At 47.6% G+C, this 70708-nt stretch overlaps 3 protein-coding genes across 3 annotated transcripts; 2 read left to right on the plus strand and 1 right to left on the minus strand.

The window, feature by feature from the left end:
- Nucleotides 1–14806: 14806 nt before the first annotated feature.
- On the minus strand, nt 14807–19254 carry LOC130493451 (gastrula zinc finger protein XlCGF57.1-like). The gene is made up of 6 exons (XM_056867204.1): nt 19251–19254; nt 18962–19032; nt 18639–18761; nt 17502–17506; nt 16539–16607; nt 14807–16370 (listed from the first exon to the last, which is right to left on the minus strand). The coding sequence occupies exons 1-6, from the start codon at nt 19252–19254 to the stop codon at nt 14807–14809; spliced, it is 1836 nt and encodes a 611-aa protein (XP_056723182.1).
- Nucleotides 19255–28469: 9215 nt separating this feature from the next.
- On the plus strand, nt 28470–29535 carry LOC130493452 (zinc finger protein 232-like). The gene is made up of 3 exons (XM_056867205.1): nt 28470–28892; nt 29174–29288; nt 29504–29535. The coding sequence occupies exons 1-3, from the start codon at nt 28470–28472 to the stop codon at nt 29533–29535; spliced, it is 570 nt and encodes a 189-aa protein (XP_056723183.1).
- A 12390-nt stretch (nt 29536–41925) lies between these two features.
- LOC130493453 (zinc finger protein 135-like) lies at nt 41926–46999 on the plus strand. Its single transcript, XM_056867206.1, has 4 exons — nt 41926–41949; nt 43806–44514; nt 44665–44943; nt 46992–46999. The coding sequence occupies exons 1-4, from the start codon at nt 41926–41928 to the stop codon at nt 46997–46999; spliced, it is 1020 nt and encodes a 339-aa protein (XP_056723184.1).
- The last annotated feature ends 23709 nt before the right edge of the window (nt 47000–70708 follow it).

Consider the following 70708-nt stretch of genomic DNA (forward strand, 5'->3'; position numbering starts at 1 on the left):
GAGGCCTCTTTCTCCCAGATGGGCCAGTTTAATTGAGCGTGCGCAAATTTTTTTGAAAAGTAAGCGCAAGGGTGAAGAAGACCATCCGGTCCTTGCTGGAGGAGAGCCCCTCCCATGGCTACATCAGAAGCATCGACTTGCACAATGAACATTTGATTCGGGTCTGGGTGCCGTAGCACCGGCTCCGAAGTGAAGAGGCGTTTGAGGGCCAGAAAAGCGGCTTGGCATTGCTCAGTCCATAGGATTTTTGCGGAGGGCAAGGCAGCTGAGCTTACTTTTCCCTTAGTTTTCAGTAGGTCCGTAATGGGTAGAGCCACCTGGGCGAAGTTAGGGATGAATCCCCGATAGAAGTTTGCAAATCCCAGAAATTGTTGTACTTGCTTACGGTTGGTGGGGGGAGTCCAATCGAGGACGGCGTGGACTTTGGCGGGGTCCATGCGAAGACCTTGGTGGGAGATGATGTATCCCAAAAACGTGAGTTTGCTTTGATGAAATTCGCACTTAGCTAGTTTTGCGAAAAGTTGATGGTCACGCAGGCGTTGCAGAACTTCCCGGACCAGAGCCACATGCTCGTTCATAGTTTTCGAATAAATGAGAATGTCATCTAAATAGACCACCACCCCACGATATAGAAGGTCATGTAGGATTTCATTGATGAGTTGCATGAAGACCCCCGGGGCCCCTTTTAATCCGAACGGCATCACTAGGAATTCATACATTCCGAAACAGCTAGAGAAGGCAGTGAGGTGCTCATCCCCTTCGCGGATACGGACTCGGTAGTAAGCTTCCACCAAGTCTAATTTAGAGAACACACGGCCTTCCTGTAATTGTCCCAAAATATCCGATATTAATGGGATAGGATAGGCGTTGGTCTGGGTAACCGCATTGAGCTTTCTGAAGTCAATGCACAGGCGAAGGTCGCCCTCTTTTTTCCGGACGAAAAACGCGGGGGCCGAGTTTGGGGCATTCGAAGGGCGAATGAACCCTCTGGCGAGGTTTTTGTCCAAAAAGTCCCGGAGGACAGTGCGCTCGGAAGCGCTCATAGGGTAAATTTTACTCTTGGTTAATGTGCAGTCCTTTACCACTTCAATCGCACAGTCTGAGGCCCGGTGGGGGGGTAAGGCATCACATTCCCTAAGGTCGAAGACATCTTCAAAGTCCCGGTATACAGCAGGTAGAACCGGTGGTGCTGGGGCAGTAGAGGTTAATGCTGGAACGGGCGGATATAGCAGAGCAAAGTTCTGCCGATGCTGGTCGCAGGTGGGACTAGCGAAGGAGATAGTGTTTGTTTCCCAATCAATACTGGGACTATGTCCTTTAATCCAGTTAATTCCCAAGACCACTTCAAATCGGATAGGGGCTATAGTGAAGTCTATTTGTTCCCAGTGGGAACCAATTCCCATTGCCACCCCTATGGTGCGGTGATCAACTGGACCCCCCTGGAAATGGCTTCCGTCCATTTGGGCAAATTGGACGGGGGCGGGTAAAGCCTCAGAGTCGGCTCTGAGTGCAGCAAAAGTGGCTTCGCTTATGAGAGTGCGACAGCAACCGGAGTCAATTAGTGCTTTGATGGGGAGTTGTGGACCACCGTTAAGGTATTGTAAAACTGCATCCACGTAGACGGTGGAGTCCACTTCTTTGATTTTGGTAGGAGCATTCGGTTTGATAGGAAGATCCTGAGAGGTCTGTGGAGACGCTCCATTCACCACAGACCGGAGCCGTTTTTTGACAAGTCGAGGGGAGATTCCAGGTTTAAGGCTGGAGAAATCCAAGGATTTTCCTCATCCGAAGAGGGAAAGCTGTCCCCCAATGGGGCACTTGTAATCCGAGACCCGGCGGGGTCGTTGGTAATAGGCAGGGAGGCTGGGTCCCCGGCATGGAGTGCAGAGGGTGTGGGTCTTCCCGGAGCTGCGCTGCGGGTGGCCGCGGTGCCTCTGCGTGGTGGACGACCTCGGGCGCGGGTTGTCGTGCTGGGACGAAATAATTCCTGGCGGCGCGGGCAAACGGCTGCAAAGTGGCCCATTTCTCCGCAAGTAAGACAGGCACCCCTCTGAAATCGGGCTTCACGTTCCTGGGGGGGACGTGGGGGATTTCGTGGGACGAGCAGTGGTGCCTTGGGTTGAGGCTTTTGGGTGCCTTTTTCCTTGTGCTTTTGACGAACGAGAGAAATAAAGCGACGGCGGCTTTCCACTTCCTCGGCTAATAGGATCCAGTCTTCGAGGGTATCGGGATCGCCCCGCATGTAAGACCAGTTCAGAATGTCAGGATGCAAGGCTTCCCTGAAATGATGGATCAGGGTGGTTTCGGGCCAACCTACAATTTTACTTGCCAGTCGTTGAAATTCATCGGCAAATTCTCGAACTGTAGCAGAGCCTTGTTTTAATTGTAAGAGTTCCGTTTTGGCTCTTTCCCCCAGGAAGGGGTCCTCAAACCTCCTTCTCAGGGCAGTCATGAAGTTGTTGAGGGAACGAATAGCACGAGAGCGGGTGTCAAACTGGAGGACCATCCAGTCAGCCGCTTTACCTGTCAGAAGGGAAGCTACGTAACGCACCCGGCTATCTTCCGTGGGGAAAAGTTGTCCTTGTTCTCGCATATAACTGTCCACTTGATGCAAGAAACAAGGCAAAGTCTCGAGAGATCCGTCATACGTAGTCCTCAATTTGAGTTGCTTCCAAGGGCCGGGCGCAGGTTGGCCCGGTTGCACGGGTGGTCCGGGCGGAGGAATAACAGGAGCTCCAGGAGGCAAGGGTGGAGCAGGCACATTAGCGGGTGGCTGTACGGGTACCCCCTGACCCGGTATCGGAACGGGCTGTCTCTGAGCTATCAGGGTTTGTTGTAATTGCCTGTTCTCCTGAAGCATACGTTCCATTAGTTCCTGGAGTTGATCAACACGGTCGGAGAGCTCCCGATTCTGGGCTCGTAAGAGATGAACCTCCTCACTTGGGCCACCAGTAAGATGAGGTTTACTGGTCCGGAAGCTTGTGGCCCATTGAGAGCTATCCCCATATAGATCCTCGTCTTCAGACTCTCCTGAGTCTCGACGTCGGTCAGCCAAACGGCGTGCGCGTTGGGTCGCGCGCGACGGGACAAACGCCGGGGAAAAAGACAGACCTGATAGCCCTTGTACATTGTCCTTGGGGCGCGTGTCCACGTTCGCTCGATCCCTAATCCTTGCTGCAGCCGCCCTGGCTGCTTCCGCAGCTTCTCTCTCTCTTGCGACCTTAGCCACTTCGGCGGCTTGCTGATCCGCAAGAACTTTGGCGTTCTCAAGTCTTAGGGCAGTCTCTGCCGTAATGCGCGGCAAAAGTTCTGTCTCCAGGAGTGAGAGTATGGGGTCGGGTTCCCCGCCCAGCAGAGGTTGTACTCGAACCGCCAGTGCGGGTGCCTCGGCTCCAAAAGTCGAGGTCAAAACTTGAGCCAAGGTGGCTACCGGGGTGTCCTTTGTACATTCCACAAGGAGAAGAGCGGTGCTAATAGCGACTCGCTTGGCCTCAGCCTGACAGCTGGCTGCATCCGGGATCAGGGAAAAACCCTCCGGCGGGGCTCCCGCCATGGTAGAAAGAGTTTCTCGAGAAATAAGATTATCCAAAAGTCCAGTTAATATTTGTAAATCCTCAGTTGCCAACCGGGCATCGTCCAGTAATTGATCCAAGTCTTGAAGATCTAAGCGAGTATCAGTATCCTCCGACGTTAACATCCAGAGAGTTCCTGTAAGAGATTGCCACTGTTCCTGTACCAGTCCCCTCAAGCGGCAAACCTCTCGGGTCGTCCGGAAAAGTTCAGCGATTAAGTCTTGTAACAGAGTAGGATCCTCAGAGAAGGGCTCCAGGGTAGTAGATCACCTGGAGAGCTGCACAGCTCCCATCCAAGTGGCAGGCGAACCCCCCTGGGTTCCAGCCTGGCTAGTAGAATGGTGAAGAGATAGCTGTCATAATGTCAGCCCTTGGCCCACAGAACCAGAAATCACCACAAAGTCATATAGAGTCCAAACAGATGGCTTTTACTGGTCAAATAGGCATACAGTGCAAACGAATAAAATGACAGCTATGAGAGACTCACTAGCTGGGAGATAATATAAGGCAGAAAAGGCGGGAGATTACAAGCATATTACAAGCATAGGCTGAATACAGTTTCCCAGGAGCTGAGTTCCCAGGCCTAGGTATGCGACCTTGGGGGCCAGACAATACAGCGCAGAGACAGAGGCAATAACGAAACCGAGATAGCAGCCTGACACAAGAACCAATATTTACTGTTAGTTTGACTACTGAAAGCGCTTTTGTTACTGAGCGGGTGCCAATCTCCCGGACTGGTTATGGCAACCCCAAACAGCATATGTGTGCTCCCTGTTCCAGCCGGGCGTGTGCCTCAAACGCTACGGGGAAGGCTCTCGCACGCACCAGCGAAACTGACACGACCGCTCCTGTTTCCTGAACCACCGGCAGCTGAGCAACCGAGGCCAGGTCAACCTCTCCAGTGAACCTGAGAGACTCCATTTTTCTGCACCTCCGTTCCAGAAGAAGCCATGTCAGAGAACACGCACAAGCACGTAGACTGCATCTGCATACCCCCTTTGCATCATCGGCAGCAGTTAATCAGCCATTGACAGATCTTAAGGTAACGATGACTCGTCCTTCCAGCTATGCGAAACAACGCTCTCCGGACTTAAGCAAGATCGCGCCAATTGTTCCCGATCGTTAAGCAAATCAGCGAGATCCTCCCAGTTACTCCCGGGTTGCACAAGCTACTGGAATTAGAATAGATTTCCAAATTCCAATCTCCCCACCCAGGCAGCTTAACATTAAATCTTTTGTCACCTTTTGTCACACGGGAATCTCGGAGGGGTAATCCAATTACCCTGCCCCCAGCAGAACAGTATAACTGGGGTCGCCCACACCCATAATGTTACAGGGCTGTGGCTTCCTTTATTGAGTCAATCCATCTCTTGTTGGGTCTTCCTCTTTTCCTGCTGCCTTCAGCTTTTCCTAGCATGATTGTCTTTTCCAGTGACTCTTGTCTTCTCATAATGTGTCCAAAGCACGACAGCCTCCATGTAGTCATTTGAGCTTCTAGGGTCAGTTCAGGCTGGATTTGATCTAAACCCCACTGATTTGTTTTTTTGTTTTTTTGGCAGTCCAGGGTACAATCTCCCTCCAACACCCATTTTAAGGGAATCTACTTTCTTCCAATCAGCTTTCTTCAATGTCCAGCCTTCACACCCATGCATAAGTAACACAGGGGTCCTCCCACTTCCCCTAATCTCTCCGGTCTCCTTCAGCAATTCCTTCTCTCGCCCTCCCCAAGCAAGTACAAAGCCCCCCTCCTGCAGAGAAAAGCAGGCGGGCGTCAGGCTGCACGGAGGGGCGGCGCTTGGGCAGAGGGTTCCCTCTGCTGGCTGTCTCTTCCCCATTACTAGCCTAATGTTAGGATCAGGCGTCTGTCCCTAGCATCCCAAAAGCAAACTCATCCAGGCCTGAGGCTCAGAAGGGGGAGGGGGGAAGGCAGCTAGGAAGGAGCCACTGGATGCAGAGAAATCCCAACTGCACGTGGGTCTGGAAAATTCCCTCTTCTGTTCCCTGAGAATCGTGTGGAGGGTGCGTAGCAGCTTCTGGCCGGGCTCACTGGATTGAGCTGCGCAGCGCATTTCCCAGGCATCGGCCTGATGTGAGAGCTGCCCCCACCCCCACTGACCTCAGGGCTCGACTAGATGACCTCCGAGGATCCTCCCAACTCACTCTTTCCAACCTTGTCCTTGACTGAAGAATCCCCTGCTTTGGAGCTTGGTCAGTGATACGTGAAGGGGGATCTCAGATTCAGGTCTGCTGCAAAGTGAGCCACGCCGTTGCTGTGTTGAGTGAGAGGGGGGGAATGTTTGTAAGGGGACATCCTGCACAGCTAAGTCAGACCACAGTCCGATGGCTGCAATACCTGCTTCTTCGGCCTCTCCCTAAATGTCAGCCTTTAGCACTGGATTTTGGGCTTATTTTGTAAAGGGCAGACTAATATGGCCTTCCCTTTGCAGTCACCACCCGTCTGCCTGCTACAAAGAGGAAGCCGATTGTCCATCCGTCATTTCACCGTCTGGGGACAGAGCCTGTTTGCCAGTTTCCTTTTCAAGTAGGGGACACAGCAAATGGCACCAGCTTCACATGTCCACATTCTCAGGGAGCCGGATGGCAGCCCCACATTCCCCACCCCCTTCTACAGAGAGGGTTGCTAACCTCCAGGTAATTAAGCAATCCAAATAAACACCTCTGTACCTATACCCAAAGTTAGAAAGTACAGAAAATAGCTGAAAAATGCTACTGATAGCATATTATAACAAACCTTGTTATTGTATTCACAATAAAGAGTTGCTCTCAGCCAATTGAAATGCCAGATAGTGGCAATATACAAGTACAGTTACAATTCACTCCGAGGTTGAAGTCTTCAATGAGCAGAAAAGTAAACTGGGATACAATCGTTTCAATTCTTTGAATTCTTCCTCAATCCCGTTTCTGTACAATATGTGAAAAGTGATACATCATAACATCAATAATCTACAATTCTTATCAATGTTAAAAAAGAAATAAAATAGTTTCTTACTTACAATCATCTATGTTAGTTATTTTTCAATATAAGCTGGTATAGCTTCAATCTTTCTTCATACAATTCTTAATCCTTTTGCAGGATACAAATAGCAACCACACGTGTCTTTTCACATTAATGAAAATAATAGGATATCCAATTCATATAGTTGCTCAGACAAGTTTACAATATGACGTTCCCTCACAGGATACAAGCTGTAATGAATAAACTCCACAGCAAGGCAGCTTAAGTCTCAGCCAGTATGACACAAAAGCAAGTTCTTAAAAGGACATAGTTCTTATATGAAGCATGACAAATCATTTTCTAGATTTAAGCCATTAGGCTCCAGGGAATTAAATAAATGAATAAAATATGCTTCTTTCTGTCGAAGCAGTCTGTGTGTGTCCCTTCTATCAAAATGCTTACCCCGAAGCCTCCACACCACAAAAAACCACAGGTCATTCTCATTATGGCTAAGTCTAGTGAAATGCTCCACAACTGGTGCCGAATAATTTTTATTACGTGATAATAATTAGTTATTATTATCTAAATAAATATTATTATCTAAAAGCTATAGTATTAGGGTCTGTAGTCTGTACTACTGTGTATAGGTTGCTGGAAGGTGGATCTGGCTATGTAGTTTTGCTTCATTTAATGTGTCATGCTAAAAATTCACTTTGCTTCAGTTCTGCTTTTATATTTCTGGTGGGTTCTATAACCCAAATGCTAGTTCATTGTTTATTGAATGTCCCATGCTGTTGATTTTATTTTTTATTTTTTGAAAAATTTTATTGGATTTTTGGGTTACACAATAAAACGGGGGAAAGAAGGGGGAGGGAAAGTAAAATAAACATAAGTTTCTGTGACAAGCCACATTTGGTACTCAACACATTACTTAACACACTGCGTTTTCAATCAGTAGTCAATATTCATAACCACCTCAACAATTTCTGTTATTCTCTATAAGTAATCTCTGTGTTCTTCATTGTCCCAATAAAGTTTTATAATATAATCTATAGTCAAACTACATTAGAACCTGATTTTCTTGATTTTCTTGACTCACTCTGTGATATGCCTTGAGTCCCAGTGAGAAAGGGGGACTATCAATAATGTAATAATGTAAATAAATGAATAAATTTAGAGAATTTAGACACTGCTTCTTTATTCCCGGTAAAAATGGGATAGTGTCTGTAAAATATGGTGTCATGGATAAGGCCAGGAATATTTATGTATTTATTGGATTTGTATCCCACCCTCTTTCCTGACTGAAGCCGGGCTCAGGCCGGCTGTGTGTGTGTTTAAGTGCTGTCAAGTCGCTTCCGACTCATGGCGACCCTATGAACCAAAGTCCTCCAAAATGTCCTACCTTTGACAGCCTTGCTCAGATCTTGCAAACTGAGGGCTGTGTTGAGGATTACCTCTTGCCAGCAGTAAAATAAATATCTGGACTGAGGATTTCCGCTTGTCTTCGTTTTTCAGGCTTCAGTGGAAACTGGGCCCACAGGAAGTTGGGTAGGGGTTAGGGACTCCTTCAACTTCCCATAATACTAGAACACGGGGTCATCTGCTAAAGCTGGAGGACGAGAGATTCAAAACAGATAAAAGGAAATATTTTTTCACACAACGCATAGTTAAATTGTGGAACTCCCTGCCCCAGGATGTGTTGATGGCTGCCAGCTTGGAGGGCTTTAAGAGGGGAGTAGACACATTCATGGAGAAGAGGGTATTCATGGCTATTAGTTAGAATGGATACTAGTCATGCTGCATACCTGTTCTCTACAGGATCAGAGGAGCATGCCTATTATTTTGGGTGCGGTGGAACACAGGCAGGATGGTGCTGCTGCAGTCGTCTTGTTTGTGGCTTCCTGGAGGCACCTGGTTGGCCACTGTGTGAGCAGACTGCTGGACTTGATGGGCCTTGGTCTGATCCAGCAGGGCCTTTATGTTCTTATGTTAACTTCTTGTTCCCGGACCCAGAAGGAACTCTGCACATGCTCTGAGGATCACGCTATACTACATGAAACATGCTTGGCTTAAGGGCAAGAGTCCAGTAGCACCTTAAAGACTAACAAAAATATTTTCTGGTAGGGTATGAGCTTTCGTGAGCCACAGCTCACTTCTTCAGATATCTTCAGAAGTGAGCCACAGCTCACTTCTTCAGGTATCTGAAGAAGTGAGCTGTGGCTCACGAAAGCTCATACCCTACCAGAAAATATTTTTGTTAGTCTTTAAGGTGCTACTGGACTCTTGCCCTTTTCTACTACTGCAGACAAACACAGCTACCCACTGTGAATTATGCTTGGCTTAGTTATTTCAAATGTCTTGCTTTTCCCCTTGAATATCTTTGTGTTGTTGTGGCTGTGTGCTTTCCCCTGCATTTTGTTTTGCCTTTTCCCCCATCTCTTTTTGAATCCAACCACCTTTTCCATCTTGTTCACAATAAACCTTTTTAAAAGGCTTTTTTTGGCTTTGCTTAGCAGAATTGATTTATCTGGGATATTTCTCTTCCTCTCTTCCCCACGTGCTAGACTGCACGGGTGCTACCAGGTTGGTGATAAGTTGTGTTGTTATGGCTGTGGTACTGCGTTGGAAGACTGCCCTTCTCACCAGGTCAGTCTAGATGCTCTCAGGAGGTCCTGAGCAGTGGTGGCTGGTTACCAGGGCACTTTCCAGGGAATCCTTGGTGTAAGGGAGTCTCCCTGCAAAGAGAGTCACCATTCCCCCCTTCCTACCATAACCGATATAACCAAACCATTTTTTAAAGTCCACTTGAAAATGGGAAAAAACTTTAAACGGGGGGTATGTTCCCAATCGCAAAATCACGGGAACCTCTCAAGGGGCCAGCTCCTTCACTGCACTGGTGATCCCCCAGTCTCGTCCTCCTCCGAGGAGAAGGTTTCAGCGTCGGGGGGGGGGGTCAGAGGTATTTGTAATCCAAAACCCCAATGGGTCATTATTTGTAATCCGCAGCCCCGGAGGGGGTATGCAAAGGTGGATTTGTAATCCGTGACCCGGAGGGGCCAAACAACTAGACAGTGGGACCCTTGGAATCACGAGTGAGAGTAGTAGGGGCCTCGCACCTGGCGACGGTGGTGCATCTGGTAGCCTCATTCCTCCAACGGCTGCCTCCACCCGCCCGGGTTGCACTCCCAGGGCGGGGACTAGGCACTGGTCATCCCGGTTGTGCTGGGCACTCTACAGCGAAGTGGCCATGATCTTCGAAAATGAGGCAGGTTCTACTGAGGGACCCTGCGGCTCGATCGGTTTCAGGAGCCGGTCTCCATGGCGATTGAGTGGGCACTCTCATTGCAGTACGGCCTTGTCTTTGCCCCCTTCTCTCGCTCTGAGTCTCACCAGGGAAAGAGATTGTCAGCGGATTTCCACCTCTTCCGCAAGCAAAATCCACTCTTTGCGAATCGGGGGGTCCCGCTGCATGTACGCCTAATACAAAATTTTGGGGTGCAGCCCCCAAAAGTATTGAAGTCGGGTGGCTTCACTCCAGTCCACAATTTTGCTTGCGAGTCGTTGAAACTCACTAGCATACTCTCGGACTGAAGAAGTTCCCTGGCGTAGTTGCATCAGGGCAGTCTTAGCTTCCCCCCCGAACAGGTCATCAAAGCCTCTTCGTAGCACTCGCATAAAGTCATTCAAACTCCACACAGATCGGCCCGGAGATCAAACTGCTGGATCATCCATTCTGCCGCTGTGCCTTCCAAGAGGGACGAAACAAACCTAACCCGGCTGTCTTCCGTGGGGAAGGTATGTCCTTTTTCTCTCATAAAGCCATCCACTTGATGCAAAAAACAGGGAAGTGTCTCCGCAGACCCATTAAGTCATTGGCACATCCCCATATGTGATAAACTGCTGAGGCAGGGGTTGTGGCCACGGCTGCATGGGTATTCCCGATGCTGCTGGCTGCGGTCCCACACCTCCGGGCGGCGGTACCGCTGGTTGACCCGGTACTCTGGGCGGTGGAAAGGCTGGCGGAGCCTGACTGTCCCAAACCCCCAGGCGGCAGCCCCCCTGGGGTGTTCTAGGTAGTCCCGGCGTCGTTTGGACGGGTACTAGAATGGGTTGAGTGGGCACAGGAGTGGGGAGATGTCAAGTCCGTTGCCACTGTCCCAACTCCCAACACCTGACATCCATTTGCTCTTGTATTTGGGCCATTCGTTCATTGAGGTCCCAATTCTGCCACTGCAGACGTTGCATATCGTCCCCAGCTCCTTCATCCCGCCAACCTCGGGAAACACCAAAAGTTGTATTCCTATCCCCGCAGTCCCCCTCTGTGGGATCCTGCGTCCCTGCGCTGTGGCAGTTGGCTCTAGCCAGCCGTGGCTGGCGAGCCGTGAGACTGCTCGGGAGTTCATAAAACGGGGGTTCAGGGGACACTGAGAATAAGGACCAGGCCTCTTCTCCCTCGTCCGGGACCTCGGCTCGCGTTTCCAATGCGGTCTCCACTGTTAATGCTTCCGCCATCTCGGCGGCCCATGCATCGGCCGCTAGTGCTGCTCGAAGTTGCTCAGCCTCTTGGTGCAACCGGGGTCGAACTGGGCTCACCGTCTCCGACCGCTCCGTCGGGAGGGAGAAGGGCGTGGGACCAGGCCCCTCCAGGAATATCTTGTTTCCAGGGCCCGCTGCCACATACTCTCCTGCATGGCGGTATCAACCCAACAGTCTGTCCCTGCTCCTCCTCGCTCTCTTCAGGCTGCGCTGCCGGCAGGTCTCCTTCCACTGCGGGGACTCCCTATCGAGGCAGCAGCGCTGCCGTAGAGCCGACACCATGTCCACTGCCCTGGTACTAGTTGGGTCAGTGGAGCAGCGTCCTGCTGGGGAACCTCTCGGATGGCAAGCCAACGGGTTCCCTCCTTTGCTTGAAACACATCCTAGTCCTTGCCAAAACGCAGACACTCACATTGGGAAAACAAGAAACTAAAATAGAAAAAGTTGGATTAGAGTCCTAATGTAAGGCTGAGTTCACCGGGGAATCCCAATCACCAAACGTCCAGACAGAGTAGTCTAAGAAGCTGGTTTTTCCAGGAAGCAAAGGTGAAAAGCAGCAACTTACAGGGAAGGTACGAGGACTCTAATGGCAGGGGAAAGGGCAAGCTGGAACATATACAGAAAACCAAAGGCACACTTGGATACCAGGCCAGGCCTGGTTCTCATGGTAGATTACAGTTATCACGGAAATGAAGAGCAAGTAGACGTAACAATCCTCCGAGCTACACAACCTTGGAGGCCAGCAGCATTGTCAGGCTCGGAGCTCACATATAGTTATTGTAATTACAAAGTATCTCAAACCAAAGTACTCGTTTCATTATTACAACCAGGGCATATTATGACCATTATAGATTTTGTTATTTAACATTGAATGTAATAGAGTTATTTTCAGAAATAAACTTAGAAAAAGGATTAGATCAGTAAGTAACCTTTAAAATTCCCTAGTTGAAGTTTAGTTTCACAGTAAACCCTCCATGCTTCCCATTCACCCATAAAGTGTGCATTGTCTTTTTGATTTATCATTGCCATGAGTTTTGCCTTTTCCGCCATTTCTAACATTTTTTTTAATCTAGTCTTTGTCTGGATTTCAGAGACTGGTCTTCTTTTTCCTCTTCTTGTTCCTGCTGCTGTTCTAAAGTGAGGGCAACTAGGTCTTTTTTATATCTTCCCAAAAACTTCCCAATATCTTCCAGTGAAATGACAGTGAATCTGACCTCTTCATAGGTAAAGGTAAGTCCCTGTGGGAATATCCAACGGTATCTTATTCCATTCTTCCTCAGCGTCATAATCAACTCTTTGTACATGTTTCTTTTCAACATCAAATGTCGCGGGATATCTTTGAGTATTATTAGTGGATTTCCTTTTACAGACAATGGATTGTCATAGTGGGCTTGCATGATAGTATCCTTCATCCTAATGTTATAAAAGGAGATCATAATATCTCTAGCCTTCAATTTTTGGAAAAATCAAAGGCTAGAGATAAAAAATTGGAAAAATCAAAGGCTTGAACTCCCTTCTCCTTAAGTATTCCTGACCATGGGATTCTACCTAGCATAAGTTTAAGTTGTTAAAATTTGCTCTTTTAAAGTCCAACCTATATGTCTGACTACGTACAGGTTTTCCTTTCCCCAAGATGGTAAATTACAAGAGTATGTGGTCACTACTACCCAGGGTGCCTACTACTTTAACCTCATCGACCAGTTCTTCCCTGTTGGTGAGAATCAAGTCTAAGATAGCAGTTCCCCTTGTTTCCCTGTCCACTTTCTGGAATAGGAAGCTGTCAGCCAGACAAGTCAGGAATTAATTGGATCTTGCATTTTTAGCTGTGTTGGACCTCCAACAGATAAGACTATTTAAACAGGCTCTGCTTGCCAGAGGCGGATCTGAGCAGCTGGGAGAGAGACAGAGGAGGAACTTAGAGAAAGGTCAGTGAAAGTTTTACTGTAAAGTTTGTATTTATGTTTTCCTCAGTGGCTGGGGAGCAGTAGTTGAGGTTGCTGTGTGTGTGTGAGTGCCTGTAGCCTGCTGGAGGGGGGTTTCTGGCTGGTTCTCTTTGTTGTTTTATCTAGCTGTAGCTGGCTGAAGGTAATTGCTGTGCTGTTGATTGCTGAGGGTGGGGCTGACACTATTTAAACAGGGCACTTGCCCTGGGGCTCTTAGCCTGGGGGTCTGGCCTATATGTGCTGAGTGTTTTACTTCCTCAAGGAGGGAGCCTTGAAAGGTTTACCAGGGGAACTATCAGAGTAGCCTAGGAAAGAAACTTCAGAAATGGATCACAGCATTGTGGCTAGTGAGGGAGCCGAGACAGTAACATGCAAGGTCTGTGGCATGTTTGTCTTTTTACCTGAGGGTAACATTAATTACACTTGCAGCAAGTGTAAGTTGGTAGCCCTGCTGGAGGAGAAGATACAGGGTCTTGAGGCACGCTTGTCCACACTTCATTTTTTAAAGCAAGGTGAAGAGTTCATGGACAGAACTCATGAAGCTCTTTTTAGCGAGCAACAGGAGCAGGAGAGTAAGGAATCTGAACAAATGGAGGTACAAACAACACAAGAGGAGGATGCATGGAAGAATGTGGCCCACAGGAGTAGGAAAGTCAGGACACATCCTGATCCTCTCTTGCTCAGCAATCGGTTCCAGAATCTCCCAACAGATACTGATTCTGGACCACTGGAACAAGGGCTATCCCCCCTAAAGTGTGAAAGAAATTCCTCAGGAGTCCTGCGCATGAGAGGACTCGATTTTCTGCCCCACAATTTAGGAAGAGGTGTGTTCTCGTAATTGGGGATACCCTCCTGAGAAGGGTAGAGTCTAAAGTATGCCGACCTGACTTGTTGTCCCAACTTGTTTACCGGGTGCATGCATCGAGGATGTGACGGAAAGGGTAGGAAGACTCATCATGCCCACAGATTATTACCCTTTCTTACTGGTTCATGTGGGAACAAATGATATTGCCCGGCACAGCCCAGAACGTATTAAAAGAGACTACATGGCTCTGGGTGAGAAGGTGAAGAACTTGGGGGCGCAGGTTGTGTTTTCGTCAATTCTGCCTGTTGAAGGTTGTGGCTTAGGAAGGGAAAGACAAATACTCCAAATTAATGACTGGCTGCGTGGGTGGTGTCGTCAAGAAAGGTTTGGATTTCTGGACCATGGCTTACGCTTTCAAGAAGAAGCTCTTCTGTCGGGGGATGGTTTACACCTTACGAGGGTAGGAAAAAATGTGTTTCGTGAGAGCCTTGCAAACCTGATCAGGAGGGCTTCAAAATAAATCCTATGGGGGAGCGAGACAACTTAAAGCCTTGTATGTTGATAATACCTGGAGACAAGAACAATAAAGATTTGCAGGGAGTGGCATGTATGCAAGGACCCCTGACATTTCAAAGCACCGGGCATGTCAGAGTTGATGGAGTTAAAGCTGCTTTTCATGGCTCAGAGGTGACTGCCCATTAACTGGAAATGGTCTCTCATTGTTTTGATGAAATTCTCTTGAAGTAGAGATATGGTTGCTCACAGGTGATAGAGCTGGGGGGGGGTTATATAAGAGCCCTACTGACATCCTGGCTCTGTGATGGAAATGTGCTCTGCACATGGCAGGCAGATGCGCTCTCTCAAACCTATTCCAAAGATCTGCTTTTGTACCCCAGGTGATCAAGGGGGCGCCTTTCAAGAAAACTGACAGAAGATGGCAGCTCATATTGGGATGTCTCAGGTGAGGAGGAAACAGGGGACTTACACTGAGGATTCAAAAACGATTTTCCTCTGTGTGTGTTCTTTGATGCTGTTGAAGACTGCCTCTCTGACTGAATCTCTTTCCACACTCTGAGCATTTAAAAGGTTTCTCCCCTGTGTGGGTTCTTAGATGCATATGAAGATGGCTATTGCCACGGAATTTCTTTCCACACTCTGAGCATTCAAAAGGTTTCTCTCCTGTGTGGGTTTTTTGATGCTGTTGAAGAGTGCCATTCTGACTGAATCTCTTTCCACACTCTGAGCATTCAAAAGGTTTCTCCCCTGTGTGGGTTCTTTGATGCTGTTGAAGAGTGCTACTGTGACTGAATCTCTTTCCACAATCTGAGCATTCAAAAGGTTTCTCCCTTGTGTGGGTTCTTTGATGCTGTTGAAGAGTGCTACTGTGACTGAATCTCTTTCCACACTCTGAGCATTCACAAGGTTTCTCCTCTGTGTGGGTTCTTTGATGCCTTTGAAGATGGCCACTGCGACTGAATCTCTTTCCACACTCTGAGCATTCAAAAGGTTTCTCCCCCGTGTGGGTTCTTAAATGCGTATGAAGATGGCCACTGTGTCTGAATCTCTTTCCACACTCTGAGCATTCAAAAGGTTTCTCCCCTGTGTGGGTTCTTTGATGCAGTTGAAGATCACCACTGCTACTGAATCTCTTTCCACACTCTGAGCATTCAAAAGGTTTCTCCCCTGTGTGGGTTCTCTGATGCAGTTGAAGATGGCCACTGTGACTGAATCTCTTTCCACACTCTGAGCATTCAAAAGGTTTCTCCCCTGTGTGGGTTCTTTGATGCTGTTGAAGACTGCCACTCTGACTGAATCTCTTTCCACACTCTGAGCATTCAAAAGGTTTCTCCCCTGTGTGGGTTCTTTGATGCAGTTGAAAAGTGCCACTGTGTCTGAATTTCTTTCCACACTCTGAGCATTCAAAAGGTTTCTCCCCTGTGTGGGTTCTTTGATGCAGTTGAAGATCGCCATTGCGACTGAATCTCTTTCCACACTCTGAGCATTCAAAAGGTTTCTCCCCTGTGTGGGTTCTTTGATGCTCTTGAAGACCGCCACTGCGACTGAATCTCTTTCCACACTCTGAGCATTCAAAAGGTTTCTCCCCTGTGTGGGTTCTTTGATGCTGTTGAAGACTGCCACTCTGACTGAATCTCTTTCCACACTCTGAGCATTCAAAAGGTTTCTCCCCTGTGTGGGTTCTTTGATGCTGTTGAAGACTGCCACTGTGTCTGAATCTCTTTCCACACTCTGAGCATTCAAAAGGTTTCTCCCCTGTGTGGGTTCTTAGATGTGTATGAAGATGGCCACTGTGACTGAATCTCTTTCCACACTCTGAGCATTCAAAAGGTTTCTCCCCTGTGTGGGTTCTTAGATGTGTATGAAGATGGCCACTGCGACTGAATCTCTTTCCACACACTGAGCATTCAAAAGGTTTCTCCCCCGTGTGGGTTCTTTGATGCCTTTGAAGATTGCCACTGCGACTGAATCTCTTTCCACACACTGAGCATTCAAAAGTTTTCTCTCCTGTGTGTACTCTTTGGTGCACAAGAAGGTGTGATCTGTATTTGAAGTACTTTCCACACTGAAAGCATTTGTGCGTCCTCATTACAGTACCCTTTGGGAAATGTGCACTACACTTTCTTCCACAAGAGTATATCCTTCCACTCTCCATGCAGATAATATGCTTCTCTCCTGAATGAATCCTTCGGTGTTGACAGAGGTCTGATTTCTGTGAGAAGATCTTGCCACAATCTGAGCAGCTATGCAGTTTCTCTCCTTTATGTGTTCTTTGATGTCTAAGTAGCTCTGCTCTGCAAAGGAAGCTCCACACACACTTCAAACATTGATGGGTCTTCTTTCCATTGTGCATTTGCAAATGGAGATCATATTGGGCTTGATCTGAGAAATTCATGCCACACTCCAAGCACTTATATGCTTCCTCCACCATGTGGATTAGTTCATGGAAATCCCGTCCTTGGCCAGGAATGGGTTTGTCCCTCTTCTTGGCTGTGTGACTTCCTTTCCGCCTCTTAGGTCTGCCTTGATTCCTGAAGTTTCCTTTCAAATCTTTATTCTTCACTTTATCTGGCAATAGCTGATGCGCTTCCCCTGCTGGAATGAAGAGAGATCCTGTTAGCACCCCCACAATAAGGTCTGATCATCCACACACAAAACATTTCAGTGGCTCTTCCCTGCTCTACATTAACAGGTACAATAATATGCACTTTAAAGGGACATGAAAGTCTTGGTTTGCAGTCTAATGATTTAGTCAGCTCCTCACCTGAGTTAATTCTTTGATGTGAAGAAAGGGCTGATTTCCAACGGAAGGTCTCTCCACATTCCTCACAATCGTATGGTTTCTCTCCTGAGGGAATTTTCCTCTTGGAAATAACACTCATGTTCTTACTGAAGGTCTTTCCACCGGCCAAACTTTCATTTTCATTTTCCCTGGAGCGGATTCTCTGATTAGCACGGAAACCTTTGTTCTTTCTTGTTTTGGTTGACCTTCCTTTTTGGATTGGGATTTCATGGAAGTTCCCTTTTTGGGATGGAATGGGCCTATCCCTCCTCTTTGCGTGGCTTCCCTCCTGCCTCTGTGGTCCGTGTCCATCCTCGAAGTTTCCTTTGGCACCTTGATTCTTGTTTTTTTCCAAAGAGAACCCCTGGTATCCCTCAGGCAGCTCATCTACATTTGCTGTTGGAATAAAGAGAGGTCAAGCCAGTACCTACACAAGAAGGCAAGCCACCCATCAGGCACTGCTCACTAATGGGTGTGCATTTCCTTTATCAGACCTTCATTTCCCCCCACCCCCGTGCCAATGATCACCTTCTTTCTACCCCACCAGAACTGTTGGTCACACCTTATCTCCAGCCAGACCTCCCAGGTCAGCAGTTTTTATATTCTGCCTCCCCTCCCCTCTCCCGACTCCTCATATGTCCTTTTTCCCCTTAAAGTGGCCAAGAATTCTTCCCCCACTGTTCACATTTGACTTGTCATGCAGCTGTTTTGAATCTCTGCTATTTATGATTAAATAGAAGACAAGGAGAAAAGAAGGTTTTCATATCCTGATTTTCTCTACCTAACGCGTCTGAAAGTGGATTACAATAACTTTCCCTATCCCCCCCACAACAGACACCTTGCGGGGGAGGTGGGGCTTAGAGAGTCCTGAGGGAATAGTGACTGTCCCAAAGTCACCCACCTGGCTTCATATGGAACAGTGGGAAATCAAACCTCTCTCCATACTAGAGTCCGCCACCCTTAACCACTACAGCCCGCTGGCTCTCCACAAGAAGTTAGAGAGAGAGACAGAGAGGGAGAGAAAGTGATCGCTCTTATATGGGGAAGGAAAACAAATCCAAGGAAGACAAAACTTTTTTTCTGAAAGAATGGAAACCTGGTAAAGGTTAGAGTCCACAATCCCAACCAGTGTAAGGGGGACGAATCAATTCTAGATCAGAGTCAGAGGGGATGACGGTAATCCCATCTGGGGGACAAGTGTGTTGTAATGCTTGGCAACTGAAAAATTAGGATGGAGCTTCATGAGGGCCTCTCAGTCCTGCATTGACCTCAGGCCAGGACACCCTCACTGGCTTGAGCAATGGCCACAACACTGGCCTCTGTTGCCCCTGTTGCTACTCAGGTCACGCTACCCGGTCATGATGAATATCGCTTTTGCTGCCACCCCACCACCTCAAGGCTCCCAAATGGAATCAAGTAACAGGGCAGGTCTCAAAACAGTGCACTGCTGTTCAAGATGTTGATTCACATATCGGGCCAATGGTAAAATCCTAATGGCAGCAATTTGCACCTTTGGCACCTTACCCAGAGAGGCCACGCTCCCATAGTTCTCCAGCATGACCTCCTTGTAGAGATCTCTTTGGTCTGGATCCAGCAGGGCCCACTCTGCCACAGTGAAATGCACGGACACCTCCTCAAAGGAAACTGGAGACTGAAAGGAAAAGGAGATTCCTTATCACAGAGATCATTCCAGGCAGAGGTGAAACTCTGGAAGGGGGCATTCTGGGAAGGCGTGTGTAAAAGGAGTGGCATTCAGAGCCTCTTGCCTGGGCCCCTTAACCAGAACTGCAGGAGGAAAGCCCCCCGAGAACGGATTTGAGACCAAGGCTGCCCCCCGCTCATCTCTTCTACCTGGACTGGAGGTACAGCAGCAGTTTCCACACCTCTGCAAAGAGAATGGATGAACACTGTCTCTTCGCTACCTGCGAGGGAGAGAAAAGCGGAAGAAAGGGTATTAGCCTTGACATCTTGTTTGGTTTTCTTCTGTGAAGCGTGCTTTATGCCTCCCCGTTCCCAGGGTGTGAAACCTTGCCATATGTACACTAAAAAAAATGGTTACACTTTGTAGTAAGTTGTGGGAGAGGCGGAAGAGAAGAACAAGGTACCCATGAGCCTCAGGGGGGCTTTAAATGCTGCTGACCCATGTCAGACTTCTGTCATACTTGAAACTTGTCCCATGAACTTTGGAGCTCAGAAACGTGGCAGCATCTCTGCTGGATCAGACCAGAGGCCCAGGCAGGCTATTCTCCCACCGGCTGGGCCCTCGCACATGCCCTTGAGTCCAGGCTGGTGGGAGAAAAAAAGGGAGGTGAAAAAGAGGGAGATGGGAGAAAAAGAGAGAGGCACCTTGCCAGCACGTCTGGCCAAAAAACCCAGATGTGAATTGAGCACCTCTGGAAACCCAGGGTAATATCAGTGAGGGTCTGGAGAGTCTACGGATCCATTAATGTCGCATCCGGGTTTTCAGCCAGAGCTATACTGCCCAGAACGTGCAGGCTCCTTTTATTCGCAAGATTGAAGAGCTCGGCCAAGATTCATATGGCTTTTCTTCTGAGCCATGTTGTGTCCCTCTAATGGGAAAAAGGTGGGATATGAATATTGTAATCAATATGAGGAATTGCCCCCTGAATTAGTCTAATCCCCTTTTAGAGACGTGACAATTAGTGAACGCTGAGGGCCACAAGTTGGGTGAAGAAGCATTTGGTTTTTTCCCCTGACTAGAACTCGCTACCCATCAAATTAACTGGGTGCCCCAATCCTATCCAGGCACAATGAGTCCTTACCGCAGGAGAGGGCACCTTGGGCGCGCTCTTGGACTCGGGCCTGCTGCCCTTCCTCCGAAGGAGCTCTTTCCATCTCACAGAACTTCGCTTCCATCTTCACAGATGGACCCCAACTCTGAAACAGCAGCGAGGGAGACAGGTAAGAGATGGCATGGAAGACACCAAGGAACCCACTCCCTTACTCTGCACCTAGGGTTTTCTTCCGACCCTGGGGTATTATCTGGAGGGACAAGAAATTCCCCAGAAGAAGTGGCCTGCTGAAGTAGGTTGTTCAACCTCCCATTTGGATGATTAACCCTTGGGCAAACATCAGACATGGATAATGCCATATATAGTTGCTTGAATTGGAATACCTTGAAAGAAAAGCCCTCACCTGTTCTGCCTGCCTCTTCTCCTCTGCCTGACTAAGGAGGAAGCCTTCAGCCAGGGCCACCGCCTGGGAACTGGTTTCTGGCCCACATCCTCTGACCCAGCGCTGCATTTCATGGGGCAGTATGGTAAGGAACTGCTCCAGGATCACCAGGTCCAGGATCTGCTTCTTGGTGTGTCTCTCTGGCTTCAGCCATTCTTTGCAAAGTCCATGGAGATGGCTGCAAACCTCCCGGGGCCCATCGGCCTCACAGAAGCGGAACTGCCAGAAGGGTTGGCAATGTACTTCTGAGTTCAGGGGCTCCTGATCCCAAATCTCTGGCACAGCTCTTTCCCAGGAATCAATGCCAGTCACAGCTTGTTCAGGATGGGGGCCTTTCCTTGCTCTCTTGCCAGGTCCAGGTCCTTCTGGGTCCTGCTCCTCCATCTCTTTCCCCTTCTATTGGGTCGCCTCCGACTGTGAACAGATCCCTTTAGTCACTTGGCTGTGAAGAGAGGATTCTCCCTGCTGGGCGGGAGGGGCGGAGGGAAAGGGGGACAGATAGCAACTGTGCCAGAAGGAAAACAAAAGGGAATGGAGATACACTGGGTCACCCCAAACTTGCTATCAAATCAAATATTAAGTCCATACCCCCAGAGTAAAAAACAACAACCATGGATCCGCTGCTTTGTGGCGCAGCCACCATGCAAAAACACAGAGTTCCAAAGGACGGATCCTCATGGGCACTCATTATTGAATCACTACAGATTTACAATCAAATTACGTATCACGTCCATAACCACCAGTTAGGAGCTAAAACTAAACTGTCTGGCTCAAGGGGTCAGGTGGGAGACTCCAACCCTGCACACAGAAAGCTAGAACGGCAAGGAGAAAGTTTGTGCCCAAGGCCTCTGCCTGTGCGAATCAGGTCAAGAGAGTGATTGGGGGGGCGTGTCTTATCTTCTTCCCTCCGGCACTGCTGACCCTGAAGAGAGCCTGCAAATCTGGTTCATAATCTCAGGGAGCCTTCTGTAGGGAGGGAGCAGGAAACAGGACCCCCTCTCCCTGCTCATGTGCCAGGGAGGGTGTGGGTCAACTGGGGGTGGGAGGGAGCTCTTTTCCCAATTCATTACTCCCCCATCCTTTCTCTACACTTTGGATCTTGCATAGCAGACCCTGGCCCTACATTTCTCCCCCCTCCCAAGAGCCCTTTCAGCTCACCAGACACCACCCAGCCGTTCCTGCAGCAGCCTGGAAACCCCAAACCTTCCTTCTGTAGGGTGGGAGGAGGAAACGCTCAACCCCCCCCACCCGTTGTGCCTCTCTTTCTCTTAAAGTATTCCAGGGTATTCTGCCCTCCCCATCAGAGCTGGAAAATAAACTGGTTTTAATTCTAATGCGGTCCGAGATTGAAACATTCTGATGTCTCCCGTGTAGGGAGGAATGTGAGGTGTCCCCCACACACACACACACCCTTGGGCATCACTTTCCCCCCCTCCGGAGAGCCTTATCTGGCCCCCTCCGACCTTTTTGCTCTCTGCTGGGGGTGGGTCATGGAGACTGTTTTACTAATTTGAACGCACCTCATTTCCAAACACATCAGATGCCAGGAGTCATTTAGAGGATGGTGCCGAGTAGTTTTCTCTTGCCCTAGAAGGTCAGACCAGAGTTTCCGTCTAGACATTAGGAAGAATTGTCTAACAGTTAGAGCAGTTCCACAGTGGAACAGGCTTCCTCGGGAGGTGGTAAGCGCCCCTTCCCTAAAGATTTTTAACCTGAGGCTAGATGGCCATCTGTCAGCAATGCTGATTCTATGACCTTAGGTAGATCGTGAGAGGGAGGGCATCTTGGCCATCTTCTGGGCATGGAGTTGGGGGTTCACTGGGGGTGTGGAGGAGAGATACTTGTGAATTTCCTGCATTGTGCAGGGGGCAGGACTAGATGACCCTGATGGTCCCTTCCAGCTTTATGATTCTGTGACCCTGATAGTCCCTTCCAACCCCCTGACTCTATGATTGCACTGCAAAAATCAGGTACCCACCCCTTAGTGGCACTGCCATGGTACAAAAACATGGTTCCAAAGTACGGCTCCCCATGGATCCTCAGGAATTTTGCACTGGGTCACCCCAAACCTGCTATCAAATCAAATATTAAGTCCATACCCCTAGAGTAAAAGAAAATCATGGATCCACTGCTTTGTGGCGCCGCCACCATGCAAAAACAGAGGTCTAAATCACGGATCCTCATGGGCACTCACTATTTTTTCATTGAACCCCTCCAGGTTTACAATCAAATTACGTATCACGTCCATAACCACCAGTTAGGAGCTAAAACTAAACTGTCTGGCTCAAGGGGTCAGGTGGGAGACTCCAACCCTGCACACAGAAAGCTAGAACGGCAAGGAGAAAGTTTGTGCCCATGGCCTCTGCCTGTGTGAATCAGGTCAAGAGAGTGATGGGGGCCGTGTCTTATCTTCTTCCCTCCGGCACTGCTGACCCTGAAGAGAGCCTGCAAATCTGGTTCATAATCTCAGGGAGCCTTCTGTAGGGAGGGAGCAGGAAACATGCCCTCCCCCGCTCATGAGAGGGAGGGCATCTTGGCCATCTTCTGGCCAAGGAGATGGGGGTCACTGGGGGTGTGGAGGGGAGGGACTTGTGAATTTCCTGCATTGTGCATGGGGTAGGACTAGATGACCCTTGTGGTCGCTTCCAGTTCTATGATTGTGTGACCCTGGTAGTCCCTTGACTACCCCGACTCTATGATTGCACTGCTGACCCTGAAGAGAGCCTGCAAATCCGGTTCATAATCTCAGGGAGCCTTCTGTAGGGAGGGAGCAGGAAACATACCCCCCCACGCTTATGTGCCAGGGAGTGGGTGGGTGAACTGGGGGTGGGAGGGGAGCTCTTTTTCCAATTCATTTCTCCCTCATCCTTTCTCTACACCTTGGGTCTTGTATAGCAGACCCTGGCCCTACATTTCTCCCCCCTCCCAAGAGCCCCTTTCAGCTCACCAGACACCGCCCAACCGTTCCTGCAGCAGCCTGGAAACCCCAAACCTTCCTTCTGTAGGATGGGAGGGGGAAACGCACAACCCCCCACCCCCAGTTGTGCCCCCCTCCCTCTCTTAAAAGCATTCCAGGGTATTCTGCCCTCCCCATCAGAGCCGGAAAATAAACTGGTTTTAATTCTAATGCAGTCCGAGATTGAAACATTCTGACGTCTCCCGTGTAGGGAGGAATGTGGGGTCCCCCCTCCCCCACACCCTCCCTCGGGCATTGCTTCCCCCCCCCCCCAGGAGAGCCTCGTCTGGTTCCCTCCGACCTCTTTGCTCTCTGCTCATGGGGGATTTTGAAGTGTAAGGATGTGTCACTGGCCACCAAGACTAGATTAATTCATGCCATCGTATTCCCCATTACTATGCAACACGCTGCAGGCCAGGAGTCACTTATTCCTCCCCCCACCCCCCAGATTCCTTCGCCTTGGAGAGAACCTGCCCGGGGGGGGGGTCTGACTCCAAACACTCCCCTCTCCCCCAATCCAGCCCCCTCCTCACCCTGCTTTTCCTTGACTCACCCCCCCCCACGGACTCACAACCCGCCCCACCACTACCCAGAGGACCCCCACCCCCACCCCGCAGGCTCTCCGCTCCTTCCCCCCCCCTGGAAACCTGATCACTCCCAAAGGCTTCCGCAATGCAGGGGAGGGGGCTGCATCTCCCTCCCCCCCCCACCTTAAGCAGAGAGAGGGGAGGAGCGCCAGGCCGAGCAGGCTTCCCCCCCCCCCGGGCTTTTCGGTGTGTGTGGATGGGGGGGTCTTCCTCCCTCTCCCGGATCGCGGCCCGCCTGCCTCTGACCCCGCTTTCCCCCCCCACACTTCCCCCCGACCCCCCCTTCACTCACCCAGGCAGGAGGAGCCGCCGCAGCCGCTTTCCCACGCGAGGGGGTGGGGTGGGGTGGTCAGAACACCAAAGGCCGCCTTTCCGGGGAAGACCGGAAGTGGCCCCTCTAGGGGGTCAGCCTCGCTGGCCTTCCTTTCCTCCACCCAAGCGCCGCCCCTCTGTGTGTCGGGGGTGCAAAGCACAGCCCCCCCTGTGCAAAACGAGCTTTGCATTCGCTGGGGGAGGGAGGGGGAGCAGCTGGAGGAGACCAGGGGCATTTGGGGGAGGGGCGATTCAACCCCCCCTCGCACCCCCCGCCCTTGCATTACCTGGGGCAAGAGGAGACGCTGCCCCCCCTTCTCCCTCTCTCGTTCCCCCCCCCAAGCAGGATGCGGCCCACCTGTGTCCCGCCCCCCCCCCCGGCACAGCCTCACCGGGCACGGATCCGGAGGGGGAGGTTGGGGGTGGGCTAGCCTCGGAGGCCCCTTTCTGCTTGGGGGACTTTACCTGCACCTGGGAAAGGGAGAGCCCCCTCCCCCCCATCCCACCTTAGACCCAAGCAAGAGAGGGTCTGGGGTGGAGGCGGGGGTGGAAATAAGAGCCTAGACACTACTGGGGAGTTCAAGGACGCCTCTGGTCCGTTTAGGGGATCATTTGAATCCAGCTCCCACTGGATCTTGGGGTCCCCGAAGCCCCCCCCCCCGGGTCCCTGTGCATCCTGGTGCCGGAACCTCTAACACAGGGAAGCTTTTCAGTCTTTTCTGCCATCCCCGGATTTTGTCTAAAGAAGCGTCCTCTTAATTCCCTGTGGGAAACTTCCATTTCCAAACAAGTGGGGGCCTGATTTGCATGGGGACCACAGGAGACAAGGAGGCTGAAGCCTCCCACCACACTGCTTTCCCTGATCCAGTATGGATCCGTGGAAGCCAGCGTGGTGTAATGGTTAAGAGGGTTGGACCAGTATGCAAAGGCCCCGGGTTCAAATCCCCACTCAGGCCATGGAACGCTCGCTGGGTGACCTTGGGCCAGTCACACTCTCAGCCTAACCGACCTCGCAGGGTTGTGGTGAGGATAAACATGGAGATGCGAATGATGTCAGCTGCTTTGGATCCCCACTGGGGAGAAAGGCAAGGTGTTGATACGGCAAACGGGGGTTCGTGGGGGGAGAGAGAGACCTGCAGATCGTTATTCAAGAAAACAGTTTATTCTGGCAGCTGCGACCCAGAGCACTCTACCGAGTAAAAATCTCTGAGCCCCGATCATACTGAGGAAGGGATATTTATCCAAATTCAAGATATGACAACCCATCAACATTCAGGGTGGGCTGATAACACTCCAGACATCGAGGCGGCAGTGGAGTAATAGTTTCACCCAGTTCTTGTTATGGTTTACTGTAACCCTCCATGACTCTTACCCCAGTTACTAGCTCACAGACACACAGGGAGATTCTGCCCAGCAACAAGCTATTCCTTGGTTGCCCTAATACATTTTACAGAAAGGAAAAGAGATTATTACAAATTGCTGAATCAGTGGATCTTCCATAGTCAGGGGAAGTCTACCTGCTGTCACAGTGTCAATGAATTAAGTAAAGAGATCTTGGAAATGGCCCCAAGTGACTTTTTGGGGACTCCTGACTGGGCCGATACACGCCTTCTGGAAATCAAGCTCCAAGCACACGGCTCCCAGAACAAATCCATCACAGGGCCCGGGACAGACCTGGAAACGAGGCATCGTGCAATGAGGGCCTTGCATGGTTCCTTGCACCAGGATGGAGAGGGATCCAGGGGACGGGGGGGGGGGCCCTTCGTGGATCTGATCCCTAAACAGACCACGAGCCCTTGAGCTTTTAGTGTCTCAGTCCTATTTCTGCCAGCCTCTGCAGCAGACCGTCTGTGACTGGAGGGGGGGGGGGCTTCCCATTTCTAGGAGAAAATAAAGTGCCGAAGCAGAAAGGGGCCTCCGATGCCAGCCCCCACCCCCACCCCCCCTCCTTTGGGGCTCCAAGAAGCCCAGTGAACCTGTGCCAGGGAACGGGGGGGGGCTGGATCCTGCTTGGGGAGGGGGGAACAGAGAAGGGGCAACACATAATCCAGGGGGGGTGGGGGGGGGGCTTCCCCAACGGCCTCGAGTCTTTCCCAGCAGCCCCTTCTCTGCCTCCCCACTCCCAAAGACGACGCGAAGCCCCTTTGGCGGAGGGAGGGAGGAAGGAAGGGAGGAGGGGGCGTGTCCGTGATTTGCATCCCCGGGCGGAGGGTCGCCTCTATTGGCTGTCTCCGCCCCATCGGAACGAAGGCCAGCGAGTCTGAAATCCCAGAGAGGCCGCTTCCTGTCTGACCCGGAGTCCGCCCGTGGGAACGCGCCTTTGTTGCTCTGGTGCCTGGAAAAGCGGCAGCAGCAGCAGCTTCTTCTTCTTCCCCGTGAGTAAAAAGGGATCCTGGGGCTGGGTCGGGGGGGCTCGAGGCGGGGAAATGTGGGGCCAGCGGAAGCGAAAGGCAAGGGAGGCGGCCCAGGGGGAGAGGGAGAGCGAGCGAGCGACCCCCCCCCCACCGAAAGGCCTTATGCACAGAAGACGACCCCCCAAAAAACAGGGGGCGTTTGATAGACGGGGAAATACGGTATCTCAGGTAACAGGAAAGAAAGACCAAACGGTCCAAAGACCAATAAAAGTTTGCAGATGACCCAAACTGGAAAAATCACATTTCAAAAGCGATGAATTTCTCCTGATCTGGACTTCCTGGGAATAGTCCACAAAATCTAGCCCACAAAAATCTATTACTTATATCCTCCTATCTTGGACACTGAAATGTAACGTGGGATAGATCCTCAATCGACTTCTTATCACAGGAGAAGACTCTCTTTCCCTGTATGGGAGCCCACGAAGATGGCCTTCCAAGGCTGCGAGAGAGGTCTCCCAATCAGCTCCACAGATTTTAGGATCTGATCCTAAAGAGACTGATTCTTATCCCCCACACACACTCATAAAGGATGCTTCGTAGCAAAGGGGGGCAGTGACCCTTATTGTCCGTGTTGTAGCCCTGTGTCCTCTGGGGGAGGAGGGGTATGAGAATTTCTTATACTGATTACTGGAAGGGGAATTGTGTTAATGTTATTAATAGCCTATTAGTCTGCATTGTGATGGCGGTTGTGAATGTTTGCAATGGATGTTCTCTGAATCTTCCCAGAGCGATTGTAGGGCCTGAAGCTGCCGGTTGCCCTTGCTCAGAAGGACTCCGACTTTTTTTTATAAAGCTATGCATTAGCGTTCAAGGGCTGCAAGAAGCTCCTGAAAAGAAAGACAGACGACACACCAAGTGTTATTTTCTAAAAATTTTAGTGTCACATTGTGGGACCATATTGTCAAAGACGTGAACTCCCTCAGTTCTTTCATTGGAAAAAAAAATCACTGATCTCTCTCCTGGAATTAAATAGAAGTTGCATTTGGCTAGGAGGGACCTTAGAGTTGGGGCTTGGACATGGTGGGACACAATTCCTCACTCTCCCCAGAAAAGCCCTCTTCCTCCTCCCCTCGCGTGGGGGTTTCCATCTTCTGATCTTCAGGTATGCTCTATATAAAAGGTGCCCTTTCTTAGACCCCCCAACCTGAAAACAGTAATTTTTATACCCTCAAATGCCTCTGTGAGCAGAGAGGGCGGCCAAACCTAGATTCTGACGCTGCCACTCTAGGGGGAAGAGTGACACCCAGAATCGGGCCTGGAGTTCTCCTGGGATTACAGCAACTGATTTCCAGACCTCAGAGCTCCGTTCCCCTGGAGAAATGGCAGCTTTGGAGGTGGGACGGTCTTGCTGGCACGATGCTTAGCAAAACATGGAAGATGTTACAGGAACACAGATCTTCAGTGCAGTCCTAAAACCACTTTCCTGGAAGTAAGCCCGATTGAATAGGAGGATTATGGGTAGACCTGCTTGGGATTGCTTCAGGTGAGCTTGCTTTATATTGCCTCAGCTTTCTCCTCCTCCTCCCCACTCCATTCCTGGAGGTGGCATGGGATACCCCGGGACATGCAACCCTGTGGAGAATTACTCCATGGCAGCCCCGATGAGCTCTGTAGCTTTGGCTAACACACCTAGTAGCCATCCAAAGTAATCAGACACAAGTTTAGCATCTTTAAAGAGACAGAGACAGTCATATAACAAAATGATACTACAAACCACAATGGCACTTTGGTTCTGACCCATTGTGTGTCTCCATTCTTTTGGTTCCCTTCTGGCACGGTGTTATCTGTCTCACTCCCCTCTTTCCTCCCCCGCAGGGAGAAGCCTCTCTTTGTAGCCAAGCAAATAAAAGGAGCTTGTCACAGTCAGAGGCATCCTAATCGAAGGGGGAAAAAAGATGGAGGAGCAGGACCCAGAAGGAAATGGACCTGCCAAGGGAGCAAGGAAAGGCCCCCATCCTGTCCAAACTGGGAGTGGTGTGGAATCCTGGGAGAGAGCTGTTCCAGAGATCTGGAATCAGGAGCCCCTGAACTCAGACGTACATTGCCAACGCTTCTGGCAGTTCCGCTACTGTGAGGCCGATGGGCCCCGAGAAGTTTGCAGCCAGCTCCATGGACTTTGCAATCACTGGCTGAAGCCAGAGAGACATACCAAGAAGCAGATCCTGGACCTGGTGATCCTGGAGCAGTTCCTGACCATCCTGCCCCAGGAAATGCAGAGCTGGATCAGAGGATGCGGACCAGAGACCAGTTCCCAAGCAGTGGCCCTGGCCGAAGGTTTCCTCCTAAGTCAGGCAGAGGAGAAGAGGCAGGCAGAACAGGTGAGGGCTTTTCTTTCCAGGTATTCCAAATCAAGCAACGATATCTGACCTTACCCTAAAGCTTCCTTGCTCGATATTTGCCCAAGTGTTAATCATCGAAATGGGAGATTTAACAACATGCTTCAGCAGTCACTTCTTTTAGGGAATTTCTTATCCTTCCAAGTAATTCCACAAGGTAAGAGGAAAACCCTACCAAGAAGCAAAGTCTGGGAGTGGGGCAGGATCCATTCCTTGGTGTCTTCCATTCCATCTCTTACCCGTCTCCCTCGGTGCTGTTTCAGAGGTGGGATCCATCCCTGAAGATGGAAGCTGAGTTCTCTGAAACAGAAAGAGCTCCCTTGGAGGAAGGGCAGTGGGCCCGAGCCCAGGAGTGTGCCCAAGATGCCCTCTCACGCGGTAAGGACTCACTGTGCCTGGATGGGATTGGGGCATCCGGTGAATTTGATGGGTAGACAGTTCTAGTCAGGGTGAAAAAGAGAAACAGTCCTCCACCCACCTTTTGACACTCAACGTTCACTAATTGTGATACCCATTAAAGGGGATTCTACAAAATCATGGAGGCATTTCCTCATATTGATTACAAGATTCACATTCCCCCTTTTTTCCATTAGAGAGACTGAAGGTGGCCCAGAAGAAAAGGTAGACCAATCTCAACCGAGCTCTTAATTCTCGCAAATAAACAAAGCCTGTACATTGTGGGTAGAATAGCTCCTAATACCAATTGGTAGGAGCTGGGGATAGCGGGAGAATGTGTTTTGTGCTCATGCTTAGCAGGGCATCTTACGGGCCGCTACAGGAAATAGGATGCCAGGCAGGGGTCTGGCATGTCCAGCACCTTTGGGGAGGGGCTTGTGGAGGATGTGATGCCACGTTGATGTTACCTCTGGCTGAAAACCCAGATGTGACATTACTGGATCAGTAGACGATCCGGACACCCACTGATATTACCCTGAGTTTCCAGGTCTGCTCAATTCATGTGTGGTTTTTTAGCCAGATTGTGACAGCAAGGTGCCATGTGATGTTATTTTCGCCTCCCTCTTTTCCTTCCACCAACCTGGACTCAAGGGCTTGTGCGAGCGCCCAGCTGGTGGGAGAACAGCCTGCCTGGGCATTTGGTCTGATCCAGAAGAAACGCTGCCACCATTGAGTTCCACCATTCCCAGGACAGGTTGCAAGTATTTCAGAAGTCTGAAACGTGTCAGCAGAATTGAGTCCCTCCCACCCCCAGGTTCATCCGTCCCTTGTGCTTCTCTTCTGCCTCTCCCACAACTTAAAAGAAAGTTAAGTAGGAAGTCGAGGCTAATACCCTTTCTTCCACTTTTCTCTCCCTCGCAGGCAGTGAAGAGACACTGTTGATCCGTTCTTTTTGCGGAGGTGTGGAAAGAGCTGCTGCACCTCCAGTCCAGGTAGGGGAGATGAGAAGAGGGCAGCCTGGGTCCCCCCTCCTTTTTCTGGGGGGCTTTTCTCCTGCAGTTGTTGTTAAGGTGTCCAGGCAAGAGGCTCTGAACGCCACTCCTTTTATCCATGGCGATCTGGGACCTTCCCAGAATGCGCCCCCCTTCCAGAAATTCGCATCTGCCTTGCTTTATCTCTGACAAAGGAATCTGCTTTTGCTTTCAGTCTCCAGTTTCCTTTGAGGAGGTCGCTGTGCATTTCACTGAGGCGGAGTGGGCCCTGCTGGATCCGAACCAAAGAGCTCTCTACAAGGAAGTCATGCTGGAGAACTATGGGAGCGTGGCCTCTCTGGGTAAGGTAGCAGAGGTGCAAATTGCTGCCGTTAGGATTGTGCCATTGGGCTGATTCAAAGTCTTAAACAGCAATATGTTGTTTTAAGGCCTGCTCTGTTACTTGTTGCCTTCTGGGAGCCTCAAAGTGGTGGGGTGGCAGCAAAAGCAATATTCAGCGTGGCCGGGTAGAGTGACCCGAGTGTCCTGGCTGGCCCAGGGGCAACAGAGGCCAGTGTTGTGGCCATTGCATAAGCCAGAGAGGGTGTCCTTGCCTGAGGCCAATGCAGGACTGAGACGCCCTCAGGAAGTTTCTGGAAGGGGCCCCCATCCTAATTCCTCAGTGGCCAACCATTATGACACACTTGTCCCCCAGATGGGATTACCGTCATCCCCTCTGACTCTGCTCTGGAATGCAGCCGTCCCCCTTACACTGGTTGGGATTGTGGGCTTTAATCCTGACCAGGTTTCCCTTCTTCCAGAACAAAGTTTCCTCTTCCTTGGATTTCTTTTCCTTCCTCATATAAGAACCATCACTTTCTCACGGTGTAGTTGCTAAAAGTGGCAGACTCTATTCTGGAGAAAGGGGGTTGATTCCCCCACTCCTCCTCCACATGAAGCCAGCTGGGTGACTGGGAGGAAACCATGTAGAAAAAGTCATTTTGTGAGGAGATGCTCAGCAATGCCTACTGACTTGACTTTGGCTGGCTACCCAGTACTTCAAAGGTAATTAGCAGCAGCCTGAAAAGCCAAGGAAACAGTATTGAGGGGGGAGGGGGAATCCAATAAGAAAGAGTTGGTTTTTATATGCTGACTTTCTCTACCTTTTAAGGAGAATCAAACTGGCTTACAATCTCCTTCCCCTGCCCACAACAGACACCTTGTGCGGTAGGTGAGGCTGAGAGAGTTCAGAGAGAACCGTGACTAGCCCAAGGTTACCCAGAAGGCTTCATGTGGAGGAGGGGGGAAACAAACCTGGTTTACCAGATTAGAGTCTGCCGCTCTTAACCACTACACAACACTGGCTCTCCAAGTAAAATGGGAGAATGCCAGGCCAGCCAGCAAATATTTTTACTTTATACTTGCACATCTTCAAATTCCAATCCCCTCCCCCCCCTCCATCCCCCCCTCCCCCAAAGCCTTTATGCAAAGACAGCTTCCCTCGTGTTTTTAGGAAGCCCACAAACAAAATGATAGCAGCAGCATTATCCTTTCTGCGTTCCACAGCACCTGATATAATAGGCATGCTCCTCCTTTTTCCACTCGTGACCGCTTTTCACCGGAGAAATTTTACGGGACCCCGCCAGGTATATAGGTATATAAAATTGGTATACAAATCAAACATTTACTGATAATCATGAAGAAATTTATTTTAAAACAATTCTTTAGTGTACATATAATTTTACCATTTATTAAAGGATTTTAAGGATGGATTTTTTCCTTACCAAGACTGCACCTGAAAAGTGATGATACTGCAGGAAAAAAGTTACAACCTGTCCTTTGTAGTGCTTAGTGACCGAGGGTGTATGTGTGCGGGGCTGTTTAATATTCACGATCAGTAATTGCCATCTTTTGCATTTCTGGCTGCGTGGCTGCTTCTAGTGTTAGCGCTTCAGCTGGCTCAGGGGTGTCAAACTCAATTGTTATGAGGACCGGCTGTGACATAAATGTCACCTGGTTGGGCCAGGCCATGTCTCGCCAGCTCAGATTGCTGCCTCCGCTGGTTTGCCGGCTGGATAAGAGTTCTCAAGGGGCCTTATCTGGCCCTCAGGCCTTATATTTTACACCCCTGCTACAGAATGCCTTTCCTGGTCACATATCTAAGGAAATTTGTAATTCAACGGGTAAGAATTACAGCAATTTGCAATTTTAAAAAATCAGCCCCAAAACCAAGATCAAATATTAGCAAACAAGTATTTGCAGGCAACAGTAGTTATACCTATAGAACACACCCTACTAATTCAATAAATGGATTATCCGAAGGCTACTCCAAAACCAAAATCCTTTACACAAATCTACATCCGGGGGGGGGGGGGCATAGCTTTCCTAACCTCCTCTAGCAAAGCATCTCAAAAGGGAGGAAACCATGTAGAAAAAGTCATTTTGTGAGGAGATGCTCAGCAGTGCCTACTGACTTGACTTTGGCTGGCTACCCAGTACTTCAAAGGTAATTAGCAGCAGCCTGAAAAGCCAAGGAAACAGTATTGAGGGGGGAGGGGGAATCCAATAAGGAAGAGTTGGTTTTTATATGCTGACTTTCTCTACCTTTTAAGGAGAATCAAACTGGCTTACAATCTCCTTCCCCTGCCCACAACAGACACCTTGTGCGGTAGGTTAGGCTGAGAGAGTTCAGAGAGAACCGTGACTAGCCCAAGGTTACCCAGAAGGCTTCATGTGGAGGAGGGGGGAAACAAACCTAATTTACCAGATTAGAGTCTGCCACTCTTAACCACTACACCACACTGGCTTTCCAAGTAAAATGGGAGAATGCCAGGCCAGCCAGCAAATATTTTTACTTTATACTTGCACATCTTCAAATTCCAATCCCCTCCCCCCCTCCATCCCCCCTCCATCCCCCCTCCATCCCCCCCTCCATCCCCCCCCCTCCATCCCCCCCTCCCCTCCATCCCCCCCTCCCCTCCATCCCCCCCTCCCCTCCATCCCCCCCTCCCCAAAGCCTTTATGCAAAGACAGCTTCCCTCATTTTGAGACCAAAACCTTTGGCGGCTCCACAATTCTGTTACCAATAAACCCCTGATTTTCTAACCTGTGAGAGGCAGGCCAGCAGAATGGTTTCCTTCGTACCTGTTCCTCAGCATTACCAAAACGATGTCCGCATAGGAGGGTGGAGCACAGAAGAGAGGCCCGGATTGACAAGCAATTCTTGACAACAGGTTTCTTGGAGCAGGTTCACACTCCAGCTTGTTATTAAACCAAAAAATATTTGCTGTGCCCAAAACTGGACCAGGGTGTGTTGCTGGGGGCGCATGAGGCCTGGACGACCTCGCTGCACCCAGGACTCGATGGGGGTGGGATGCTGGGGACACCCAAAGCCCAGGCAACTTTGGCGTGCCCAGAAAAGAATGGGGGTGGGTTGCTTGGGCGTGCGAAGGCTGGATGGCCTTGCCGCGGCCAGGACTTGACAGGAGTGGGGTGCTGGGGGCGCCCAAAGCCTGACGCGGAAGCCAAGCGGATTAGCAGTCTTGTCCAGGATACCCATCAGAAAGTCCACGGCCACATAGAAAAGTGTAGTTTATTTGTACAGTGCAGAAATATATACAGATACTCCTTTCACACTCTCCGCTCATAACATCCCGCATAGAACTGCGGTCTCACTTCATTATATACACCTGGTGATTGCAGCCACCAATCACAGTAGATATCCAATTACCTGGCATTTCTACTGCATTGCATCAGCCACCTGGCTATAGCTGGATCAGGCCAGCTTTGTCTAGCTCCCCAGGTACTTTCCAGGCTGATTACATCATCCTTAGATCTCACTGATCTATCCTGCCCTGTCAAACGAATCTGACAGACTTGTAATCTTGACACTCCTTCTCAAGGATTTCTGATTAGTTTGATTAGTTTCATGAATCTATTGCAATCCACAATTTTTGTAAATAGATCTGCCACATTACCAGCACTGGCACACTTTACAATACATACCAAGCCTTTGTTCACAGATTCAATTACATTGACATATCTGATTCTTATATGCTTACTTCTGCCTTTAAAGTTTTGCTCAGTCGCAAGTTGTAGCGCTGATTGACTGTCAGTATACACCTTTACTGGTAATTGTACAGACACATTGAGTTCCTTCATGAGATAGACAAACCATTCCACCTGGTTTATACATTCACTCACAGCACTATATTCTGCTTCACATGAACTCATGGCTACAAATGACTGTTTTACAGATTTCCAATGTATGGGTGCTTTACCAAAATACAACACATACCTGGTCGTTGATTTTGCGTTCCCCTGATCTGACCATGATGCATCTGCATACGCAGTCAGTTCCCCATTACATGCATTCAAGCATAACTGTTTGTTCACAGATCCCTTCAGGTATCTGAGTACACGCTTAGCTGCTTTCCAGTCACTCTGCTTTGGTGACATATTTTTCTTGCTCAGGCAATGTACCGCCTGATATATGTCTGGGCGAGTCCAACAAGCAAGATATAACAAACTTCCTATCAGGGACTGATACAGAGATTTGTCACACTCTTCTTGTTCCTGAGACTCTTCACATACATAACCTGTGACCATTGGGGTTTCAGCTGCATTAGCATCAAGCATGCTAAACCTTTCCAGCAACTGTTTTAAAGCCATAAAAACTGTTTTAAAACCATCAAAACCATATCTTTGTGGGGGTACTCCTTTATTACTTCTGTCTGACCGTCTGACTACCGTGCCACTAGACTCCCCTCCTTCTGGAGTCTCAACCTTTACTGTTTCCCTGCTTGCAACAACTTCAGGAAAAACACTTTCATCTGCCTCTGGCTGTCCATTAGCCGGCAATAAAACTTCTTCAGAAACCTTCTCAGTACCATGTAAGCGTGGCCAATTAAAAGATTCTCCGAAGTTCGCAGATTTGCTAAAAGACACCTGGTTCTGATCATTAGCAAAGCGATAAGATTTTGCTGCATTCTGATATCCCAGAAAAATCAGCGGTTTGGATTTCTTGCCACCTGCTCTGCGGTTCTTTAAAGGTATATCCACCCAAGCCTTTGTACCAAACACTCTTAAATGCTTTAAAGAGGGATTTCTTTTGTACAATGCCTTGTAGGGAATATTGTTAATGCTGGAGGTCCAAAGTCTATTAATCAAATAACAAGCCACCTTGATGCCTTCCCCCCAGAACCTGGGTTTTAGATTAGCATCCTCTATCAAAGCTTGCAACATTGACTTTAGATAACCAATCCTCCTCTCAGTCACACCGTTCTCCTGAGGAACACAGGGATTAGCCAATCTGTGCTCAATTCCCTTGCTTTCTAACCACTGGGTAAATGCACTAGAGACAAATTCACCGCCTCTGTCAGATTGTATACTGGATACCTTGAGGTCTAACTACCTTTCCACCCTTTTAATCCAATACTTGATGGTTTGACATGCCTCACTTTTCTGCTTCAGCAGATACACCCAGCCATAACGAGTAAAATCATCCACAATGCATAAAGCGTACCGGTTCTTAGACACACTCTCAGGAAATGGACCACAGAGATCTAAATGAGCAATTTGTAGAGGTCTGGTTGCCACCCTTTGGCTTACCTTAGCCACTGGACTACGTCTGCTTTTAACAGATTTGCAGACAGTGCAATCTAGGAAAGAATTACACCCATTCAACTTAATGTCATCCTTCCCTAACACACTCAGGGTTTTCTTTAGAATGGAAAAGGAGGCGTGGCCAAAACGCCTATGTAGAAGGTGTATGCACTCATTATGTGGATTTTTATTCACAGACTCCACTACCATAGAAGTTTCTCCTGTCCTTCTATGCACCACATAGACATCCTTTTGCAAGTGCCCTTCTAACATTACAACCTCCCCCTGGCTTATCTGGCAGGTGTTTCCTTCAGACTGCACCTTAAAACCAGTCTTAGCCAGCACAGAAACACTTAGCAAACTATGCTGTAACTCAGGCACACAAAGTACATTTTGAAACTTATGCTTTAACTCTGGGAAAAACACCTCCCCTTCAGAGTGTACCTTTAAGTGTCTCCCATCTGCTAGACTTGCATAAGACTTAGCAGACTGCTTTTGGTTAACCAACATGGAAGCTTTGTTAACAAAACATGTACTTGCCCCACTGTCCAAGAGCCAAATGTCCTCTCTGTCTCCAGCCTCTGCCAGCACAACAGCAGTGTAAGTTCCATTCACTGACTGTCTCTTTGGTTGCTTATTCCTGGCCAACTGGGGACAATGTCTTTTCAAATGTTGTGAGGACCCACAGAGAAAACACTTTCTGACAAACCACGCATTCCTCATCTTGCTTGTAGTTCCTACTCTGCCTTCCATCGCCTCCCCTCTGCTGCTGCCAGTGGCTCTGCGCTGAGTAGACCTCTTGCCCGTCTCGGGGTTGTCTAAACAGCTCGTCTGCAGTCCTCGGCGTAGACTATCCAGTCTCTCTGCCTGGGATGAAAAACGCACTGGGGGGCTGAGGTCTCGGCAGATGGGCGATTCGTTGATTTAACCTCGGGGGTGTATCTCAGCTGGGCTGCTGTCTTCTGCTTACGTCCTTCCTCCCGTCGTTCCTCTTCTTCCAGAATTCGTCCAGTCAGGTATTCATAGGTTAATTGCCCTGCTGCCAGGCTCTCCAGCGAGGTTACTAAAACATCAAAGCTCGCATCCAGAGAACTCAAAAGCAAATACACCCGGTCCTCCGCAGATATAACTTTTCCCCTCAACTCCAGCTGTCTATAAACAACTCTGCTAAGGTCTTCAAGTGGGCTGCGGCCGGCGTGTGCAGTGATTTATGGCATCTATAAAGCCGCCTCATTAGTGCTAGCAGCGTGCCAGCTGAGTCCCGGAGATACACTGCTCGCAGACTATCCCATGCCAACTTTGCATGCTCTTTGCCCACAACAAAAATAAGCTGGTCATCTCCCACCGTCAAGGTGATATTGGCAAGGGCTTTTATGTCCTTTGCAATCTCGGCTGCTGTAGTAGGGAGTCTTTCCACAGCATCCCATAAATCTTCCCTTTTCAGATACTGCTCCAACCTCACAGACCAAACGTAATTCTCTGAGGTGAGTTTATCCACTGGGATACAAGATTGTTGTGCCATTACTTACACAGCCGTCACTTCTCTAGTAGCTTCTGAAAATCCTGGACTCTGCGTATCTACCACCACACATAAACCTGTGCAGTGTAGCAGAAAACACTCCTGTAACGTAGAGGAGCTGGGCCCATAACCCTGACGCGGAAGCCAAGCGGATTAGCAGTCTTGTCCAGGATACCCATCAGAAAGTCCACGGCCACATAGAAAAGTGTAGTTTATTTGTACAGTGCAGAAATATATACAGATACTCCTTTCACACTCTCCGCTCATAACAACCCGCATAGAACTGCGGTCTCACTTCATTATATACACCTGGTGATTGCAGCCACCAATCACAGTAGATATCCAATTATCCTGGCATTGCTACTGCATTGCATCAGCCACCTGGCTCTAACTGGATCAGGCCAGCTTTCTCTAGCTCCCCAGGTACTTTCCAGGCTGATTACATCATCCTTAGATCTCACTGATCTATCCTGCCCTGTCAAACGAATCTGACAGACTTGTAATCTTGACAAAGCCCAGGTGGCCTTGCCACGCTCAGAAAAGGACGGAGGTCAGTTGCTGGGATGCGCGAAGCCAAGATGGCCTCACCGCGCCCAGGACTCGATGGGGGTGGGGTGCTGGGGAGCGCAAAGCCAGGGCTGCCTTGCTTCACCCAGAAGTCAATGGGGGTGGGATGCTGTCCTCAGAAAGGGAGGGGGGTGGGGCCTGGCTGATTCACTCCGTAGGCCATTTTGACACTGCTGGTCTAGGGAGAGCTTGGGGGGGGGGCTCAGCGGAGAGGGTGGCGACTTTTCCCGACCCCAAGATTCAATTCCACGTCCCCATTTGGGGTCGGGACCCATACTTTTAAGAAGCTCTGATATAGAGGGGGGTGCCGAGTTGTTTTCTGTTGTCCCAGAAGGTCAGACCAGAACCAATGGATTGAAATTCAATCAAAAGAATTTCCATCTAGACCACTGGTTCCCAACCAGGGGTCCGCGAGAACTAAATTAAGGTCCGCGAAACAAAGTTATAAACCCATAATAAATTAATATTTTCAATTAAAAGTTCTCTATTATAAAAATATATATTCAGATATTATTCTAAGTTTAATGTTTAACTAACAGTTATGATTAAAGTTTATTTTCAAATTCTCTGAATTTTTATTTTGAACCTTGGGGTCCCTGCACCGAACAAAAAAGTCCTAGTGGTCCCTCGTCAAAAAAAGGTTGGGAACCACTGATCTAGACATTAGGAAGAAATTTCTAACAGTTAGAGCAGTTCCACAGTGGAACAGGCTTAAGAACATAAGAAAGGCCCTGCTGGATCACACCAAGGCCCATCAAATTCAGCAGTCTGTTCACACAGTGACCAACCAGGTGCCTCTAGGAAGCCACAAACAAGACGACTGCAGCAGCACCATCCTGCCTGTGTTCCACCGCACCCAATATAATAGGCATGCTCCTCTGATACTAGAGAGAATAGGTATGCAGCATGACTAGTATCCATTCTAACTAATAGCCATGAATACCCCTCTCCATGAATATGTCCACTCCCCTCTTAAAGCCTTCCAAGTTGACAGCCATCACCACATTTTGGGGCAGGGAGTTCCGCAATTTAACTATGCGTTGTGTGAAAAAATACTTCCTTTTATCTGTTTTGAATCTCTCGCCCTCCAGCTTTAGCACATGACCCCGTGTTCTAGTATTATGGGAGAGGGAGAAAAACGTCTCTCTGTCCACTCTCTCCAAACCATGCATAATTTTATAGACCTATATCTCCACTTAGCTGCCTTCTTTCCAAGCTAAACAGCCCTAAATGTCTTAACCGCTCCCCATAGGACAGTTGCTCTAGTCCCCTAATCATTTTGGTTGCTCTTTTCTGCATCTTCTCAAGCTCCGTAATATCCTTTTTTAGGTGTGGTGGCCAGAACTGTACACAGTATTCCAAGTGTGGTCTCACCATAGATTTGTACAAGGGCAGTATGATATCAGCAGTTTTAGTCTCTGTTCCTCGTCTAATTAAGGCCAGCATAGAATTTGCCTTTTTTACAGCAGCTGCACACTGGGCTGACATCTTCATTGAGCTATCCACTACCACCCCAAGATCCCTTTCTTGGTCTGTCGCTGCCAGCACAGATCCCATCAGTGTATATGTGAAGTTGGGATTTTTTGCCCCAATATGCATCACTTTACACTTGCTCATATTGAATCTTATTTGCCATTTTAATGCCCATTCTTCCAGTATGCAGAGATCCTTCTGGAGCTCTTCACAGTCCGGTTTTGTTTTAACCACGCTAAATAATTTGGTGTCATCTGCAAATTTGGCTACTTCACTGTTTAACCCCAACTCTAGGTCATTGATGAACAGGTTGAAAAGCACTGGTCCCAACACAGATCCCTGAGGCAGCCCACTGCTCACATCCCGCCATTGGGAGAACTGACCATTGATTCCTACTCTCTGCTTCCTATTTTTCAGCCAGCTCTCAATCCATAAGAGGACTTGTCCTCTTATCCCATGACTATGAAGTTTGCTTAGCAGTCTTTGGTGGGGGACTTTGTCAAAAGCCTTTTGGAAATCCAAATACACAATATCCACAGGCTCATTCCTGTCCACATGCTTATTGACGCTTTCAAAAAAACTCTAATAGGTTAGTGAGACAGGACCTACCTTTACAGAAGCCATGTTTGGTTTTGCCCAGCAGACCTTGCCCTTTTATATGCTTGACAATTCTATCTTTAATAATGCTTTCCATTAATTTACCCGAACAGATGTTAAGCTAACTGGCCTGTAATTTCCTGGGTCCCTCTTGGAACCTTTTTTATAAATGGGTGTGACATTGGCCATTCTCCAGTCCTCTGGTACACAGGCTGATCGAAGGGACATATTGTCAGGCCTTCTCTGGTTCAGGTTTTTGCTCTTGACATGACGAGGCCAGACTTGGTTTCGTGTCAAACGACCTTGATTCTCATGCCTGTAAATAATGTGTACAGTTTCATCCGTCCTGTTTTCTGCAGCTGTGCAGATATTTGGTCTATGCTTCCTGGGAACCCCTTATCTCGGGTTTACCTCACTTTGTTTTACTTTCCCTGGCTGAAGTGTTTTTAAGCATGTACTGTCCTCTGTATTGTTATTAACAGCCTTCTTCTGTTTGTAGATAGTCAGTTCTTTAATTTACCTTTTTGCTCCTAATAAAGTATTACTGCTTCATGACTACCTGCCTGGATGAGTTTGTTTATGGGATGCTAGGGGTAAACGCCTGATCCTGACACATATTACGTATCTTTGTTAGAAGTTCAGCAATTTCCCATTGAAGAACTCTAGGATGAATACTGTCTGGTCCCTGTGACTTGTTAGTTTGCAGTTTGTCTAGATGTTCTAGGACTTCCTGCCTTGTTACCACAATTTGCCTCTGTTCCTCATTCTCCCATCTCCAAAATCTCTCTTCAGGAGAAGGAATCTGCCCTGTATCTTCAACAGTGAAGACAGATGAGAAGAAATCATTTCGTTTTTCAGCAATCGCTTTATCCTCCCTTAGAGTTCCTTTACTCCCATTGTCATCCAATGGTCCAACTGCTTAACTAGCTTTGTTCCTACTCCTAATATACTTAAAGAATTTCTTATTGTTTGTTTTGATGTGTTCAGCAATATGCCCCTCAAAATCTTTTTTCCCATCTCTAATTATCTGCTTGCATTTCCTTTGTGCAAGTTTGTGTTTGCTTCTGTTCGTCTCATTTGGGCAAACCTTCCAGTCTCTGAAGGAAGACTTTTTTATCTAATGGCTTCTAATGGCTTTTTTTCTTAATGGCTAACCTTACCCGTTAGCCATGGTGGTGACCTCTTGGTCACCTTATTACTACCTTTCCTGACCTGGGGTATACAAGCTAGCTGAGCATCTAGTAATGTTGACTTCAGTAACACTCCAAGCCTTTTCCAGAGATTTAACCCTCCTAACTTGATCTTTCAAATTCCTCTTTACAAGTTTTATTATTTTACAGGTTCCCTCTTTTAAAGTCAAAGGTAATTGTGTAAGATTTCCCAGTCATTTTCCCACTTGCATATAAATTAAATTTGATGCCATTGTGATCACTATTGCCAACTGGCTCAACTACATCCACATCCCGCACTAACAGCCCATTCCTGAAAAATGGGCTGAAGCTCCATAGGAGGCAGCGTCACCTCGCTGCCAGCGCAAGTACGCGTAATCGCATGATTAAACCTACTTACCCTGGCGGTGAGGCCAGTCCCGCTGGCAGGCGAGCGCCGCAGGACCGCGCCTCGCCCCTCCGTTTTTGCAGTCTCTCAGTTGTACCGGCAACAGCATGGAGAGGCCACGCCGGCGCAGGGGGGCGTTCAGGGCCGGGCCGGGGGAGGAGCTGCCAGCTAGGTGGCTTCCTATCCCCTTTCGGCCACTTGTTCGGCTGCCGGAACAGCGGTGCGGGCCCCATTGAAAACAAAAAAACTGCCAAGGCTTTTTTTATTTCCCCAGCCTGTGTGAATTAGCTTAGGAAGAGGCGCCACTGCGCCTCTTCCCCGCCAACTCCGCATGCCGCATTCTCAGGAATGGGCTGTAAGTCACTGGCAGCACCACAGAGTATTAAATCCAGGATCGCCTCCCCCTCTGGTTGGGTCTATGACCAACTGTTCAAAGGCACAGTCATTTAGGATGTCTAAAAATTTTGTCTTTTTGGCTTGACTGGAGCATACATTTATCCAATCAATATGAGGGAAGTTAAAGTCTTCCGTTATTACTACTTCATTACCTTTACATGCTTCCCTAATTTCATTCTCCATCTCAAGATCACCCGGAGCCATTTGGTCAGGGGGCCGATAGATCATCCCCAGTACTAAATCACTGTTGGGGCCTGGAATCATCACCTATAAGGATTCTGTGGACGAATCTGCCCTTTTTATGGTCTCTAGCTTATTAGACACTATGCCTTCCTTGATGTACGTAGCAACACCCCCTCCAATACACTCTTCTCTGTCATTTCTATACAGTTTGTAACCCGGGATGACTGTATCCCACTGGTTCTCTCCCGTCCACCAGGTTTCTGTAATGCTCACTATATCTATGCTTTCTCTTAAAACCATGCACTCTAACTCCCCCATTTTTGCTTAGAAGCTTCTAGCATTAGCATAGAAACACCTCCACACTGTTTCTCTCTTTCAACTTGCCTTGCATTCTGTGACCTTGAGGGTTGCAAGGGATATTCATAGGACGAATTACCCCTGTAGCAGCCCATGAACAACTCACATGGTAATTGGAGTATTCTCCATTTCTTTTAAGAAAGAACCCCTCAGACTGACTCAAAGACTCCAGCTAGTACAGAATTCCGCGGCGAGACTTCTTACTGGTACCTTGCCGTGGACACATATTACACCAGTGTCAACTGCACTGGTTCCAGCTGAAATATCAGGTCAGCTTCAAGGTGCTGATTATGACCTTTAAAGCCTTACATGGTCTGGGACTGTCATATCTGGGACTGTCCTATCTACAGGACTGCCTCTCCTGGTATGTTCCCTGGAGAAATTTATGTTCACGTAATACCAACTTTACTTGTGATCTCCAGCCCAAGCAGTATCTGGCTGGCCTCGATCAAGGCCAGGGCTTTTTTTGGGTTAAAATGCAATAAATAATAATAATAATTAACAAAAATGTTTCGCATGTGGATCATCAGGACTTGTGTGGGTGCTAAAGGGATCTCTCTTTCCATTCCAGCAGGGAATGATCAGTGGAATGAGGGAGATCGGGAAGTGCATCAGCTATTGCCAGATAAAGTGAAGAATGAATATTGGAAAGGAAACTTTGGGAGTCAAGGCAGACTAAACAGGCAGAAAGAAAGTCATATGGTCAAGAAGAGGGATAGACCCATTCCTGGCCAAGAGCAGGATGTCCGTGAACTAGTCCACATGGTGGAGGAGGCATACAAGTGCTTTGTGTGTGGAATGAACTTCTCAGATCAAGCCCAATATGATATCCATTTGCAAATGCACACTGGAAAGAAGGCCCATCAATGCTTAGAGTGTTGCAAGAGCTTCCTTCGCAGATCAGAGCTCCTTAGACATCAAAGAATACACAAATGGAAGAAACTTTATAGCTGCTCCGACTGCGGCATGAGCTTCACACAGAAATCAGACCTTTTTCAACACCAAAGGATTCATTCAGGAGAAAAGCCATTTATCTGCATGAAGAGTGGAAGGATGTACCCTTGTGGAAGAAAGGGTAATGCAGTTTTTCGAAAGTCTACTGTAATGGGGGCACATAAATGCTTTTGTTGTGACAAGTACTTCAGATACAGATCACAGCTCCTTGTGCACCAAAGAATACACACAGGAGAGAAACCTTTTGAATGCTTAGAGTGTGGAAAGAGATTCAGTCACAGTCGCTCTCTTCAAACACATTTAAGAACCCACACTGGGGAGAAACCTTTTGAATGCTCAGAGTGTGGAAAGAGATTCAGAGACAGTAGCGCTCTTCAAAACCATAGAAGAATCCACACTGGGGAGAAACCTTTTGAATGCTCCGAGTGTGGAAAGAGATTCAGACAGAGTAGCCAACTTCAACTGCATCAGAGAACTCACACAAAGGAGAAACCTTTTGAATGCTCAGAGTGTGGAAAGAGATTCAGTCGGAGTAGCTCCCTTCAAACGCATTTAAGAACCCACACTGGGGAGAAACCTTTTGAATGCTCAGAGTGTGAGAAGAGATTCAGTCACAGTACCTCTCTTCAAACGCATTTAAGAACCCACACTGGGGAGAAACCTTTTGAATGCTCAGAGTGTGGAAAGAGATTCAGTCACAGTAGCCATCTTCAAACGCATTTAAGAACCCACACTGGGGAGAAACCTTTTGAATGCTTAGAATGTGGAAAGAGATTCAGTGACAGTAGCCCTCTTCAAATGCATTTCAGAACCCACACTGGGGAGAAACCTTTTGAATGCTCGGAGTGTGGAAAGAGATTCAGTCAGAGTAGCCATCTTCAACTGCATCAAAGAACCCACACAAAGGAGAGACCTTTTGAATGTTCAGAGTGTGGAAAGAGATTCAGTCACAGTCGCTCTCTTCAAACTCATTTAAGAACCCACACTGGGGAGAAACCTTTTGTATGCTCAGAGTGTGGAAAGAGATTCAGTGACAGAAGCGCTCTTCAACAGCATCGAAGAACCCACACTGGGGAGAAACCTTTTGAATGCTCCGAGTGTGGAAAGAGATTCAGTCAGAGTAGCCAACTTCAACTGCATCAGAGAACTCACACAAAGGAGAAACCTTTTGAATGCTCAGAGTGTGGAAAGAGATTCAGTCGGAGTAGCTATCTTCAAACGCATTTAAGAACCCACACTGGGGAGAAACCTTTTGAATGCTCAGAGTGCGGGAAGAGATTCAGTCAGAGTAGCTATCTTCAAACGCATTTAAGAACCCACACTGGGGAGAAACCTTTTGAATGCTCAGAGTGTGGAAAGAGATTCAGTCAGGGTAGCCATCTTCAACTGCATCACAGAACTCACACAAAGGAGAGACCTTTTGCATGCTCTGAGTGTGGAAAGAGATTTAGTTGCAGTGGCAATTTTCAAAAGCATCTAAGAACCCACGCAGTGGAGAAACCTTTTGAATGCTCAGTGTGTGGAAAGAGATTCAGTCACAATAGCTCTCTTCAAAGGCATGTAAGAACCCACACAGGGGAAAAGCCTTTTGAATGCTCAGAGTGTAGAAAGAAATTCAGTCAGAGTGGCAATTTTCAACAGCATCTAAGAACCCACGCAGTGGAGAAACCTTTTAAATGCTCAGTGTGTGGAAAGATATTCAGTCATACTAGCAATCTCGCACAGCATTTAAAAACCCATAGAAAGGAAAACCCTTTTTGAATGCTCAGTATAAGGCCCTTGTCCCCTCCTCTGTTGAGGCAACCCAATTTATCTCCAATCTTTTCTTAGTTTTTTGAAGGGCACCCCATTGAAAGTGTAATGTGCAATGGGTGGATCTTTGGGATAAGTTTGAGAGTGCGCCTCTCCCTGTCATGTCCAGAGCACATTTCCTTGACAGAGGCAGGATATCACTCGGACTTGTATATAATCCCCCCAGCTCCATGTCCTGTGAACACCCATATCTCTACTTCAAGAGAATTTCATCAAAGCAATGCGAGACAATTTCTAATTAATTGGCCATCATCTCTGAGCCATTAAAGCAGCTTTAACACGGTCAATTTAGGCAAGCCTGGAGCGTTGAAAACTTCCCCACCTTGGAATGTGAAACGATGGGATTTTTCCACATGAAAGGGGGGAGCCCAGATTCATGAAAAGGATGGCCTAGTGTTATGGGCTCAGGCCAGACACTGGGGAATCCTGGGACACCCCCACATGCTTTACAGGACTACAGCTGGTGCACATAGGATGGCAAAGTGCCATGTAGCCAGAGACAACTCTGTCTCCTAGCATCCATCTTGGTTGTGCAAGTCTGAAGCAAACTGTCAGGGTCTGGAGATCTGCCACCCACTCCATGGAAGGAACATTGTAGCTTTTCCATGAAGACCAAGGAAGACCAAATAAGCTGTTATTTCTGTGCAGTGAACATAAGAACATAAGAAAGGCCCTGCTGGATCAGACCAAGGCCCATCAAGCCAGCAGTCTGTTCACACAGTGGCCAACCAGGTGCCTCTAGGAAGCCACAAACAAGACGCCTGCAGCAGCACCATCCTGCCTGTGTTCCATTGTACCCAATATAATAGGCATGCTTCTCTGATACTAGAGAGAATAGGTATGCAGCATGACTAGTATCCATTCTAACTACTAGCCATGAATACCCTTTCCTCCATGAATATGTCCAGTAGACTGCTCAAGTCCTGCCATATCCTGTCAATCCATTCACATGTACCCTTCAGGATACATCCTGTCTCCGGTCATGCCTTCCGGACCCCTACCTTAATCTCCAGGTCTATCACACCCAGCCATCATTATTATGATGTTCTTATTCTCTGCTCCCGATTAATCCTGTTGTGTGCAATCAAGCCTTTTGTCACTAGCAATATGTATTGACATTGCAAGCATTTCCTCCAGCTACCTTTTAGGGTATAACTAGCCCCATGGCCCACAATTATTTGCTAACATTTCCTGGATCCAAAGTGTGAGCCACGATACCATATGGGTGTATTGTTTTCCTAGCTAGTAGTGCTGGTCATTTCTAAGCTGTCTCTCTGCTGCTGCCATTCTGGACCTTGTTTCTTTGGAAGGTTACTATAGCCCACTTGGGGCTCTCAAACCTTTAGTTTCTTAGCTCTATGTATGTTGTGAATTGTGTGTGTGTATTTTTTACCCTATTTGATTATCCTTTAATAAAATCCTTAACATTAATAAAAGCCTCCTCGTTATTGGGTTTCTTTCCATTTAGTTTGTTTACCTGGAATGGAACTGGTTAAAAGATCCCCATGCCAGCCTCTTGCATCACTCTATCTAGTCTCCAGCTAATTTTCCTCAATAAACGGAGATCCCTATGCTTAAAGATCATTAGGGAAAAAATCTTGCTAGACAGACTTTCAGCAGTTCTCCTCTCTCACCATGGATAAAGTAATGTTGATCTCTTTTCTCTTTGTGCTTGCCTCTTCCCCCCATTCTTAGTTTTGTAGGTGATTGTGTGTGTGCTATGACTTAAGGAATCAGTTCTCAGGTGCTTACTGCAGATACTTTAGAATTTTACTCTTCGGCCAGGCTCTGAGCCCTCCAGTGAGGAGGGGGAGGCAGAGCCTGCGCCCGGGTCTCATGCTCATGGCCCCTGGCCTGACAACCCATCCCCAACCTTCTCTTTCATGTGGGCTGCTATTGAGAGGTAGCACCTGGAGGCCAGGCGCGAGTGGCGGGAGATGACTGACCAGGCAGATTGGTGGATGGAGACACTGGCCGCAGAGGTCACCACCTCCAGTGGCCATCTGTCAACGATGCTCAAGCTGACCCGCATCATTGCAGAGCATCAGGCAGGAATACTGGGGGCATTGGAAGACCTGCCCTGTGCCATGGCTGTACCCCCCTGCTGCCTCAACCCCCTATGCCTCACAGAACCCCCCTACCCATGGCTGCGCCTGGGGGCAGCCCCCAAGCCATCACCCGAGACCATAGCGTCTCCCCTTCACAAGCCCCCAGGGTTTGGGACGCTGGCCCCAGAGGCAACATGGTAGTCCATGAAACATATATCATTTATTTCCAATGAAATGGAGTTCAAACAAACACACACTGCAAAATCATGTAACCAATTCACACTACCTAAGAAAATAACAGGGAGGAGGGATTAGGAACAAGGATATGAGGGTTGAGGGTGATATTTACCAGTCCAGAAGAGCAGCATCCGAGTAAAAGCTGTGTTGTAGAGAGTGGAAAGAGAAGGAGGCCCACAAGCTAGTGGGGGTGCATGCGGGGGGTCCAGGATACACACAGTACAAGTGTGCCAATATTTATAGTAAAAATGAGCCCTGAGGCTGCTAGAAGTAACTGGCAAAACAATGGACTCGCCAGAGACAAAAGGTTTTAATTACTCCTCCAGTAGCTGAGATATTTGAGTATGAAAGTGCATCTCGCCAGAACCTGAGGCATCTGGGCTAGAGTCTGCAGGAACCAGAGTGTCTAAGGAGTGGATGATTCCTGTGTGAGGGCAGAGTAATTGCTGGGGGAAGTTGCTGGCTCCACCCTCTGCTGTAAGCTATTGAGGGGTAGGGCTGAGGGCTTTTTATTAGAAGGCGCGTCTTGCCAGAGACAGAACCTGAGGCACCTGGGCTAGAGTCTGCAGGAACCAGAGTGTGCACTTTTTAGATTTTAGATTTCCCTTAGCTGCCTAATATATGCTGTCTAGCTGAGGTTGGTGTATGTGAGAGTGAGTGAGTGAGCGGGTGGGAGTGCTACAGAGGGTACTAAGTGGTTCCCTTTGTTCTTTTGTTGTGTTTAGTGGCTGATTCCTGTGTGAGGGCAGAGTAATTGCTGGGGAAATTGCTGGCTCCACCCTCTGCTGTAAGCTATTGAGGGGTAGGGCTGAGGGCTCTTCATTAGAAGGCGCGTCTCGCCAGAGGCGCGAGCCTTTGGCGAGAGCACAGGGGTTCTTGGCCTGGGGGCCTTAAAACAAAGTTTGTTTTTGTAGTTTACTCTGAAACCAGGAGTATCGTGAAGCTTTTAGTAGGTATCAGGTTCAGGCGTTTACCTGTAGCACCCCAACAGTAAACAGACTCAGGCAGGTGATCCTGAAGTAGTATACTTTATTAGGAGCTTGGATCATTGGAACAAAGGTTCAGCGCCCAGTCCTCTCTGGTCTCTCAGGTCCCTGTGGATGACAGGACTCAAACCTCTGCACCCAATGTAGGAATAGGCGAGTGTTGGTTATTGGGGATTCCCTACTGAGAGGGGTAGAGGGTAAAGTGTGTCAACCGGACTTGTTGTCTTGAGAGGTGTGTTGTCTGGCAGGAGTGCATATTCAGGATGTGACGGAAAGTCTGGATAGAGTTGTCAGACCCACAGATCATTATCCCTTCCTTCTTATTCATGTGGGAACAAACGATACTGCCCAGCACAGCCCATAAAGTATTAAAAGGGACTATACAGCTTTGGGTAAAAAGGTGAAGGAGCTGGGAGCACAGGTTGTGTTTTCGTCGGTTCTTCCTGTAGTAGGCCAAGGATTGGGAAGAGAACAAAAAATTCTGGAAATAAATGAGTTGCTACGTTGATGGTGTCACCAGGAAAGGTTTGGTTTTTTGGACCATGGCTTACGCTACCTGGATAATGCTTTTCTATCGAGAGATGGCTTGCACCTCACAAAGGTGGGTAAAAATGTGTTTGGCCACCACCTTGCAAGCCTGATAAGGAGGGCTTTAAACTAAATCTTCTGGGGGAGCGAGACGTAAATTTAAAGCCTCAAGTGAGGTCAATAACTGCAAATATAGATATGAATGATTTGCAGAGGGTAACACATATGCAGGGAAAGACAGTTCAAAAATGTAACAATGGGAGGGAGACAATCTTAAATAAGCTGCCAAGAAGAAGGACCTGTGGACTAAGGTGTCTCTACACTAATGCACAGAGTATGGGAAATAAGCTAGATGAACTAGAACTTTTAATAGTACAAAGCAAATATATAATAGGCATTACGGAAACTAAAAGAGTAGTCTCATGATTGGAATGTCTTAATTGAAGGGTATAACCTATTTCAGAGAAATAGATCAAATCAGAAGGGGGGAGGAGTAGCATTATACTTTAGGGATTATTACACCTGCGAGGAGATCCAGGACTTAAACACTAGAACCCATCTTGAAACCATCTGGATAAAAATTAAGGGGGAGAAAAATAGTGATGCCATTGTGGGAGTATATTATAGACTCCAAGCCAAACTGAAGAGTTAGATGATGCTTTCCTGGAACAGATGTCCAAACATTCAAAAAAGAGAGATGTAGTCGTAATGGGAGATTTCAATTATCCTGACATCTGTTGGAAGGCTAACGCTGCCAAAACAACAAGGTCCAACAAATTCCTCACTTCCCTTGCAGACAACTTCATAGTCCAAAAAGTGGAAGAAGCAACAAAGGGAACAGCCATTTTGGATCTGATCTTAACCAATAATGATGACTGGGTTTATAGGGTAGAAGGAGTGGGATCTTTAGGTGGGAGTGACCATATTCTCCTGGAGTTTGTTATACAGCAGAAAGGAGAAGCAAGAAATAGTCAAACATGTACTCTAGACTTTAAGAAAGCTGATTTCAATAAATTTAGGGAACTACTGGGTGTGATCCCGTCGGTGAGAATATTAAATGAGAAGGGAGTACATGAAGGATGAGAAATTCTTAAAAGGGAGATATTGAAGGCGCCATTTCAATCAATTCCCATGAGGAGAAAAAAAGGTAGAGGTTTGAAGAAACCAGGGTGGACGTCTAAAGAACTTTTGGTTGAGATAGGATTTAAAAAGGGCATATACAAAAAAATGGGGAAAGGGAGAAATTAACAAAGAGGAATTCAAGCAAGTAGCTGGCACATGTAGGGAGAAAGTCAGGAAGGCTAAAGTGCAGAATGAGCTCCGGCTAGCCAGGGAAGTTAAAAACAACAAAAAAGGGTTTTTTGGCTATGCCCATAACAAAAGGAAGGTTAAGGTAACGATGGGGTCATTGCATGGAGAGGACGGTGAGTTATTAACCGGGGAGTCAAAAAAGGCAGAATTACTTAACTCCTTTTTTGTATCAGTCTTCTCCCAAAAGGGGATAAAAATAATTTTTATTCTCCCAAAAGGGGAATAATGGGAATAATGGAGCAGAGGATGTAATAGGGGAATTACAGCATAGTATAGACACTGAGATAGTATGAGAATACCTGGCTACTCTTAATGAATTCAAGTCTCCGGGGCCGGACAAACTGCATCCAAGGGTGTTAAAAGAACTGGCTGAAGTGATCCCAAACCAGGCCAGATGAATTGCACCCAAGGGTACTCAAAGAACTTGCAAATGTAATTTCGGAACCTCTGTCCATTATTTTTGAAAAGTCTTGGCAAACAGGTGAGGTGTCAGAAGATTGGAGGCGGGCAAATGTTGTCCCCATCTTCAAGAAGGGAAAAAGGAGGATCCAGGTAACTACCAACCCATCAGCTTGACTTCTATACCAGGAAAAGTGTTCAAACAAATCATCAAACAGTCAGTCCTTGAGCATTTGGAAAGGATGGATCTGATCACTAAGAGCCAGCATGGGTTTCTCAAGAATAAGTCATGTCAGACTAACCTTATCTCCTTTTTTGAGAAAGTGACTACTTTGCTGGAATAGACATAGTTTATCTAGATTTTAGTAAGGCTTTTGATAAGGTTCCACATAGTATTCTAGTTGACAAATTGGGAAAATGTGGGTTAATCCTATTATTGTTAGGTGGATCTGCAACTGGTTGACAGATCGTACCCAAAGAGTGCTAGTTAATGGTTCCTCATCCACTTGGAGAGAAGTGACTAGTGGAGTTCCTCAACGATCTGTCCTGGGCCCTGTGTTGTTCAACATCTGGATGAAGGAATAGAAGGGATGCTTATTAAATTTGCAGATGATACAAATCTGCAAATATGATAGCAAATACGGTAGAAGACAGAGCCAAGATGCAGGATGATCTTGACAGGCTGGAGAAATGGGCTAGAACTAATAAAATGCAAAATATTGTTGAAGGCTTTCACGGTCAGAGTTCATAGGTTCTTGTAGGTTATCCGGGCTGTGTGACCGTGGCCAAGGGCATTTTCTTTCCTGATGTTTCGCCAGCAGCTGTGGCCGGCATCTTCAGAGGAGTAACATTGAAGATGCCTGCCACAGCTGCTGGCAAAATGTCAGGAAAGAAAATGCCAAGACCATGGTCACACAGCACGGATAACCTACAAGAACCTAATAAAATGCACTTCAACAAAGACAAATGTAAAGTTCTGCATTTAGGCAGGAAAAATCAAATGCTTAATTATAGGATGGGGGAGACTTGTTTGAGCAGTAGTATGTGTGAAAAGGATCTTGGGGTCTTAGTAGACCAACACAACATGAGTCAGCAGTGTGATGTGGGAACTAAAAAGGCAAATGCAGTCTTGGGCTGCATCAACAGAAGTATAGTGTCCAGATCACGCGAAGTGATGGTATCACTTTACTCCGCTCTGGTTAGACCTCAACTAGAGTACTGTGTTCAGTTTGGGGCACCACAATTTAAGAAAGATGTAGACAAGCTGGAACGTGTCCAGAGGAGGGCAATAAAGATGGTGAGGGGTCTGGAGACCAAGTCCTATGAGGAAAGGTTGAAGGAACTGGGTATGTTTAGCCTGAAGAGGAGAAGACTGAGGGGGGATACGATAACCATGTTCAAGTACGTGAAGGGACTACATGTTCTGATCCAGCAGGGATCATCTGATGTTTTTATATTTTGCTATGGCAAGACCATCTCAGCCACCCTCTTAACACAGATCAGGCCACAAGCAGAGTGCAGGTGCCATGCAAAGAAGGCCCTGCAGAATAAATGCCTCTAAATGACTATTCAAGCAAGTCATACAAATATATGAAGCATTTCCCAGCAGATCAGGACAGGGATAATAGGATAGGACTTCTTTTTGTGAGAGGAAACAAATTTGTGCTTTATCTCCCCACTAACTACTGGAAAAAGGAAAATGAATTCCAGAGACTCCTTCAACTCATGTAGGATTCACTGCTCCTGGGTTTGCTGCCCCTTTCAGTTCTGTGTGGGAAACTTCATTTCCAGGCACGTGAGGGGATGATTTGGATCGGGACCATAGCAGACAAGGAGCTTTAAGCCTCCCACCACACGGTTTGCCTAATCCAGTGTGGTGTGGTGGTTAAGAGTGTTGGACTAGTATGTGAAGGCCCCAGGTTTGAATCCCCATTCAGGCCATGGAATACTCACTGGATGACCTTAGGCTAGTCACACTCTTAGCCCAGACTACCTTCCAGGGTTGTGTTTTTTTTTCCCATAAAATTTTTATTATTTTAAAATATTTTACTGTCTGGTACTTTTCAACAACACATTCATTTCATAAATCATACAATAAAAAACTTTAACAGCGTCATCGAAAAGCATATTCATCTATTAATAAAAAAATATTCAAATAAGAGACTTCCCCCTCACCTTCCTCCATCTTGCTATAAATTTATCTATTCTTTTGCAAAGAAGTTCTAATCCAGAAAAATACATCAAGCTTGATTACTAAGTTAATTCTAAATTATTCAATTCATTTACAATTAGTACGTGTTTATTATTGATTTCATATATAGTAACAGATTTTATTTCAAAACCGTTCTTAAGATAAAAGGATTAGATCAGTAAATACAAAATTCCCTAGTCATCATTTAAATCCCTGTTTAGCCCTCTGTTTCTCTCTATCACCCATAAACTGCATGTTTCCTTTTAGTTTTGTTCTTGCTGTGAATTTTTGTTTTTCCATCACTTCTGTTATTTTTGATATCCTGTCTTTTTTGTCCAGATGTCAAGGCCAACTCCTTTTTCTCCTCTTCTTGTTGATGTTGTGGCTCCTGGTTAAGGCCAGCTAGATCTTTTTCATAATTCTTCAAAAAGTTTTTTACCTCCTCCTGTGAAGAGATAGTAAATCTGACCTCTTTGTAGGTAAAAGTGAGTTCCTGTGGGAAGATCCAGCAGAATCTTATTCCATTCTTCTTCAATGTCCCAGTAAATTCTTTGTACATATTTCTCTTCATCATCAAATGTCATGGGATATCCTTAAGAATGATAAGAGGATTTCCATTCACAGACAAAGGATTATCATAGAGGGTTTGCATAATATAATCTTTCATCCTTATATCATAAAAGGAAATCATAATATCTCTTGCCTTTGTCTTCTCCAAACTGGTGGGTAAAGGAATTCTATATACTTTGTTTATTGCATAATCCAGATCTTGTTCACTTATATGAATCAGGTCAGCCAATGATTTTATGATAGTTATTCTGGTACATCCCATTGCTTCTGGAAAATTGTGAAGACGTACGTTCGATTGTCTTAATTTTAACTCCATAATAGCCAGTTGGTCTATAACGTTTTCTTGTTGGAAATGTATAGCTTGAATTTGATTACCTTGAAGTATCTGTTTATTTTTAATATCTTTCTGTTCTTCAATTGCCTTTTTAATTGAAGTATCCATTTTTCCCATATCAGTTTTCATTGTAGATATTTGAGATTTCATATTTGTAATTTCGCTTGCCAAAATGTCCAATTTCTGACTAGTCTGGTTGGTAGTTTGAGTTAGACTAGTCAATATGTTGGTTAACTGAGCCAGACGTTGAGATTGTTGCTCATATTGTTTAGTAAAGGCATCCATGTGTTTTGTTAACATTTCCTGTATTTTCTCGTCGGCCTTTCCCATGTTTATTTCTGAAAATAGTTCTGATAATTCACCAATACCAAGAAATGCTGTTTTAAATATGTTGGCAGGGTCCAAAACCTTGTAGTGGTTCTATTCATCAATTATACAGATCCCGGGATTAAATGGCTGCAAATTCTTCTCTCTGCTGTAAAACAATTAGTGTTGTTGTAAAGGGCCATCAAGTTTTATTGACACTCTGCTCGATTGTAAAAGAAGGGGGTGAGCTGGGCATTATTTAAATCGCGGACCTTCGGCCTTCTTGTTTTCCAGTAGTAGGAATATGTTGCCTGTTGCACAATAAAGACGCACTTCAAGCCCTGCGATTTGGTTTCCTGTATGATCTTTCTCTTTCAGTCTCGATGGTTTTCTTTGATGAATCGGAAAGACGTCATCTCCAGAGGAATTTAGCCCATTCGCTCCCACCCCTTTTAACACCTCGGCTTCTAATTGGTAGCTAGAGTGTCTGTCAGCTGTCCCGTTTGTTATGCCAAAGTGGAGATCGAATAGATAAGGCTCCTGCCGTTCAACTATAGTCTTTTTAAACAAACAAAGTCACTTATATTCTGGACAGAGAGATGCAGATTGCATTGATGATTATTACGATCTTCCAGAGCTTCAATTTCAAGGTAAAGACAAAAGAATTCTTGCAACTTACTCAGATGTTGGATGATAAGGTTACGGTGATGATAATTTTCTTAGATGGTGATTGAAGGGGGAGGACTGAACCTTGATTACCCATGAAATGTTCCGGCGATGACTTTCCCTCTTGCCCGCAGGACCGGCATCAAAACTTCCGAGGGGCTTAAAAGCCTCCCTCGGAGAGTTCTGGAGGTCAAACCGCATAAGTGGCTGCAGGGAATTTCTGCTTCCCAGGTCCACTGTTTAGGACCTGGTTGAGGTGCTATTTAGCACCCCAATTTGAACATTTCTTGGATTTTTCCTGGAGACTCCAGGAAACATGGCGCTCAGCCCAGCTGCCCCAGCAGGAAGTCTTCCAGGGTTGTTTTGAGGATAAAATGGAGGAGAGGTGAATGATGCAACCTACTTTGGGTCCTTACTGGGGAGAAAGGCAGGGAAGAAATGAACTAAGTAAACATTGGAAATAGCCCAAAGTGACTGTTTCATGAGTCCTGATTGGGCCAATGTCTGGAAATCAAGTTCCAAGGATTCCATGATTTCTGGGAAGTTCCATGATTTCTGGGAAATCATGACTCCCAGAACAAATCTATCGCAGGACCTGGGACAGACCTGGAAACGAGGCATTCAGTAGTGGGGGCCTTGCATGGTTTCCGGCACCAGGGTGCACAGAGATCCAGGGTACAATGGGTGGTCTTCAGGGATCCCAAGAGCATGTCAATGTTAACAGTGGGAGCTGGATTCCAATGATCCCTAAAGTGACCAGGCATCGTCCTCCTCGAGCTCTCTGGTGTCTCAGCTCTATTTCCACCAGCCTCCAAATCAGTCCGTCTCTGGTTGGGTCAAACATGGAGGAGCTTCTAGGTGACAGTAAAGTCCCCAAGCAGAAAGGGGCCTCCACTGGCAGCCCCCACCTCCTCCTTCGGGGCTCCACTGAATCTGTGCCGGGGAACAGGTGGGGCTGAATCCTGCTTGGGAAAGGGGGGGTGTCTGTCCCTTCCCCAAATGTCTCTGGCCTCCTCCAGCAACTGCTCCTCTGTCTCCCCCGGTCCTCCCTGCTTCCTCAAGCAAATGCAAAGGCTGTTTTGCAGAGAGAAGGGGTCTGGGCTTTGCATCCCTGCCGGGTGAGTCAAGGGGGGGATCTTGAGGGGTGGGGGGCGAGGTCAGAGGTAGGCGGGCCCCGATCCAAGAGAGGGAGAGCCCACACACACACACACACACACACACACACACACACACACACACACCAAAAAGCCTGGGGGGGGGCTGCTCCGTCCGGCTCTCCTCTTTAGAAGAAGCGTCGGTTTTTTGCCTGCCGACCTTTCTCCACCCGCATCAGGAAGAATCAAACCGGCTTTACAAGCGCCTTCCCCTCCACAGACACCATGCGAGATAGGTGGGGCTGAGAGAGAGCAGTGACTAGCCCAAGGTCGCCCAGCTGGCTTCGTGTGGAAACCGGTTCTCCAGATCTCTTTTCCTTTCTGTAAATGTATTAGGACAGCCAGGGAATAGCTTGTTGCTGGGCAGGATATCTCTGTGTGTCGGTGTGCTAAGGAATTTGGAGGGTTACAGTAAACCATAACAAGAACTGGCTGAAACTGTTACTCTACTGCCGCCTCCATGTCTGGAGCGCGATCAGCTTTACCCTGAATGTTGATGGGTTGTCCTATCTTGAATTTTGATAACTATCCCTTCCTTGGTACAATCGGGGCACAGAGATTTCTGCCCATGAGGGTCTCTGGGTCGCAGCTGCCAGAATAAACTCTTTTCTTGAAATAACGATTCGGGTCCCTCTTTCAATGGAGTCAATGCAAGTCAACCGACACTCTCCTCTCCCATTATCTTCAATGGGCTGGGCAGCCTCTCCCATTGCTTCCAATGGGCTGACTTGTCATTCGTTTTAGTACATCCCCTCTCTACCCCCCCAAACCCCCATTTACCACAACAGCAGGGTGGGTGGGAAAAGCAGGGTGAGGAGGGGGCTGGATTGGGACGGGGACGGGTCTGCAGAGGACGTCCCACGTTCATTCAAGAGGGCAAAGCCCCGAGCAGAGAGCAAAGAGGTCGGAGGGGACCAGGCCAGCTCTCTGGAGGAGGGCAGTGATGCCCAACCGGGGGGGGGGGGGAGAGAGATTCTGCATTCCTCCCTGCTCAGGACACATCAGAGTCTTTGACCCATGAGAATTAAAACCAGTTTATTTTCTGGCTCTGGTGGGGAGGGCAGAGTACCCTGGAATAGTTTAAGAGACAGGCACATCAGTGTGTGTGTGTGTGGGGGGGGCATTTCCTGCTCCTTCTCTAGGTAAGGGAGTCTTCCGGGCTGTTGCAGGAATGGCTGGGTGGCACCTGGTGAGCAGAAAGGGGCTTTTGGGAGGGGGAATGTAGGACCAGGGAGGGGGAATGTAAGACCCAAAGTGAAGACAAAGGATGGGGGAAGCAGTGAATTGGGGAAAGAGCTACCCCCACAGTTCACACACACACCCTCCCTGGGACAGAAAGAGCCGCTTTGTGCAAAACAAAGAAATTCCCAATGAAAGGAAAGGCATAGAATTAAGACCCCCCCCCCCCAACAGAAGAGATGGAATAGGAAAGGGACCTTCTAGCCGCTTTAGATTGGGGAAGGGGCTGATGGGTCAAGCCTGAGGAGGGACAGGGGATTTGGGGGGAGCCTCCATCTTCTTCTGCCCCTGGCACCAGCTGGCCCTTCCTTCCACATCAGGATCCCAAAAATTGTGGCCGTCTCCTTGACTCTTTGGGAAATAGATGAGGGAGAGCCCCTCTGCGCTCCACTTTGTACTCTCCTTATAGAAATCCTGGTCCTCTGAGCTGTGGCTTGCTTTTGGGCTCTGCAAAGTGTGTGTGAAGGGGGTTCCCTCCAGGCTCCCCAAGATTATGAACCAGAGTTGCAGTCTAGTTTTAGCTCCTAATTGGTGGCTATGGATGTGATACATATTTTGATAGTATATCTGGAGAGATGTACTGAAAAAAATAGTATCCATGAGGACCCGTGATTTGGAACTCTGTTTTTCCATGGGGGTGGCACCACAAAGCAGTGTATCAATGATTTTTTGGTGCAGTCTGAGGGTATGGACATAATATTTGATTTGATAGCAAGTTAAGGGTGACCCAATACAAAACCCCTGAGGATCCATGAGGAGCTGTGCTTTGAAACCATGTTTTTGTACCATGACAGTGCCACTAAGTGGTGGGTGCCTGATTTTTGTGTTGCAATCATAGAGTCATAAAGTTGGAAGGGACCACCAGGGTCATCTAGTCCAACCTCTTGCACAATGCAGGAAATTCACAACTACCTCCCCAACACACCCCAGTGACCCCTACTCCATGCCTAGAAGATGGCAAAACAACAACAAAAACCCCTCCAGGATCCCTGGCCAATCTGGCCTGGAGGGAAATTGCTTCCTGACCCCAAAGTGGCGATCAGCACTACCCTAGGCATGTAAAAATGGGCCATAAGAGCCAAGCACTGAGGCAATTCTTCTATCCTTCTGGTAGAAGACAGAGCTAGGATACAGGATGATCTTGACGGGCTGGAGAATTGGGCTAAAACTAATAAAATGCACTTCAACAAAGATAAATGTAAAGTTCTGCATTTAGGTAGGAAAAATCAAATGCATAATTATAGGATGGGGGAGACTTGTCTGAGCAGTAGTGTGTGTGAAAAGGGTCTTGGGATCTTAGTAGACCAAACACTGAACATGAGTCAGCAGTGTGATGTGGTAGCTAAAAAGGCAAATGCGATCTTGGGCTGTATCTACAGAAGTATAGTATCCAGATTATGCGAAGTGATGGTATCCTTTATTCTGCTCTGGTTAGACCTCACCTAGAGTACTGTGTAGATAAGCTGGAACATGTCCAGAGGAGGGCAACAAAGATGGTGAGGGGTCTGGAGACCAAGTCCTGTGAGGAAAGGTTGAAGAAGCTTGATATGTTTAGCCTGAAGAGAAGAGTGAGAGGGGATATGAGAACCATCTTCAAGTACTTGAAGGGCTGTCATATAGAGGAGGGTGCCGAGTTGTTTTCTGTTGCCCTAGAAGGTCGGACTTTAAATCAATTAAATCAAAAGAGTTTCCATTAGAAAGAATTTTTTAACAGTTAGAGTGGTTCCTCAGCGGAACAGACTTTCTGGAGAGGTGGTAAGTGCTCCCTCCCTGGAGGTTTTTAAGCAGAGGCTAGATGGCCATCTGTCAGCAATGCTGATTCTATGACCTTAGGCAGATCATGAGAGGGAGGGCATCTTGGTCATATTCTGGGCATAGGAGTATGGGTCACTGGGTGTGTGGGGGGGAGGTAGTTGTGAATTTCCTGCATTGTGTAGGGGGTTGGACTCGCTGACCCTGGTGGTTCCTTCCAACTCTATGATTCTATGCCCTCCCACTCACAATCTGCCTAAGTTCTCAGAATCAGCATTGCTGACCGATGGACATCTAGCCTCTGCTTAAAAACCTCCAGGGAAGGAGCACTTACCACCTCTCCAGAAAGTCTGTTCCGCTGAGGAACCACTCTAATTTTAAAAAAATTCTTTCTAATGGAAACTCTTTTGATTTAATTGATTTAAAGTCCGACCTTCCAGGGCAACAGAAAACAACTCGGCACCCTCCTCTATATACCATAGGGTAACTAAACACTTGGCCTGCTATTTCTTCCAAGATCAGAGGCCCTAATTGGAAACTGGGGTCAGCTAAAAAGTCATGTCGTCATATGGTTTCTAAGCTACAGATTAATAAACTACAGATTAATATAATTGTTTTTTCTTAACCCAAATCCATTTAATAATATAATAATGTTCAATACGAAAAATTCCCGCCACAGCTTCTTCACCCAAATTGTGGCACTCCGTGTTCATTAACTGTCATGCCCGTGAAAGGAGATTAGACACATTTATGGAGAAAGTTCCTCACACTGATTACAATATTCATATCCCACCTTTTTCCCATCAGAGGGACTCAGTGTGGCTCAGAAGAAAAGGTAGGCAAATCTCAGTCGAGCTCTTCAATCTTGCAAATCAATGGAGCCTGCATGTTTTGGCCAGCATAGCTCTGAAAACCGGTTTCTATTTTGTATGGCCCGCGAATGATGTTATAAATATCCAAATGGCTGTTGGTGGAAAAAAGGTTCTCCACCCCTGAACTAAAGGTTCACACACAGATCTCTCTAATATTGGCATAACCAGAGAGATTTCAGAACAGAGTCTTACATTGAACTCTGACATTTACATAGCTTTCTAGTAAGCTTTGCTTTTTGTCTCTGATACAGCTATAGAAGGCATGCACATACACATAGATTTTCCTGATAAATCAGAGGCCTTACAGCGGCTACAAGCAATTAGAGATTTCTTTAGGGTTGCATGAACTTGGTCCTGGCATGGACTGAAAATATGCCTGAAAGGGGCTCATGAGTTCAGCTCTAACATGAACTCATGGAACCAGAGATTTCTCTAACCTTTGCATACGCTAAAGACATTTAAATACATTTAAATACTAAAAAGACACATAGAGGACCAAAAAGGTTTAAATATCCTTAACATGAATTAAGAACTTCTCAGAACTCTCTAAGCCCTGTTGTGCTGGGGAGATGTGCACATGACATGACTAGGTAAAGCATGGCTTATGTTCTAGGTATTTTGAAATAAGATGCTTTTAACTATATCAGATCTAATTCATTGCACTAGCCATATTTTACAAGATTTCTGTAACTACATTATTATTTCCTGAATAAGAACTTATTACTGTTTTAAGGTTTGAACTTTCAGATAGAGGTTTAGAGATTGCTTGGATACATAAACATGATGTCTGAACCTGTGTAACACATTTTAAGATTTTGTAACCATCTACATGCATATATTACATTGTGCAAAATAAACAGTACATATATTTATGTCCCTTTTCATAATTTATTGACGCCCTTCAAGAGAACGCTTACTCCGGTAAAAAAATGGTTGAGTCCTGCTTATTAGGTGTCTATCTGAATAAGATAACATACATCTTCTCAGAAAGGGGTCCATTCTAAGAGCATAGACACTGAAACACACTGACCCACAACACCCTCACCCCATTTTCTCTTTTAAAAATCTTCTACATTATGTTGGAGAAAAGAATTATGTGAAGCCTCAGAATCTACAGCTGGCAAAAGTTTGTGCGTGGGTGAAGAGATGTCAAGCACAGCCGCCTTATGGCGACCCTATATATTTGGCTCTGCCTTGCCTGTTTTATCCTGACAACAACTCTGGGAAACAGGTTATATTGACAAGGAGTGACTGGTCCGAGGTCACCGACTATTCAAAAAAACATCCATTTTTCGATTAGGACAGTGTGACAACCTGGCAGATGCTCTTTCCTCCCCTCCCTCCCTTCTTTCTGCCTCAGAAGCCACAGTCCTGAGTGAAAAAACAGCAACAGAGAGTAATTTTTATTTTATTACATTTCTACCCCACTCTCCCCAACCCGAAGGCGGGGCTCAGAGTGGCTGATCCTTCTTCCTCCAGCCATTTCCCTGCTCGAATTCACACAAACCCCCAAACTGTGTTTCACTCTCTAGGGAGAAAATATAAGCACTTGCTATCTTCTCCCTGCAGGTGGAAAGGCACGGGGGTGGGGGGGAGGAATACGTGGAAGTGAAAGGCTTAAACAGTAGGGATATAAAACCACAACTGTCATAAAGCCCACCCAACCCAAAACATGTCCCACTTGTAAATGTCCGGGAAGTCCCAAATCCAAACAGGACTGTTTCAGATATTCTTCTGATCTCTGGTGCCCCCCTCTCTGGTTTTGCTCAAAATTGCAGCTTCTACAGCTGTATTTAGGGGAAAGAAAATGGGGTGGGGGGAGAGACACACGAGAGAGCATCAGGTGTATCTTAAACCTCTGTGGGCGCTCTCAGCCGGGCACCGATTTTAAGCTCCATGTCCTGGGGCACACTGATCTGGTTACCCTGTGGCTACTCAACAGTGGTAGCAGTTTGGGATCCGCTTCTCAGCCTGCGTGCCTCTGTGCCATTCGTTGTCCTGTTGGTTATTTTGTGGGGCTCTTTAATTGCATTGTGGTCAAACAGTTCCATTTAAATTGTGTTGGATTTCTGATTTTAATATAGATTGGAAGGTATGGTCAACATATATAAATCAGTATTTTAGGGATAGAAAAATGACTTTAGGGTTTAGAACATAAATTTACCAAAGTGTATATAATATTTTATTTTGTATGAAGAGAGTTGAAAGTCGGTCTCTATATTATTGTATTATATTTCTTACATTTCTTTATCTTTCACTTTTTTTGGTATGTTTTTCTTTCATATTTTCATATTTTGGTATATTCTGTAATACTTTGTATATTTCGATAAAAATGTAGAACAACATCAAAAAAGGAAGTCCTCAGATTTCCAAACTTGTTGAACACATTTCTTCTAAGAATGCCTCCCCCACATTGAATCCTTACAACTATCTTGCTTCCAAAGGGCTTCCAGGCCTAGTGTGGATTTGAACCCAGATCCATGCAGTCGTAAGTCAATACTCTGGCTTTTGAACTCATCTGACCCCCATCATGAATCTGGGCAAAGTGGGTCTGGTTCAATCCTGGACATCAGTCAGGGCATAAGGTGCCTGTCTCCAGCATCTGCAAGAGGATTGCTTTCTTACAGCTTTATACACAATTTTAAAAAGCATGCCACACTAACATGAATGAAGCCCACCTCATTTAAAAAAAAACCACACCACAAACCACAGAAAGGAAAAAACAAAGTGTGAATTATCTCTTGAGGAGAATGTGGGTGGGGAGGACAACTGGGATTGGGAACTAATGTCCCACAGAGTGAACCTACCAACTCCAAGGAGACCTATTACTTTTCTCCTACCAACTCCTAGGAGACTTGCTCATCTCCACAATACTGGAATATTGAGAGGGGGTCAGCCTGATCCCTTTGAACTTACTGAGTAGTAGTAGAAGAAGAGGTGTTAATTTTTATATGCCGACTTTCTCTATCACTTAAGGGAGACTCAAACCGGCTTACAATCCCCTTCCCTTCCCTTCCCCACAACAGTCACCCTGTGAAGTAGATGGGGCTGAGAGAGAGTGACTAGCCCAAGGTCACCCAGCTGGCTTCGTGTGGAGGAGTGGGGAAACAAATCCAGTTCACCAGATTAGCCTCCGCCGTTCATGTGGCGGAGTGGGGAATCAAACCCGGTTCTCCAGATCAGACTCTACCACTCCAAACTACCACGCTTAACGACCACACCATGTTGATATAGTTGAGTTAGGGAGGCAAAATATTTCCCTTTCAACCCAGTTTAATCCTACTGCCAGAACTCTTTGGGCTTCAAAGTGGCAACCCCAAAAAGTGTGCAGCAAGCTGGGCTGGGGGGGAATTAAGGTTTCAGGATGCCTCTCTAGAACTCCTTGTCAGGTAAAAATGTTTGAAAATTGGGGTTGCCAGCTGTCCACACTAGGATTTGTCCAGCAGCGGGGAGGCAATAGATATCTGCTATCTTCATCCTGTCTATTTCTTCACAGGATTTGGAAAACAGAAGTGTTTTTTGCCAGCTTTGCAGACGTCAGAAAGAGTTCGGTTGGCAGATAACTAAAGTATCGCGTTTCACAGAGGAAGGCAACCTCTAAAAGGACCCTTATTTCAGTTACCACTCAAAGAACCTCATCAGAACCAACTTATATACATTCTCTTAGGAACGTGAAGGTCAGATCTCTGCCTCAAACTCTTGCCACACATTGAACATTTCTGAGATTATAGGTTCCTGTAGGTTATCCAGGCTGTGTGACTGTGGTCTTGGTATTTTCTTTCCTGATGTTTCGCCCGCAGCTGTGGCAGGCATCTTCAGAGGAGTAACACTGAAGGAACAGTGTCTCTTGCATGGAATCTGCAATGCAGAAGGGGATAGGAGTGAAGCGGGTCGTACTGTTCAGATGACAGGCTCTTAGAATGTATCACTTACTGAGAAGTGAAGTTATCTTATTCAGCCAGTCATTGAGTAAGCAGGACTCAACAACTTTACCTACTTTTAAAAAGCAAGTCTTTTTATTGATATACTTCTAGTAAAATATGTGTAAAATGCAGATTATCAAGTCTTTTAACACTTCTATAAAAACTCTTGTCAAAGTACAATGTATGTATTTACAATGTATGAAGTAAAAGCAAGCAAGTCTTACATACTATTCAGTTTCAAAATCCAACTTCTAAAATATAACAGTCAAATTATTCTGATTCAGTTCAAAGTATCTAATTCATAAAGTCTAGAGTAATGTATTTAAGCCATACATACCCGTCAGCCTTTTCTTGAGAGCCTTTGGAAGGTTCTGATTCTCTGGGCTTACTGTGGCTGTATTTATACTGTTTCAGACTCATTAAGAGTGTTGATTTTACTATCAGGAGGGATATCTTCCTCCTCACTTTCAGATAACATGAGCAGTGCAATAATGTCTTAGTTACAGCTGTTCAGGTTATTAGCTTCTCCCCATGACCAAATATGGGCTCCCTTTCCTTTCAGTCTATTTTGCTTAAAATATAAACAATCATTTCTGAGCACCATGATCACTCCATATATTCAATTTTCATACAATTCTCATCTTCAGTACGCATTAAATGAGACTATTTAGAAATCTATAATACAATATATAATTATATAAATCATAAAACACAATTATTGCTCACATTGTAACATGTAACCATCTGGTCAGTAGGAAACATAGCCTTCAGCAAGGTTATAAAAAGCAAGAAGCTTACTGCACTTATAACCTTGAGGTCTTTGAGTACACCTTCTCAAGGTTTGAGAATAGCAGGACTTTTCTGCTCTTGAGATATGAGCAGCTGACAGCTGGCAGCTGAATCAGGAAGGGTAATTTCAGATACACCTTTCTGGCAGATAGTGAAGAATGACTCTGTTCTTCTCCCTTCAGGGACAAGACCAGGGTAAGTTAATTAGCTCTTGAAAGAATTCAGACCTTGAGAGAATTCAGTCAGCCTGTTCTAAGGACATTTGCATTTTGCAAGCTGTTGCCAGGCTTTTCATTACACAAACCTCTGCAGTTTGTGGTTCAATTTGTATGTTGTGTTCAAGCTCTAAAGGTAAAGGTCCCCTGTGCAAGCACCGGTCATTCCTGACCCATGGGGTGACGTCACATCCTGATGTTTCCAAGGCAGACTTTGTTTGCGGGGTGGTTTGCCTGTGCCTTCCCCAATCATCTTCCCTTGACCCCCAGCAAGCTGGGTACTCATTTGACCAACCTCCGGAGGATAGAAGGCTGAGTCAACCTTGAGCCGGCTACTTGAAACCAACTTCTGTTGGGATTGAACTCAGATCGTGAGCAGAGCTTTTGACTGCAGTACTGCAGCTTAACACTCTGCGCCATGGGGCTCCTTCAAGCTCTATTGTTCAAGCTCTACATGAAATTAATTCTGCACATGTACACAAAATACCATAATTATGTCACAGACCGTGACAGGAGTTGGTCTTGAATCTCCTTCCACCTACAGAACACATCCTTGCTCTCTTCCCCGGGAGATCTATTGGGGGTTTCAATCATGGCTAAATGTCTTTCCATAGTCCCACATAAGGGTAAGATTTCTGTGTAGATGCAAGCTCTTAACAGGAGTTTACTTAGCTTCAGCCCCTTCTATGATCTGAGGTTGTCTTTGAGATTTGAAATACAAGAAAAGCTCTTTTCCCAAGCTAAGCAGTTCCATCGTTTCTCCTTGTGTGGGTTCTGGGATGTTCTGGAAGACTGCCTCGCTGACTTAATCTCTATCCACACTCTGAGCATGCTTCCCTGTGTAGGATCTTAGATGCTTTTGAAGATCGCTGCTCCGACTGGATCTCTTTCCACACTCTCAGCATTCAAAAGGCTTTCCCCCTGTGTGGGTTCTTACGTACTGTTGAAGAGAACCACTCACTGAATCTCTTTCCACACTCTGAGCATTGAAAAGGTCTCTGCCTTTTGTGTATTCTTTGGTGCACAAGGAGCTGAGATCTGTATTGGAAGTACTCTCCACACTGAAACCATTTACATGCCCTTATTATACTATGCTATGGGAAGATTGCCTTACTCTTCCTTCCATGAGAGAACTTCCTTCCATTCTCTGAGCAGATTGTCAGGCTGTTATCTCAGTTTCTATGTTGCCTCTGTTCCTTTGCTGAACCGTCCAGACCTCAAGGACAGCTCCACATACCAAAGCCTGGGAAAGTGTGCTCTGTTTAGGCTTTGGTGATGCTTTGTAATCTCCCGCTGTTTTCAAGCCTTATATTGCCAACTAGCTAGCAAGACACTCATAGCTGTCATTTTATCTTCTGTGCACTGTATTGCCTATTTGACCAGTAAAAGCCATCTGCTTGGATTCTAAATGTCTCTGTGGTGATTTCTGGTTCTTTGGGTCAAGAGCTCACATTATGACAGCTATCTCCTTCATCACCCTTTTCATCAGTCAGGCTGGAGCCCAGAAGGGTTCGCCTGCCACTCGGATGGGAGCTAAGACAAAGCTCTCCGAGTGAGTTTACCGTGCCTGGAGCCCCGTGTGGCTCGCCTGCCGCTCGGATGAGAGCTACGACAGAGCTCTCCGAGTGAGCCCGGTCCCGGTGGATCTGTTCCCCGGAGCAGGAGCTCTGGAAGGGTCTCCTCCTGGATACCTTCCTTTGGGGAAGCCCTAGACTACGTTCATCGGGCAGAAGTGGAACGTAGCCGCCTGACTGGACTTGTAAGGGCGTAGCGTGGAGGCCAGCGCCCGCCACGACCTCCTAGTGTCAGATTGTCTAGTGGAGGATGCTCAACTGGCCCGGTTGTGCGGAGCCGGGTTAAAAGTACTGGCAAAACGGATGGTTGCGCTCCTCCACGGAATGACCTCGACCACCGCTTCAATGGCCGGGATTGCTAAGCTGTCAACCCCCGTCTTTGGCGTCAACGCAGCGACCTTAGCGGTTCAGGTCCTGCCGCAACTGGATCTTCCGGATCAAGCCGGCTCTATGTCGGCATGGGAGCAGGAAGCTCTGCCACTAGTGACCACGACCCTGACCACCAAACTTGAAACGGATCAAGTTTTAGCGGATCGTAAGGGAACCAAAGAGGACTTGCACTATGAGGAAACTCTCTGGACTGCAAACTTCCGAATCAGCCAGCCCCGTCGCTTAGGTGATGCGGGCAAGGATATGTTTTTGCTCCGACAGCACAATCGGGAACACATAGACCGGGTGGCCCACTTGCAGGGTCAAATGCACGTTTTGCTTCACGACAACGACTGCTTGCAGCAGATACAAGCTGACCCGGATGGCTCGGCCCCAGCTCCACAACCAGGGTCTCCGGATCAGGCTCAACCGCAGCAACCTGCGGCACCTCTGGGCGGAACGCCCATGTTGCCAGTAACTCTAGCAGTGCCTGTGGCGCCAGGGGACCCCAGAGCTCCCGTCCTGCCACCCCCAGGAAGTCCAGGGGTCCCGTTGCTTGGATCTACACCAGCACCCGTACTACCTCCAGTTCCATGGAGACCACCCAAACTGAAGATCTCTTTTGCCGACTCGGCAGAGATACTACCTTGTCAGCGACCCAAGGTGAGGGGAGACCAAAAGCCTCCCCCCGAAGTCTCCGTTCCCTGCCCGCAGAGATCAGCACGGCCCCCTCGAGATCGCGAATCCCGATTCCAAAGGGGAGCTTGCCTCGTTTGCGGCGCGATGAACCACTTTGTTTCAGCATGTCCTCAACGCCTGGAACTCCCTCGACCGAATGCATTGCCCCGAGCTCGGGGACGACCTCAACGCAGAGGCACCGCGGCCACCCGCAGTACAGCACCGGGACGGCTCACACCCTCTGCACTTCCTATTTCTGCAGACCCCTCCGGGTCCTGGATTACAAGTGCCCCATTGGGGGACAATTCTCCGTCTTCGGACAGGGATCCTCCCTGGGATACCCTAGCATTAACCCTGGACTCGCTTCCTGACCTCTCGCAAAACCGGGGAAGGTCTCAACGCGGAGGTGCCGCGGCCGTCCGCAGTATAACGCCAGGTCGGGGACGACCTCAACACAGAGGCACCGCGGCCACCCGCAGTACAGCACCGGGTTGGCCCACACCCTCTGCACTTTCTACTTCCGCAGACCCCTCCGGGTCCTGGATTACAAGTGCCCCAGTGGGGGACAATTCTTCGTCTTCGGACAGGGCTCTTTCCTGGGATACCCCAGCGTTAACCCTGGATTCGCTTCCTGACCTTTCACAAAACCGGGGAAGGTCTCAACGCAGAGGCGCTGCGACCGCCCGCAGTACAACGCCAGGTCGGTTCACACCCTCTGCACTTCTGTTCAGAGACTCTCCCGATCTTCCTGTTTCTACAGACCCCTCCGGGTCTCGGATTATAAGTGCCCCAGTGGGGGACAATTCTCCATCTTCGGACAGGGATCATCTCCAGGATACCCCAGTGCTAAACCTGGACTCGCCTCTTGACCTGTCTAATAACCGGTCACAGTCTGCGGTAAATGGAACGTCCCCGCAGACCCCCGCAGTTTCTCCTGTAAAACCTACGAAACCGACGAAGGTGAAAGAAGTAGAAAGTACGGTGTATGTGGACGCAGTGTTACAACACTATAAAGGGGGTCCCCAACTGCCTGTCAAGGCACTTATTGACTCCGGTTGCGCTCGCACTCTCATCAATGAAGCCACATTTGCAGCACTCAAAGTCAAGTCCGAGGCTTTACCAGCCCCCGTCCATTTTGCCCAAATGGATGGGAGCCATTTCAAAGGGGGCCCAGTTGATCATCGCACTATAGGGGTGGCGATGGGAATTGGCTCCCACTGGGAGCAAATAGACTTTACCATAGCCCCTATCCGATTTGAAGTGGTCCTGGGAATTAACTGGATTAAAGGTCATAGTCCCAGTATAGACTGGGACACGAACACGATCTCCTTTGCCAACCCCAAATGCGACCAGCACCGACAGCAAGTTGCGGTGCTGTCTCCACCCGCTTCGGCATTAATCTCCGAAGTCCCATCACCGCCATCCCTCCCTGATGTATACCAGGACTTTGCTGATGTCTTCAACATTAAAAAATGTGATGCCTTACCCCCCCACCGGGCCACTGACTGTGCAATTGAAGTGGTAAAGGACTGCACACTAACCAAGAGTAAAATTTACCCTATGAGCGCTTCCGAGCGCACTGTACTACGAGACTTTTTGGACAAAAACCTTGCCAGAGGGTTCATTCGCCCATCGAATGCCCCAAACTCAGCCCCTGCATTTTTCGTCCGAAAAAAGGAGGGCGACCTTCGCCTATGCATTGACTTCAGAAAACTCAATGCAGTTACTCAAGCCAACGCCTATCCTATACCACTAATATCAGATATTTTGGGGCAGTTGCAGGAGGGTCGTATATTCTCCAAGTTGGACTTAGTAGAAGCCTACTACCGGGTCCGCATCCGCGAAGGAGACGAGCCCCTCACTGCCTTCTCTAGCTGTTTTGGAATGTTTGAATTCCTCGTGATGCCTTTCGGGTTGAAAGGGGCCCCGGGGGTCTTCATGCAACTCATCAACGAAATCCTCCACGATTTGCTGTATCGCGGGGTGGTGGTTTATTTGGATGACATTCTTATTTATTCAAAAACCATGGATGAGCATGTAGTTCTGGTCCGAGAAGTTCTGCAGCGCCTGCGCAATCACCAACTCTTTGCAAAGTTGGCTAAATGCAAATTTCATCAGAGCAAAATAACGTTCTTAGGATACATAATCTCCCACCATGGCCTTAGCATGGACCCTACCAAGGTCCAATCCGTTCTCGATTGGACCCCTCCTACCAACCGCAAACAAGTGCAACAGTTTCTAGGTTTTGCTAATTTCTATCGCGGGTTCATCCCTAACTTCGCCCAAGTGGCGCTACCCATTACCGACCTGCTGAAAACCAAGGGTAAAGAAAACTCGGCTACTTTACCCTCCGCTAAAATACTGTGGACTGATAAATGCCAAACCGCTTTTGTAGCCCTCAAACGCCTCTTCACTTCGGAACCCGTGCTACGGCACCCAGACCCAAATCGAATGTTCATTGTGCAAGTCGATGCCTCCGACGTGGCTATGGGAGGGGCTCTTCTTCAAAAAGGGCCGGATGGTCTCCTTCACCCTTGCGCTTACTTCTCGAAGAAGTTTGCGCACTCCCAATTGAACTGGCCCATTTGGGAGAAAGAGGCATCGGCTGTTCACCATGCACTTATTCTATGGCGACAATTCCTGGAGGGGTCTAAAGTTCCCTTTGAAGTTTGGACCGATCACAAAAATCTAGCTGCCCTCACGGGGTCCCATAAATTGTCCGCAAAACAGCAGCGTTGGGCAGAATTCTTTGCTCAGTTTCGTTTCGTCCTGAAGCATGTCCCTGGGAAACAAAACGTTCTCGCAGATGCTCTCTCCCGGTTACCTCAATACCCGGCGAAACTCGATCGGCCAACAAACTCTTTATTTACACCCGCACAAAGAGAAGCCCTGCCTGTACTAGCTGTACAAACTCGATCCCAGACGCTGCCGCAACGGAAGCACGCAATAACCGGAGCGCAAGCTCCTCCAGCCCTACCGGCTGCCCAGCCGCCTCCGCAACCGAAACTCATGATGGCCGGCGCTCCCGCTCCTCCAGCTCCACCAAAGGGGGGGCCCCCATCTCCGAATCCTTCTTAAAGTCCCTTCGGGAACAATGCCTTATGGAACGCTCAGATCAAACAATGCCTCCTGGTGTAATCGAACAAGGAGGCTCGTGGTACAAAGACTCGAAATTGTATGTGCCCAAAGCGCTCCGAAAAGACGTTTTACACTTGGCTCATGGAGTAAAGACAGCTGGACACTTTGGGTTCCTGAAAACCCTTCACCTGTT

This window comes from Euleptes europaea, chromosome 1, assembly GCF_029931775.1.
Source record: "Euleptes europaea isolate rEulEur1 chromosome 1, rEulEur1.hap1, whole genome shotgun sequence".
NCBI classification, from domain to species: Eukaryota; Metazoa; Chordata; class Lepidosauria; order Squamata; family Sphaerodactylidae; genus Euleptes; species Euleptes europaea.

What these genes read in the sequence shown, in the direction of transcription:
- LOC130493451 (XM_056867204.1), bottom strand. An exon ending in CTGCTGTACCTCCAGTCCAG is followed by an intron (nt 18,762 to 18,961) that starts GTAGAAGAGATG and finishes TTTTCCTTTCAG; the next exon opens with TCTCCAGTTTCCTTTGAGGA. An exon ending in GGCAAGATCTTCTCACAGAA is followed by an intron (nt 16,371 to 16,538) that starts ATCAGACCTCTG and finishes CTTCAAATACAG; the next exon opens with ATCACACCTTCTTGTGCACC.
- LOC130493452 (XM_056867205.1), top strand. Translation starts at nt 28,470, where the DNA reads ATGGAGGAGCAGGACCCAGAAGGAAATGGACCTGCCAAGGGAGCAAGG. An exon ending in AGAAGAGGCAGGCAGAACAG is followed by an intron (nt 28,893 to 29,173) that starts GTGAGGGCTTTT and finishes GTGCTGTTTCAG; the next exon opens with AGGTGGGATCCATCCCTGAA. An exon ending in CCAAGATGCCCTCTCACGCG is followed by an intron (nt 29,289 to 29,503) that starts GTAAGGACTCAC and finishes TTTTTCCATTAG; the next exon opens with AGAGACTGAAGGTGGCCCAG.
- LOC130493453 (XM_056867206.1), top strand. Translation starts at nt 41,926, where the DNA reads ATGCCGCATTCTCAGGAATGGGCT. An exon ending in CGCATTCTCAGGAATGGGCT is followed by an intron (nt 41,950 to 43,805) that starts GTAAGTCACTGG and finishes CACACTGGGGAG; the next exon opens with AAACCTTTTGAATGCTCAGA. An exon ending in AGAGTGTGGAAAGAGATTCA is followed by an intron (nt 44,515 to 44,664) that starts GTGACAGAAGCG and finishes TTGAATGCTCAG; the next exon opens with AGTGTGGAAAGAGATTCAGT.